This window comes from Ovis aries, chromosome 13 (assembly GCF_016772045.2).
Source record: "Ovis aries strain OAR_USU_Benz2616 breed Rambouillet chromosome 13, ARS-UI_Ramb_v3.0, whole genome shotgun sequence".
NCBI lineage: Eukaryota > Metazoa > Chordata > Mammalia > Artiodactyla > Bovidae > Ovis > Ovis aries.
Genome location: NC_056066.1, coordinates 54,016,911 through 54,069,610, shown reverse-complemented (window position 1 = coordinate 54,069,610; position 52,700 = coordinate 54,016,911). Strand labels below are relative to the sequence as shown.

The following is a 52,700-nucleotide window of genomic DNA, read 5'->3' as shown; positions in this document are numbered from 1 at the left end:
GCGGTATTAAGTGAAGACTAGCTCCCCGGGGATGGCCAGAGCTGCTGGCCGTCCACTCCCCTCATCTGCTGGCTGCCAGCTGCTGGCAGGAGGGTCGCGGCACCAGACTGCTCATGGCGGGCAGCACGGGCCCCCTTGGAGCCCAGAACAATGAGCTCCAGCCTCCAGGCAGCTCTTTCCTGGTCCTCCTTGGGGCATTCGGAGCTTCTGGCCCCTTGGGGGCTCTGGAAGGACTCTTGACCACTCCGTATGAGTCACTCATGGCTGCTCAGGGGGGCCTGGGCTCTGACTGCTGGTTAGAAACTAGCCAGCCGAGGCCACATGCTGGCCGCTGGACAACTTTCCCCCAGGGTGAGCACAGGCCTGGAGACACCCTGGCTATGGTCCTTGTTGTACAAGGGCTAGGGTGAGCAGACGTCGACCCTACCCTACTGACTTCTGTCCTTACCAGAGACATTCCAGGTGGCGGGGAGCAGCTTACCAAGACGTTAATCTCTGCAGGGATACTACTCCCCCAAATGGGCAAGAGCAGTGCTGGGCGGAGGAGCTGCTGGACTCATCCCTAGGGCTGGTGGGCAGACCCCGGGCCCCCGCCAGAGGGCCAGATGCCAGAGGGTGTAGGGCGTGGCTGCGGGAGGCCACCCCTTCCCAGAGCCAAGAGGAGATGCTCTCCTGGCAGAGCTTTGGCTACAGGTGTGGAACCACCTCCTCTCTGCGTGGGGTGGGGTGGGGTGACTGGAGGAGGAGGTGCCTCTCCCTGGAGAAGCAGAAGGAAGAGGCCGATGTCCTGGTGTCCTGCGTCCCTCCCAGGGGCACGTGGGACAACTGCCCCCAAAGGGGGTGCCTCTCGGCGTGCACACAGACTCACCCATACCTGCCAGGGGAGAACACAGCGGCAGCTACAGAACAGCCAGCTGTGGGGCCACTGGCAGCTCTGGCTACCCTAACCCAGCATGGCCCTATTCCCACACTTGCGGGCGGACAGACCTGTCACTGACCAGCACCCACCATCAGGGTGTCCTGCCCACAAGCTCCTCTGCACTGCAGCTTCCCAACACACCTTATTTCCATGGCGACGCTCCCGGTCTGTGCCGCCCCTCTCTCTCAGTGTTTGTGCATCCCAGGGTGCGGCCTGGCGGCCCGGCAGGAAGAGCGTGTGAAGTGACTGCCAGCCGCAGCCTGAACACACGGACGGCGCGGGGACATCTGACTACCAGGCAAGGTTTTCCCCCCGGGTACCATAAGCCACGTTGGCCCCAGGGTCCCCACTTCCTCCTTTGGAGAACCAGACAGGCTGGTGCCACGGCTGGCGCTCTGAAGCCTGTCTGACCCCACTGAGGGGCGACCAGCCACTGGCCACCCTCCTCACTCCTGAGGGGCCCTGCAGCTATGGAGTGGGGAAGGGTGTGCTAGACCTTCTCAGGCCCCTCACTCTCTCCTTAACCTCCAAACACCACAGACGGTCTCCCCTGTGGGGCACACAATTCTCTATACACTGCTTCTGGGGCAAGGGGTCCTCGTGCAGACTCCAGCCTTCCCAGGCCCTTCCTCCCTCCCTTTCTCACACTTCCTCTCTGGGATGCTCTGCCTCCTACCTCTCCAAGTCTCCTGGACTGTCCGGGACACCCACCCACCCTCACACTCAGGTGCACGCAGGACCATGGGCCCCTGCGCTGCTCCCATTGCCCACCCAGGCCCTCCCAGGGACCCAACCCCAAGCCCTGGAGAAGGTCCTGAGGGCTGCCTTTCAAGGGCTTTTCAGCAGAGCCCACCACCCTTCTCCCCAGCCCTCCTTACTCCCTGGGGCAAGCCCCTCCCTCAACACCAGGAACCTGGGCTGACAGAGCCCCAGCTGATGGAAAGCCATGCACCCTGCTTCTTCTAGGACCTGCTGAAATACCCTCACCTGCCACCATCCAGATGGGAGCACAGCCCCTGCCAGCAGGATGGGGTTCTCAGGACAGCCAGGGAGAAGCAGAAGGAGGGTTCCCAGGGTCCAGGCGCCCAGCAGGAACTGACCTGGGGCTTCTCCACAGCAATCACACCGCCACCTGGTTCTCAGTCGGCGGTGCAAATGAGTCTGCCTCATGGCTCACAAAGTGCGTCTCTATCAGCTGGGACCATGACCTCTGGGTGCACCTCACTCTCACACCCAATCATGCACACTCACACACACACACACACACTGTTCAGAGGAGGTGGAGTGTCAGAAATGTCCGCCCTGTGCACACACAGGAAGTTTGCCCCACGGTAATGCTGAGTAGATGTCAGTAGTTGACTTTGGGTCCGAGGCCTCTGGTTTCTCGATCTAGATGAGCCGCTGAAATCAAAGAATTAAGTTCTCTGATGTCCCCAAATAAAGGAAACTTAACAAATCTCCAGAATATTGGTTGCAATTTCTCACCTACCTCCTCCCACGAGGAAAATGGTGGCCTTGCCCCCAAGTCTTTTTGGAAATTAGAACCAGACTCCCACCCACACCCCCTGTGGCCAGCAGGCCCCTTGAGTTCCCGTGGGCTGCCTGCTCTGGGGGGTGGTGACCACTGCTTCCACTCCCTGCTTCTTGCACACTCGCTCACAGATACTTGTACACCTGTGTGCGCACATCCAGCACAGACATTTGCACCGTCAGCCTGGGGTTTATCCACAGGGGCTTGACGGGAAAAGGGAAGAAGGGGAGACCCGCCAGATAACCAGCCAGGGGTTGCCATGGCATCTCCTAGACCGTCGTGGGCCAATCCGGGCCAAGCGCGGGCTGGCGTCCTGCACGCAGCGGAAGAGGCGTGTGTGACCTGCACCGCACACACGCACTCACGCACGCGCACACGCAGGCGCACAGGCTGAACGCAGAGCTCTGGCTCACGAAGAGAGCACACCTCATGAATATTCATCAGGCTGGTGGAGGCAAAGCCAATCAACCACTTGGCTGCTCGATTTTTCCTGGATCCACTCTTCTCTTTGATCGCTGGCCGTCTGGGGGCAGGCTTCGAGGCTCTCCACCCAGCCTGGGGGAGGGGGTCCACAGAGTTAGACCCCTTTGCTCTTGCCAGACCTAGCCCTGGCAGAGGGCATCCCCGCAGTCTTTCAGTCGGCCATCTGGTCCCCTCGCAGGATTCCAGTTCCCACCCAGGGCCCAAGCACAGTGAAGTGGACTTTTTGAAGGAAGCGTGCACCTGTCCACTCTCTCTCTTACTCCACAGTCCCTGACTGGGGCAGAGACACAGCAGTGACCCCAGCCTTGGCCAGCCTCTCCAGTGTCACCCCAGCCGTTTCCCCGAGCCCCAGCTTCTGTCTCAGTCAAGGTCCCCGCAAAGCAGAGCCTGAGGCAAGGGTTATATACCCCAAGGGCAAGGACCACAACCGCTACAAAGGAGCTCTGTGGGATGGGGCCTGAGTTGGGGGGGTGACTGTGGACCATCATCTCTGGGTGTGTGGCCAGGCATCCCAGCTGGATGCCCAGAGGGCGGGACTCCTCTGGAAAGTCATGAGCAGCCCTCAGAGGAGGGTGAGTTGTGTGCCTGCTTCCCTTCCATCCCTCCCTCTGTGGTCCAGGTCCACCCCTCAAGAGCCCACCCTCTGCCTCCATGCATGCTCTTTGGGGCCACTGGGGAAATCAGGGCCCTCCCACTCCGAGTCTGGGCAAGCTGTCTCTTGAGCTCATCAAGCGCATGGTGCTGAGTCCTGCTCACTGCCCCGTGGGCTCTGAGCACTGGGTTGACCCACCACCAGCCTGCACACTCTGCTTCTCCCTATACTGCCCAACCCAACCTGGGCAGGGCAGAGGTGGGTGCCTGGCATGGAGGTGGGCAGGAACCCACCCACACTGGCTAAAGGGCAGCTCAAGGATGCAGGTGGCATCCAGAGGAAACAGGTGGAGGGGAGGCCACATCCCAGCCTGCCTGCCACCGAGATGGAGGAAAAGGTCTCTGGGCACTCAGGACCTACCACACCCGGGAGAGGATGCCTGGGCATATGGGCCTGTGTGCTGACCTCCCTTACCAGCCACAGGCCCCAGGGGTCACTGCAGCATCTAAGCTTCAGTTCTCTCAGCAAGAGAAACTCACAGACCCTGCCAGTGTGGTCCAGATAAGCCTTCCTGTGCCCAGTTCAGAGAAGAGTAAACAGGCATGGCCTTCACGAATGCTCTACCTGAGCCCTCCCTGAGCTGGGTACTCTGTTTGTCCCTCCCCCATTTGCTGTCCTGCTGCAGCCAGGAGGCTGACCAGTTTTCTGCGCCTTGGCTGTCGGGCTTCCAGCTGGATCCAGGTTGGAAGAGAGGCAGGAGCTGTGGTGGCCCCCGCCCCTCCCTGCCTGTCTGCTTCCTCCACCTCGGCCCCTCCCCTGGCAGCTGCCCACTCCCTGCCCTCCCCTGACCCTCAGACCAGGGCTGGTTGCAGCTTGTGCATCTCTGAGTCCCCCAGAGATCGACTTCTTGCGTCTGGTGCCATAGGGCCTAATGCAGCCCCCAGGTGAGGAGGTTCACATGGTCCGTCTTCAAGGAGCACACTGAGGGGACAAGGAAGGTGCTGGCAGGTAAACACAACACAGACCCACCTCCTACATTGGGATCAAGGGGGTTGCTCAGAATGGGCACCAGTCCTGCAGTTCTGGGGGCAGCTGGGCACTTGGGTCTCACCCTGGAGGGGAGCACTGGATGCAAACTGTTAAGCTGGTGAGGGCTGAGAGGATGGGGTCCTAGTCGAGGGTGGCAGGGGGTGAGGGATTACTCTGCAGAAGAGAGTGGACAGGCTCAGTGACAGACTAGGGCAGGAGGAGAGGGCTGGGTGTGTGGAGACCTGTCCTGGCCAGTACTGCGGGGCAGATGCCCCAGGCTGGGGTGGCGGGATGGGAGGGAAAGGAGTCCTGAGGGCCAGCCGGGCTGTAGGGTGGGGTGCCAGACAGCCATGAAGAGAGTCCTGGAGGGCCCCATATCCCCCTCCTCGTCTCGTAGATGGGTCCAGCAGGGACACCCCGCCCCCCCCGCCAAGGCCCAGGGGAAGTTAGCAGCCCAGAACTCTCCTGAAGCCTGCAGGTATGGTCACTGTTGGACTGAGGTGGTGCACAGGTTACAGTCCAGGGGGTTTTCCAGGTGTTTGGAAAGCTGCCCCTCACCAACAATCCCCTGAATTCCTGCCACCCAGAGTATGAGGGGTGATGCCAGAGCTTTATATGAGCCGGAAAGGTGCCTCTCAAAAGCCCAGAGCAGGATCTGGAGGTCCCCACACTTTGTGGCTGGCTGTGGGTATGCTTCTGCTCCTCTCAAACAAAGGGTGGGCCAATGACCAGAGGGTCATTTCAAAAGAGAATGGGGAGAAGGCAGTGGCACCCCACTCCAGTACTCTTGCCTGGAAAATCCCATGGACAGAGGAGCCTGGTAGGCTGCAGTCCATGGGGTCGCCAAGAGTCAGACACGACTGAGCGACTTTGCTTTCACTTTTCACTTGCATACATTGGAGAAGGAAATGGCAGCCCACTCCAGTGTTCTTGCTTGGAGAATCCCAGGGACAGGGAAGCCTGGTGGGCTGCCATCTATGGGGTCACACAGAGTTGGACATGACTGAAGTGACTTAGCAGTAGCAGACCGTTAATATATTTGACAAGTTGTTGATATAATTAATATCAATGGAATCTAATTTGAGTAGTGATTATTAGCTGTTAAATGCTGATAATAGAAATTATATTGAAATGTTTATTTAGTTACTTAAGGAGTTTGATAAAACAAAATTTAAGTTAACATTTTGGTAGTCATTCCCAGTTATTTTTTCTTCCTATTTAAAAACAAAATGGTAATGTCAGTTGCCTTTTTGATTTAAAGAAAAAAATAGAGTCACAGTTGACTCAACTGGAGTGATCTATTTGGATGCACTACTTATCTTTCAACACAGACTTTTATTTTCTAAATTATTTCAGATGAAAATAGTATTGCTGGACATTTTGGTAGGTATTGACTTCTGTGTTATTCTTTCGCCCTTAATTCTTAATAATTCTAGCTATGGAAATTGTCATAGAACTTTGTGACACACTATTCCCTCTCCTTTTTTATTCTGTAACAGGCATATAGAATAAAAAGTTCATTTTAAACACTCAAAAAAAAAAAAAAAAAGAGAGAATGGGCACTGTCCATGAGTAAAGACACCCTGCCCGTCTGGGCAGCACCCTGGACAGCTCCCTGCCCACTGCCCAGCCACAGGCACTTTCTGGGGGTCCTGTCTCCTCCTGCCCTGGGGTCCATCAGGATCTCCATGGCAGAGCCAGGTCAAGCTGGCATCCCTGGGGAGGGTTTGACGAGGAGAGAAAGCCACCACCCCCATCACCCCTGAGGCCATGCATGGGGGTATAGAAGGTGGCAAATCCCTTACCCCCAGAGGCTTCTGTCCTGAGGCTGCCAGACCTCTGATGGGCCATATTCTGGGACTCCCCATAGGCCCAGTTTTGGTCATTTGCTATCTCCTTGCTCCTCACCCAGTCCTGGTGGAAACTAGGTGCCCTTGGAACACCTGGGGCCTTCCAAACAGGAGGAAACAGGGTTCTGAACAAGCTCCCCAGGACCATCTTACTTCAGACATGTGCACAGTCATTAACACGTTATTCTTACACAAATAAAATGGCTGCCATGCCCTTGTCCTCCAGTTTAGAACTCCACCGTTAGTGGGAAACCACTACCCTTTGTCTCAAATAAACATTCACCCTGAAATGCACACAAACAGACCCCGGGACTCCACACCAGCCCATGGGTGGCTGAAGGATTTGAGTAACATGATGACTGATGACCAGCTTCCCCTCCCCCACCTGCACCCCAGGATACTTCTACCAAGCAACCCCAGGCCCCTAGTGTAGGCCCCCACCCCCCAAGTCTGAGCAGCCCCTGCCCACCTGGCCCTGCATTCCCACCAGCATGCTCCTGCCCCTCTCCCAGGGCACACAGCATTGGTCCAGCATCTGTTCCCTACCGCTGATCACTGCAACAAGCCCACCTACATCCCCTGGGCTCTTGTATCCCCCCCAACCCCAGGGGTAAACACTGGCTGGACAGGAGGGTCTTTTTTCCTAGGGACCATAACTTGTCCTCTTCTCCCCTCATCCCTCTGCCACCTTCTCACTTCCCAAGGCCTGGTGGGAAGTTCCATCTCTTTCCTCCAGCAGGGGACACTCCCTGTGACACATCCTGGAGGGTGGGGGCAGACCTGAAGAGGGCAGCAGGAAAGTGCTTCTGTCCCCGAGAGGAGGCAAGTCTGAGAGGCTGGAGAGAGGTGTGGGTCAGGAAGGAAAAGGAGCCAGATGCTCAGAGGAGGACAGAGGTGGGGGAACAGAGGCAGGGGCGGGGAGCAGGACAGAGGAAGCAGAGAAGGAGGGAGAAATGGGGGGTGGTGCAGAAAGAGATGGAGACACACAGGTCTGAGAGACCCAGAGACCAAGGGAAGAACTAGGACTAGAGACACAGCAGAGGGGGTGGAGGAGGCAGAGACCGAAGGAGTGCCCAGCAGAAGGCCACTCTAGCCCCCCTCCCCCTGCTGTGTCCAAGGCTGCCAGAGGCCCAGATCCGAGCCAAGCCATCGCAGTCTTTCAGACTCTAGGCCTGGGCCAGCCCTGGCTGGGATGCTGCTGGGGTGGACTCCTTGCTGGGGCCTCTGGGAGCTGAGGGAGAAGGGGGCACACACGGGGCACACCCTGGGGCAGAACTGCCTCTTCACCTCTGAGACGGGGAGGAGACCTTGGTGGGGGCAGGCCTGCCCCTCTCCCAGGCTGTGGACAGAGGCAGTAGGGACAGGCAGAGCCCCCACCAGTGCAGACTTGAGACAACGTGGGCTCTGGGCTGGGCTGGGCTCATCCCACTGTCACCCTGCCTGGCTGAGGAGACAACCAAGTGGGGCAGGGGTCTGATGGAGGGAGACCTCAGGGCCAAGGAAATGAGTCCCTGCTCCCAGCTCTCCAAGGAGGCCCAGGTTCTAAGTGGGCATTCTAGTCCAGGGGCTCCTGCTACCATGGGGTCCTGCATACCCCGGTGGGCTGGGCCCCTGCAGCCGGGCAGAAGGGGCTCAGGGCTGGTGAGGGGGCTCTGCAGGCCCTGGAGGAACCCCAGGGAGACTAGCCCCCAGGCTGCTCTTGCCCCAACTTCGTCTGTGCTTTCCTGAGGGCAGCAGAGGCAGCAAGCCCTCACCCTCATCTTCCCAGGGGCACTTTGCTGACACTAGACTCCTAGGTGGGGTGAGTGGGGAACAGCCTGGGACTCCTCCTCACAACACACCTTCTGGGACCTGGGCTGGGCCTGGGGACAACAGGGGCTGCTCCACTGCCAGGATGCTGCTGGCAGGAGGTGGGTGGCCAGCCCAGAGCAGGGGAGGGTGGCTGGGTGACCAAGGAGGCACCTGCAACCTCAGGGAGGCCGGGCAGGGGCGCCAGGGGAACAAAAGGCCCCTTCCTTCCACTGGCCAGGCTTCAGCCAGCACCCCTCACACCACGCCCTGCCTGGGACTCTGCACTGGCCTCCACTGTGCCTAACTGTCCAGATGCGCCACTCACCTGGCTTCCTGACCACCACCCTTAGCATGCAGAGCCCGATGACCCAGCCGGAGAGGTGCACCTCTGGGCCTGCTGGGCGCTCCTCCACCGGTCCCTCCTTGTGGAGCTGGACCAGCTGGAGCCGGGGAGGAGGGAGAAGGGGCGGGAGCCGGGAGAGGGGCTGCAGCCTCATTTCCATGCTGGCCCCCGAGCCCCGCCCACTGTGCGCCCGCCGGCTAACAATCGCAGTCTTTGTGGTGGCCTTGCTCCCGCCCTCGCCCTCCGCACTCAGGCGTGGCGGGCGTCCGGCCCCCCACCCACTTCAAAGGGCGAAGGGAGGAACCCCTCCCATCGGGCCCCATCCAGACCTAAGCATAGGGATGGGAACAGAGACCTAGCCTCTACGCTGTGGGGGCTCGAGCGGCACCTGCTCTCGGCACACCCTGCAGTCATACAGGGAGAAGCCACTGGTCGGTGCCCTGGGAGCATGTAGGCGGCGGAAGAGGCCCCAGAAGTATCCCGACTGAGGGGTGGACTCCCTCTTGGGGGTGGGACCCCTCCCCCCACGGCATCAGGCACCTGCTCAGTGTGGAGGGAAGGGGGGAATGAGCGGGAGCCAGGCGCTTCCCTGGGGGTGTTGGGGGCACCGGGGCCTCGCTGCAGGGGTAGGTCTATATGGGGGCCTCTGAGGTCCCTGGACCACCCAAGCCGGAGCTTGGAAGCAGTGGACCATGTCCAAGACATGGTTCAGAGCAGGGCTGGACCATGAGCAAGGCTTGGCCTTGGCGCCCTGGAGTCCTGTGCATGCAAACTGTCCCCCTCCTTCAGGCTGAGGCTCTCAGCCTCCCCGTCCCAGGCTACATCTGCCCTGCAGGCCCCTGCAGCTGGCCTCCAGCCTCTCCCCACTCCGTTCAGGTCCCAGGCCCCGTTCCCCTTCCTCTCCCACCTTGGAGCGAGGGCAGAGTCAAGGGTCGAGGGGCCAAGAGCCAGTGGTTCCCAGCGGTGCCGCGGCCCCTCCCCTTTCTAGAGGAATGACAGGCCTCGCACCCAGGAGGGGCGGGCGGTGTGACGAGGAAGCCGGAGCGGAAAGGGCGGGGTTCCTCCCTGGTTTCTGTGGATTTGTTTAATCCCACGTTATTCGAAGCCTTTCACGGTGGCTGAGGGGAAGGGGAGGGGAGGAGGAAGGGGTCTCGGCTGCATCCGTCCCTCCCTCCTCCCTGCTCCCGCCCTGCAAAGCCACCTGACCCACCTCCAAGTTGCCGGCCCAGGCTCTCAGGGCCTTTGTGCGCATGGAGGCAGTAGCTCGGACAGAACCCGGAGCACTGAGCAATCGGCAGCGCATCTCCTCGCGCCCTCCGCTGGGAGCCAGGAGCCCCTGACCCGATCCGTGGAGCTGGCAAATAAACGAATCCACAAACACAAATTCTCGGTGCGCTGGGCAGAAGCGGCAACGTGGGCAGCGGCGCAGAGACGGTTCGGGTATGGCTGGGCTGGGGTGCGGTGAGGCTGGCCGGCACCTGAGGAGCCAGAAGGAGCCCACACCCCAGCGGGGGTCTAGCAGCTGTGAGTTGATTTCTACAGAACCTTCAGGGGCTTCAGGGCCACCAAGAAGGTCCCCACCAGGCTGGCGCAGGAGGACGGGCAGGGAAGGAAGTCTTTTCTCATCCAGCACCCACCCCGTGCTCAAGGCGACCCTTCCTCCTGAGGGCCAGGGCTGGGGGCCACGGGTCCCTGGGAATGGAAGAAGGGGTGAGCCTCAGGCTCCGTGGGTGAGTGCTCGGGATCCCAAGAGCAAATGCTGTAGGCTGTTTTGGGGTTGCGCAGAAAGCTTATCTGATCCAAGGCATGGGGCACATACCCCCACCTTACCTGCCTGGGGAGAGATCTGAGGGGAGTCAGAATGGAAATGCGCAGCCAGAGAAGAGAGCAGGCCTGAGAAGGCTGGTGATCCTCCCTTGGCTCTGGGTGGAGCCAGTCTGGTACAAAGGGGGATCTGAAGGAAGATTTGGGATCCATAAACCTGAGGCGCCCTCCCCCATAGAATGCAGACAAGCTGCAGGGAGCTGGAAGCCAGATCCGACCAGGATTCATCCAGGAAGTCAAAGGAGGAGGGCAGAGTATGCCCCATCCCTTCTAGGGAGAAGATGGGAGTGGGGTGAAAAAACTCCAGAGGTGAGGCCAGGCAAGATGAGACTGGGGTTTGGGGTTGTTTCAACACCATGGACAGCGGCCCCCGCTGCCTGTGGGGACCCACCTCAGTTGTATTAGAGGCTGCAGTCAACGCAGTCTCTGCTGGCTGCCCTGCGTCCCCCGCCCTCTACCCCTGCCAGCAAGCATCAGGCCTGGGCTGGCTGTGGCTGGGAACCCGGCAGGCTTGGGATTTTACTGAATGTTGGGCTGAGGGAGGCAGTTTGCACCCCATGCAAGGGAGAAGGGCCACTCCTGACTCCAGCAAAGGGCAAGGAACTGCAGCTGGGAAGAACCCTATGGGAGAGCCATCCTGGCGGATTGAGGACCCGCGTGGGGAGGCGGGGTAGCGCACAGCCGCCCTGAGTGACGGCCCTGGTCGCTTTTGCTGCCCTGGGGCTCCTGCAGCGCTGGAGAGGGCCAGCAGGGAGGGACAGGACCTCATGTCCAAGGTGGGAGGGTTAGCAGGCTCTGCTCTGAGGCAGATGGCACAGGGGCTGTGTGGGCTTGAAGGGAAAGAGAGGGGACAGAGGCCTGCTGGCCAGGCCTGGGCCTGAGGCTCCCTCACCGTCTGCACTGGAACAAAGGCCGGTGGGGAGGCCTGAGGAAGTCTGGCTTCGGGGAGCCACTCACTAGTCCTTGGCCTGAGAGGTCCGAATGAGGCTCAGCCCTCAGGACTCTAAGGACAGGGTGTGAGTGAGGGCTTGGTGTGTTGCGTGTGAGTCCCTGGCCCGTGGCCCCAGATGAGAACACCCCAACCCACGGGCACAGCGAGGAGAATGGTCTTTGATGGGGCGTCTATCTCCCTCCTCCAAATAACTACCCAGTGGGCCGCTCCGAGCTCTGGGCTCCCGAGCCTTCCCTTCCTGTGGGGGCTGCAGGCGCTGTGGGTAGTGACGATGCTGAGCAGGACGATGTGCGCCTTATAGGGAGGAAACTGGAAGCGCGAACCTGCAGCGCAGGCCATGCGGAGGCGCATCTGCGTGTGAGACCGAGCTGTGTGCAGCCGAGGCGTGGTTGGTGGGTGTCAACCTGCACTCAGAGGGGCTGCGGCCGCGGGGCGCAGCAGGAGCGTTCGCGTGGGTTCGGGAGGGGCGCGGGACGGTCCGGGTGTATGTGTGGATGAGAGAGACCCGTTCCCGTGGGCAGACGTGCGGCTGCGGGGCGCCGGGGACGGTCGAGGGCGCTCGAGGGCGGCGTCCGTGTTAACGGAAGAGCGCGCGGAGCGCGACGCGGCGAGTGTGCGCGGGAGGCACCGGGCGCGCAGTGCGTGTATGCGCGTGTGCGCGGCGCGCGTGCCCCGCAGTTCTCAAGGACACCTCGGGGAGGCGGCGACGGAGCCGGTGTCCGGGTGACGTCACCGCGCGCCCCAGTGATAATCGCCCGGTGCCCGAGCCGAGCGCGGATACGCGCGGGGGCAGCTGCGGCGGCGGCGGGCGTGGGACAGTCGCTCCTGGGCCCGCCCGGGTGAGCAGGAGCTGGGAGCCCGCCTCGTTGAGCCCGTTGACGGTCGGCTCCCAGCGGGCCCGCGGAGCTCGGGGACTTCCTCGGCTCCTTTTGCGGCGTCCCCGCGCTCTCCGCCCCGTGCAGCCGCGTCCCGGGCCCGCGAGGCGCGCGGGGCCCGAGGAGGAGGCGGAGGCGGCGGAGGCCGAGGAGCTACAGGAGGCGGCAGCAGCTCCCGCCTTGGACGGGTAACTGCGCTCGGGGCCGGGCCGGGACAAGTCCCGAGAGCGGCTTCTCCGTGTCTTCCCGGCTTTCTCTCCACCAATGGCTCGAGCGTCTCGCGGGTACCGGCGCGTGGGGAGGGTGAGCTCGCTGGGCTGTAAAAAGAGACTGGCTTTCCTTTCTGAGCATCGAGATTCTTTCTTTTAGCCGCTTTCGTAGCGCGCTCGCTGGTCGGGCCGGGGAGGGGGCTCTGCGGGGGAGGTCGCTGCGGAGAAGCTCGCGCCGCTTTGCCGGAGCAGGCACCGCACCCCTCGGCGGCCCGCGCCAGGCGGCCGGGGGCGCACTCTCTCGCTCACCCTGTCGCCTGCAGCGCCTCCTTGCCACGGGGTGCCAGGTTCCGGGGACGCCCAAAGGGCTTGCTTAGGCCCCCTCCCTGCTGCGGAAGGGGAAGAAGAGTGGGCTTTTCGGAGTTGGGGGCGGATCCAGGCTGGAGTCCGAGGAGGCACAGTCGGCGTATCGCAGCGCCCCCGCCCCGCGCGCCCCGCCGCGAAGACGCCGGAGCGTTCGCGCCCTTCGGGCGAGGACCCATCGCGGACCCGAGCCGCTGCCCCGACCCGGGCCGGGCAGCTCGCCGCCCGCTGCAGCCCTGAGGGCCCCTCTGCGTGTTCACAGCGGACCTTGATTTAATGTCTATACAATTAAGGCACGCGGTGAATGCCAAGAGAGGCGCCTCCACCGCTCCTTTCTCATGGAAATGGCCCGCGAGCCGGGCCGGCGCGGTGCCCCTCCCGCGGGAGGAAGGCGAGCCCGGCCCCCGGCGGCCCCTCGCGCCGCGGACAAATCCGGCGAACAATGCGCCCTCCCAGAGGGCGGCCCAGCTGCCGGGCCGGGGACCTGGCCGCGGGACACAAAGGGACCCGCACGCCGCGGGCGTTGCAGGGCGGGTGGGGGCGGCCGAGGGGCAAGCCTGCGGCCCAGACGAGGCTGCGGCCACGTGTACCCGCAGAACAGAGCGTCCAGAGGGCAGCGAGGACCGGGAAACAAAGGGAGGGTCCGCGGGGGGCGGCAGAGTGGGGGGTAGGCGCTGGCGGCGGCGGCGGTGGGGGACTGAGAGAGGTGGGGAGTCGGCGGCTGCGCGGGCTGGGTTTGGGGAGGTCAGGGCCACCCCGCGGGCTGGTCGGAGCGCTGTCCGCGGTGCTGGCGGCGGGTGGCCCCGCGGGACAGGAGCGCCACGGGCTTGGGGCCAACAGTGTCCCGAGGGCCACTCGCCCCAACCGCGGCGCGCTGGGCAGTTGCCATGGCTACGACGGAAGGGGTGAGATAGGGCCTGAGGTCACTGCAAAGTCTGTCCTTCCTCAGCCCACTGGGCCACGGTGTGGGGGTGGCCCTCTCTGAGCTCCTGGAACGGCCTCCACAGCTCAAGGACACGGGTCAAAATGAGGAGGGACGGCAGTTTACACCCAGCGCCAGCCAGGGTCGAAAGGAGGCAGGTGGATGTGCCTGACCGCATGGCGCCCCAAACCTCTGGGTTGTGCGGGACTGAGGCACGTGAGGCTCCGCAGCCCCGGGGAGAAGCAGACCCCTCCCCCACCATCTGCAGCCGCAGTGACACCCACTCAGGTTTGCTGCAGGCATTTTTTTTTCTGTCTTCGGAGCCAGCGCCACCTGCTGGCACCCTGGCCTGCGCGCCTTGGGCTCCTTCTGTGCCCCTCTCAACGCCAGGCGCCCCCATCCTGACAGCATCTTGGGTCACCCCTGGGGCAGACGGTCCTCTCCGGCCAGGCCGGTGTGCCCCGTTTGCCCTCCGGCAAGCAGCCAGGCCCGGCTCTGCAGCTTCTTGCGTCCTCTTAACCGGGTGAGGATGCTCCCCTCCAGCCAGGCTCCAAGCTTGGTCAGGAGCCCTGGTCTCCCTCACTTCTCCCAGCCCCCAGACTCTAGGCTGGGAGCAGAAAATCAGCACACAAGGAACAACTTGGGTTTCCAGCTGTGGGCCCTCCATGCCGAACCACGCCCCCCACCCTGCAGCTGCAGAACAAGGGTATATACCTCGCCTCCCTTGCAGCTCAGCCCTCCAGCCCAGCCCTGAGACATGGGAGCAGGAGCCAGGGGCCTCCATCTGCCCCACAGCACCACATCAGGGTCACTACAGAGCCCTAGGACAGGGTCCTCTGATCTCCCCCCTGGAGGACAAGAAAGGCCAAGAGAGCCGCAGCCCAAAAGTGGCGCAGCTTCCTTCCTCTGTGAGGGGTGCAGACAGCATCCCCAAGGGCCTCTGGTTGAGGGGAAAGGAGGAGCCCAGCAGGGGCCTCAGGGTCACTCTGAGCAGCCCTAGGTCTGGGTGTCCCCGCTAGGTGTGGAAGGAGGCGGGGGCCTTGTCCTGTCTGAGCTTTCTTTTGTGGCTGTATCAGGGGACAGCTTGCACCTTCTTCCTGAAGGAGTGGCCCCACGTCCCTGGCTGCCTGGAGCAGGTATAGGCTGGGCTCTCTGCTTGTTTACCTCCCTTCCTTGGGCCATGGCTCCTGGCCAGAATGGGCCTTCCAAGTTGTTTGCCAGGTGTGGGAGACACCTCAGCATATTCCCCAGGCTGGCCAGGATCCAGTGGGAGGCCTCAGGAAGAAGCATGGGGCTCTGCCCCCCTAGAACCCTCCCCTAAAGGAGATCTGAGGTCACAGTCTGCCTAAGCTCCAATCCCCCAGCAGGTCCGTGGTGCTAGGGGTTCTCAGGACCTCTGCCGGGCTGGTGGTGCTGGGCTGGGCTACCGCTGCGTGACAGCTGCAGTGCGGGGAGGGCCACATGCTGCAGGACAGAGCCAGGCCTGCGCCCTGCACCCCACAGAACCCTGTGGGTCTGTGTTCAGCCTCCCTGCTCACACACCTGCACACAGACCCCTGACCCCACTCTTGGAGAAGAACTGGGCCCCCGAGCTCCTGGCCAGTGCCTGGCCCACAGGACACTCCCTTCGGAGGTCCAAGGAGTCACCCTGGGGACCACAAGCTTGTGTGAGTACTCAAAACACACCTGCACTGGGGCTGGTACTAGCCTGGGTCCAGGCCAGGACACTCTAGCAGATGGCCAGGGACACCACCCCCCCCCCCGCAACCCCACGATGGGTCTGCCCAAGGATCCAGCCCTGTGGAAAGGACTTTTCTGCTTTGAATGAAACCTAATAAACACCAAGTCTGATGCCACCTATCCACAGCAGCCTCCAGACACCCCTGGGGCACCCCCAGCCCCCAGGCACTCCAGCATAGCCCACTCTAATGCGAGGCCAAGCAGCAGTCAGCCCAGGCCAGACAGTCACCTCCTAAATGCTCCCTACATGCTCTGCCCTGTTCTGACCCTGCCTCCAGGGCAGGGTGCCCTCAGGTCCAGGTACCCAGCAATCCTCTGGCAAGGCAGAGATCAGGAACCCAGCTCTCCGACCTGTCTACCTGGTCACCTCTTGGCCTGGCAGGGACCCTGAGAGCACAGCTCGTAGACAGTCCAGTCTTCACCCCTGGGCTTCCGGCAGCCAGATGGGGTGCAGAGCAATGAGTGACAGTCGAGAAGCAGGAGTGGTGCAGAGCTGTTCCCCCTGGCTTGCCAGCAGGGAGAGGGGTCTGCTGCTGTGTGGGGCCCCCATTCCAGAGGGACTGAGAGATGGTGGGGTCTTCTCATACACTTACACCCCACCATGTCCCCTCCAAACCCCTATGGGGCTGCAAAGCAGAGAGCACAGAATCAGGGCCCCCACACTCAGGCAGGCCCTGCACTCAGCATGTCCCTCCTCAGCTTCACATCCCTATTTTTGGCACAAAGAGAACAAGACCAGTGCATCTCCTGGGGTGGACGACAGAGGGGGCTCTGGGGAAACCAAGGCTCGGCTGACCCCTTGGCTGAGCTGGGGGCATGTTATTTTGGGGGGCATGGCCTTACACCCCTGTCCCACCGACATTCCTGCAGCTGTCCCCACCTCCACATAGGGACTCACCTGGCTCCCTGGTGGACATCAGTAGCCTAGATGAGAATGGACACAGAGACCGGCACATATCTGCCCTCCCCAGGTCCACTCCCTGCCCCAGCTGGTGGGCTGGTGCCTCAACACTCACCACCAGGGAGCTTGAGCCAGAAGTGACCGGGGTGAGGCCCACTGTGCTGGAGGATGGGGGCCAGAAGTGACCGGGGCAAGGCCCCCTGAGAAGCCGCCCTGAAGACACTCTGGTGGGGGTGATGACAGCTGAGCCCAGGGCCAGGGGAAGATGGAAACACACAGCCTCCCTGAACAATAACAGGGTTCCAGGCCCCGCCTCGGGTCCTCAGCCTTGTCCAGCAGGTCCTTTCAGGCTGCCCCCAATTGCCCATGGGCTGCCTGACTCCCCACCCAGGGTCACCACCCGGTGTGGGACACGACTCTGGCCTTGGAGCCCAGCCTCACCAGAAGCCCCAGGTACTCAGGGAGGGCACTTGGGCTGTCCTGGGGTTGGACCACCCTGGACCCTCCTGCTGAGTGCCGCAAGCTGGGACCAAGACCTGTGACCTGCCCCGGGGAAGACCAGCTCTGTGAGCAATGTGCATCCCATAGGAATGATGACCAACAAGACCAGGCTTGGGACACTCTCAGCCCCAGGCTGTGCCCTGTCACAGCTCAGATAGCACAGAGGGCCAGCTCTCGTCAGTGAGTATTGTCTCTGCAGGTCAGGACAGGCTGCTCCACAAAACACATACACACCATCTGCGCCTAGCCCCTTGCAGATGCTGGGACTTACCACATGAGGGCGCCTCTGGGACGCTGCAGGATTCTGCCGCAGCGTGTGAGCGCGAAGGGGCACACCTAGATGCTTTCCTTTCTTCCTTCAACAAACATTTCCAAGTCCGTTTTGGGGAACCAGGCCACAAGTGCCGCCAAGACCTGGGATGGGACCCTGATGGATAGAGAGGGAACCCGACAGGAGCTGAGTCTGGAACAGACAGAGCAGGAGCCTCCTGATAACAGCAGGCAGGAAGTTGGCCCCTCAGTCGTCGGCCAGGACCAGTCTCAGGCCTCACCGAATTCTTTCACCTCTCTGCGTCTTGATTTCCTCCTCTGTGGCTTGAGGGTGAGCTCAGACACGTTCACTCAGTAAATCATCACCATCACCTCAACAATCACCACCACCGTCATCTCCACCATCATCACTGTTAATATCAGCAATGGCAGCACCATCACCATCAGGGCCCTCACAGGATGGGGTCATTCAGACACCCTCTGGCTTATCCTGTTTTCCATCCTTTGAAGTGGCGGGGGTGGATGAGTGGAATGAAGATGCAGACCCATGGGAACTGTGGCTGCCCAGAGGTCACCCATGGCCACTCATAGCACCCGAAAGACCCACATGCTCCTAGGAGAGTGGCCGCATGCTGAGGACACAGCGGAGGCGGTGACACGGTGAGTCGAAAAGCTGAGAGTTGAGCGGTGCCACGTGGGGCTCTCAGAGACAGGCCGCTGGGTGTGACGCTTACACAGGACAGCTCTCACCAGGCCACGGAGGCTGCCACCTTCACTGCCCAGGCAGCCCCAGGCTCAGCTGGCCCTTGGACAGTCTCCAGTGTCCTTTCCCCACCATCCTTCAAAATGTCAGGAAAGACCCCTGTCCTGGCACCCAGATCGCGTCTTCCCAATCCCGTCACTCCCAGAGAAGTACAGACCCCACTGCAGGCACCCAGCCTGCCTCCTGGTTTAGAACACACAGGGGCTATCCCTCTCAGAGCTTGCCTGTCCAAAGGTCACAGATGATGTCGCAGAGCCCACGGAGGGCCCGTTCCCAGGTAAGCCCCGCTTCCCCTCGCGCAGACCGCCTGCCCAGCTGGAGGGCCAGGCAGGATCCCTGACAAGGTGCCCTGCCCATCTTGAACCACTGCCACCTTTACAACTAGCCTTCGGTGTGGCCGGGGCCCCTGTGCTTGTGCAGGGGTGCGGATTTGTATGTGTTCATGTCTCTGTATGTGTGTGTTTGTAATGGGTTACATGTGTGCCCACAATTGAGCACAGGTATTTGCTCATGCACATATCCATGTCTGTATGTCTGGTGGGTGCACATGTGTGCACACAAGTGTGTGTGTGTACAGAGCACAGAGGGCAGCTTGAGGGTAGGAAAGAAGCAGGGCCTTGTGGACTCCCGGGTGCTCCAAATGGAAAGCCCTTCCGCCCTCCCCACCCACTAAATGGCCCTCAGGCCTCATCTCTGACCCGGCCGCCCCAGGGGCAGGTATCCCAGGGTCCAGGTGCTGTTTGCAGTCATTTCCTTATTCCCTCCATCTCCTGAAGCTAAGCTGGCCAACCCTAGGATCCCTCATTGGCAGCCAGAGAGGTCAGATCAGAACCTGTCCGGGGCTGCTGGGGTCTGTCTACCTTCCTCTCCAGCCAGGCTCTGCCCTCCAGGCCTGGCAGGGCCTCCCCCGCAGCCCCGCCCCAACCCCATCCTGGTGCCACCAGGCCACACCTTTCCACAGTCTGTGGCAGAAAAGCTGTGGCTGGAGGCGAGAGTGAAGCCAGCTCCAGGCCATCCCCTCCTGGGACCCCCAACCTTGGGCAGGGGGAGGGGGTTGGATGGGCCCAGCCTTGAGCTTTGCTGCCCTCAATTGCTCAGGAGTAAGGCACCGGCGGGGACTGTCCCAGGAAGGCCAGATGGAGCTGTGTGTTTTCTGGCAGCACCTGCATTTACACCCCACCCCCCACCACCACCAGTGCCCCCAACTCCATCGCTAGCACTCCCACCTCTTGTGCAGCTGGGACCTGGAGCACTAGGAAGTCCCCCTGTGGCTGGGCCCCACCCCTGGCTCTCCCTGTCCACCCCACCAGCATTCCGCCGTCTGCTTACCATCCAGATGTGCTCTGTGACCCCTGGGGGCCCCAGGGGTAGGGACTGTGTCAACAAGCTTTGAAGGAGGCTAGTGACCAGAGCTCCAGAGGCTGGCTGAATTCCAGGTTCCAGTGACTGCAGGGCTTGGGGACAATGGGAGGCCCTGGGGACCTGCATGAAGGGACATGTCCACTCCACAGGGTGACATCATTCAGGTGCCTGCACCAGGTGTACACTTGGGTAGGAAGGAGCCCAGATGTCACTGGGGGAGGTGACCAGGGCAAAGGATGCCATTCAGCAAAAACGGGTGAGCCACAGGCCCTGGCCCCTCCCTGGAAACTGTACTTTTGGTGGGACTGACCCAGGGCTCAGTAATGAAGCATGGGGCCTCATATACCATGGCCGCATCAGAACCTTCGTTGCAGCTGTCTTCACAGTGGGTGCGGGCGGTGAGAGGCTGCCCAGCCTGCTACCATGGTGGGGCACCGAGGGCAGTCATCACTCAGGACCCCTTGGATGATGGGCCTCCCACAGATCTGGCAGCAGTCTCACATGAGCAAGGGGACACCACAGTTCATCCTCCAGTGGGATGGGCCCTGCTGAGTGCCTGCTGGCCCACCCTGGACCCTTGTCCCTCCCTCTGCCAGCAGGGGGCCCTCCCTTCGCATGGCCCTGGGACAGCAATTGCCAGAGGAGGCCACCGCGGGGCCGGCCACCTGGCGAAGTCTGTGAGGTGAGCCAGAGGGGTAAGAGCTGGGGGTGGGGTGGAGGTCATTATCCACAGCAACGAGGGGGGAGGGGAGCCCCGGCCAGGAAGCACCCCCTCCTCCCCCAAGATGCTGCCAAGGACATTGTTGTGTTGACAACCAAACTGGGCCCAGCTGTATTCACTCACTGACACCCGATGTGCTGCAGTCCAGCGCACGAGGGCATCTGCTGAGAGCTCCTCACAGACCTCCCACGGGGTGAGAACACACACACAACCTGTGCACACATGCAACACACATGTACAGCAATACCTACCTGTACACACACACGCATGCATCTAATGCACGTATCTACACAGATACATGCATCACACACCTACACACACATACAGCACAGTCTACCTGTACACACACACACAGCCAGCACATACCTACAAACACACATATACACCATAAACACACACGCAGCCCTACGCGTGTGTATATGTGCTGAGTCACTTCAGTCATGTCCAACTCTTCGCAACCCCACGGACTGTAGCCCTCCAGGCTCCTCTGTCCATGGGGATTCTCCAGGCAAGAATATTGGAGTGGATTGCCATGCCCTCCTCCAGGGGATCTTCCCCAGGGATCGATCCCCCATCTCCTGCATTGCAGGTTAAGTTCTTTATGCCTGAGCCACCGGGCAAGCCCAACCCTACATGTACATATGACATATACACACAACACATACCTACACACACACATATACATACCTATGTACATACACACAACCTTCCATATACACATGCACACACACAACACACACAAGACAGGCACACCTGTCTACAACACACGTGTATGACACATCCATGCAAACACAGCAAGCGAATGACCGAGGAAGTGGGGCAAAACACTACCAACAAGCAAATCTGGGTAAAAGGTGTCCTCTGTTCTCTTCTCACAGATTCTCTGTAAACTTGACATTATTTCCAAATTAAAAGTTGGAGATTATTTCCAAATTAAAAGTTTGAGAGCAAAGAATGTGGCTTCCTCACCAGCCCCACACAGGTCCCAGCCCCCAGGAATGTGCCTTTCTGAGCAGCCTTCTCAACCGGAAACCAGGGCTCCTCTCACAGCACCTGGTACCTCCCCATGTCCAGGTGCCTAAGCCCCAACCTGAGGGCTGGCAAGTCCCCCTCAATAGCAAAGGGGAGTAAGGCCCTCCCCTGCCCCATGGAGCAGCTCTGCCCAGGGACCCAGATGTCTGGGGGCTCATCAAACCCACCCTCCTGACCGTTCTGCCTAGACTGAGAAATAGTACTTGCTCCCCCTCAGTCTCTCCCACCAAGCCAGGGGTGGGCTGGCCACATCTGCCCTGGCGATAGCTGAGGCCACCATTATCCCAATCCAGGCAAACTGTCCCAAGACAGAGGGCCAGCTGAGGGTGTCCTCCTCCCTGGTGGAGCTGGTAGCAGAGCCGACATGTGGCGGAGAGGGGCACTGCCTGGGCTGGACTCCACCTTTGGGCCACAGCACTGTACCTTGGGTCCCTAGCCTGTCAGGCTCCTGCCAGAGAGGGTCTCCCTTGTCCCCTCCACCTACAGAAGTCCCTGATTTCTGAGCCAGTTAAGCAGGGCTGAGATGACATGGCCCTTTGCTCACAGCAGGGGCCACCCACCAGCCCCTCATCTCCCTTGCCCTCCCAGACCCCCAAGGGTACACCGCCTGGTCACATGAGAAACCGTCACCAGACTGGCAGCCTGCAAAAGCACAGAGTGGTCCATGCTGGAGGCCCAGCCATCCTGCTCCTGCACCCTCCCAGCTCCACACCCGCCAGGACCCTCACCCTATGTCACCACAGGGACAGCTTGTCAAGCACCTGGTTGCTCCGAGTTGCCCTCAGGAAGACCCCCACCAGCGGTGGGTCTGAGGCTGACACTGTGTCCAGGCAGCACTAACCCTGCATCTGCTGCCCGACGAAGAGGGATCCCCTCCACCTTCCCCACACCTTCCTCTAGGGGCCTTTCCAGAAATAGGAACACCGTCCACTAGTGATGGCTCAGCTGAAAAACGCTCCCCCACAGGATCCATCCAGTTGCTGGAGTGAAGATAGGTGGGGCAGCTGCTCCAATTCCTTTACAACACACTGGTTTCGGGAAAAAAGTTGATCATGCAAATCTCGTGACTCTAGGATATGGGAGGAACCAGCATGTGTGTGTATGTGTGTGTGTAGGGGGAGGAACTAGCATGTTGTGTGTGTGTAGGGGGAGGAACCAGCAGGTATATGTGTGGAAGGGCAATTTGCACACAGGGCCCAGGAGCCCAAGGGGCTCTGCTGGCTGCTGGCATGGCATGAGGACCCACGCATGGGCCTGGGCTCCGGATCTCATCTCAGTTGAGCTCTTGCTTCAGCTCAGCTCTTGCCCCCAATCCTGAAGGTCTTGGACAGCAAGGGGCCAGAGGGCAGGACCCCGCCAAGGAGAAGCCAACAGCAGGCTGAGCTCTCTGCAGACCAGCCCGTGAAGACAGGGTCAGCAGTCAGACCCTCCAAGGAAACCTCTGGAGCCGGAGGGACTGCGTGGAGCACACTGGGCAGATGAAACCCATCATGGAACTCCCGCATGGTAGGCTTCTGGGTGGACAGAGGGGGGGACAAGGCAGGCTGGCGAGCTGGGTGTGAGGGGAGAGCTGACAAGCAGCAACTCTCTGAAAGCAGGATGGGACATGGTGATTATGCACATCCCCACAACCCCTCCCACACCTACATGTGTTGCCCTCCTTGGCACATTCAGTCCCAAGTCTCCGTAAAGCCAGCAAGGTCAGGGGGACACCCTCAGAGCCAGTCAGCAGCCGACCCTGCCCTGGCCTCTGCCACCGAGTGCAGGAGCAGGTGGACACCCTGGCACAGTGCAGCCGTCGGCACGTTGCTCACCGACTGTGTGCTGAGCCAGGAATGACATGCTCTCCGAGGCTACCTGACGACCGAGCACACGTGAGGCATGGCAGCAGACGTGGGGGACACACGGGCCTCTGGAAAGCTGAGTTAGCCGGCTCTGCAGTTAAAGCATTAATTGGTAGAGGTGGGGTGAAGAATGAAGTGACAGAAGGCTTGCTAAATGGGTATTGTTTATTAAGGCTTGTATTCTTCTAGAGAAAGTTATCCGATCTCGTCCGAGACTCCGCACAGGCGGTAACGGTTCAAAGAAAGTGACACGTTCTAAATACAAGTCTAAATAAAACAGTTTGCACTGTGACTCGGAGGGCCTGTCGAGCACACAATTTTCAGAAGCACCTGCACTCTGCATGGGAGGCCCTTTGCTCGAATCATGTGCGATGAGCGTGAGGCAGGCGTGCACACCACATTCCTGCTCTAACTCCCATGGCGAGTTCTTCAGTGACCCTCATTCCACAAAACATGACAGCAAATTGAGTTTCTAAAAGATTTTTTGTTTTACCCATTCAACAGGATAAAAGAAACTATAGACCCCACACACTGAACTTTGCGACCAGCAGCATCATCCATCACGCCCCTCTGGACTACCAGATCTCACGTTTAAAGCTCAGTATTATTGGTATAAAAACGTGGAACAGCTCGAGGACTCTCCAGTGAAGAAAAGGGGGAAGTAAGACGGTCTGCACACAGAAGGAACCCCTCCGCGCCCGGCCTGTGGTCACTTCCGACCAGGAACGCAGCAGACCCCAGACGCACACGGAGGCAGGAGGCAGGTGCTCCAAGGAGAGAGAAGGTTCACCAAACGTTTTGAAAAACTGAAATTTATCCTTCTGCCTAGTAGATGTCAAATGGGCAGATGAGCATCTCAGACAGATAACAGAAGAAATGGCAAAGCAGCTGAACAAGTCGGTCATCAGCCTGTGGACTTCAGCATCCTGAAGGGAAGCAAATTTAAAACACAGCACGCAAAATGGCAGACAACTCATGGTGTCTTATGTTCAGTATTAAAGCAAAAAGGGTGAGAGACAAAAGGTCCCACATAAAGATGTTAAATGACTGTGAATATAAGAATAGGAACATAATGTTCCCCCAAAATAATAAATCTTTGGGATGAATTAAGTTTTTGTTTTTAAGGGTACTTACATTTCGCATTAGGTCAGTGTGATTGATAAGCTGACAAAAACATAGTCCTTTATTAGTGAGTTCTACAATACTATATGATACATACAAAAATACAAATGAATGCAGATTCATCTGGGAGAACATAAACTACAAAGGACATAAAGATGTGAGCAGGCGAGCACTGCAAGAGGCCAGCAGAGCCGCCGCCGGGAGACAGCACCAGGCACACGCCCTCCAGCCGCGCAGCCCCACGTCAGACGGCAGGAGAGCCTGCTTGCTGAACCCTCACTGCTTGCTTCGACTCTGCCGTTCCTGTAAGGAAAGGGGAGAGTGTGATACACGGGCCACCGCGCACACAGACAACCTGCCTCCAAGTCCAGGTGCTGTGGCCAGATCTGGACTCTGCTCCCGCTTGGCCACCACCCACAGCAGCTCCAAGCTTCGGGGTCCTGGCCACGTGGGCGGGGCACCTGATAACTGCCAACATGCGGTGAAACCTGGGCAGGGAAGGCTCCTCTGGCCACTTTGCTTCCTACTGCCCACAGGACTACCTTTCCCAGGGCGGGTGTGTGAGCAGCCTGTGAACACACTTCCAGCCCTCCACGTCCCCACGTCCGCGCACCTGCTGAAAGCCATCTCAGCCTCTCCTTACGATATGCCACTTGACTCGACTGCAAATGTGGCAACGTTCCCCTCCCGCCACTGCCCGTCTCGATAGGATGAAGCTGGGAAAGGACCCTGCTGGGCAGAGGCTGGTCGATGACACAACACTCAAACAATCAAGAGTCACCACACATGTACAGTGCAATGCAGTAAAAACACTCTCTTTTGCTAAAACCGACCTCACATACCTTCAGGTTAACAAGACCCCAATTCCCTGGTCCCCCATGTCGTCACCCAGGGCTGGTCAACCGCAGGAGCACCTGCCATACTTTTCATACTGTCCCCTTGTCCCGAAAAAGCCCCAAAGTATGTGCGTGAGCAGCCAGACTGGTGGACAGCTACGACTCCAGGAATTAGCTGCCTCCCCACCCTGAACTCTGACCTGGAGACACTAGGAGTTGTGTGTCCTGCATCCTCCCAGAAAGAGACCAGTTCCTGCCCCTCCTGGAGAGCAAGGCCGGACTCTCTTCCGAGTTCAAAGTGGCTGCGGCTGAAGTGATGCTGACAAGGGCGGGCTCCTCCCACAGCCCTGACTCCCTCTAACCATGACAATGACCATCACACCCTGAGACTGAAACAGACCCTTCTCAGACCAAGCCCAACAGAGGCCGATCGCTGCCTCCTCAGCAGAGGCTCAATCCTGACCCTCCATCTCTGCCCAGTTTTCCATGGAGTCGCTATGTCTGCAGAGCTGAGCGCGGGCCACAGCCAGTCTGGTCGTATGAGGAACTCTCCAGCTTGATTCTGTCACTTAAAACCTGCACTATTTTAAGCGCCCTAGGGAGTAGCCATCTCTAGATTTAAAGCCCAGAGGCTTGCACGCCTGGGTCTGATCCAGCTGCCATGAGACCAGGTGCTTCCCAACAAAGCCAGCCCGCTTTCAGATGGATAGCTGAGGTGAAGGACAGCGGCACGCCTGCCAAACAGCAAGTGCATCTTACCTTTCAACACAGCAGGTCTCTAAGCATCACAGTCATTTCAAACACCAGCTGATAAACAAAAGACTACCCGAGAATCTCCAGGGTGGGCTTCCTGGTGGTGGTGGCCCCACCAGCAAGCTCAGAGGTTACGAGGGAGCTGCTTCCAGCCTCATCTCGGTCACGTCTTTTTTAAGGACACACCCAATTCCTGCCAGGAAATCAGTGCCAGCTGCCAACTCCAGGAGGAGCCACAGGGACAAGTGTTCTGGTAGACGTTTGTGGGGCCGAGACAAGACCCACCCACACTCTTCCACAGGCCACCGAGCCTGAGAGAGGCCCGAGATCTCTCTAGGACAGCAACAAGTTGGGGTTCCAAGACGTGAATTAACTTGGCACTGACCCCTGTGGACAAAGGTGGCTGGCTCATGGTGCCTGCTTCTGCAGTACCCCTGCCCCAGGGGTAGGGACAGCCCAGGAAGCCGCCCAGCAAAGCCAGAGGACAGCCCTGCTAAGGAGGCTCCCAGAGGAACAGCTGGAAGCCACGAGCCCCAAGGGTCCGGGCTTGGGTGGCTCCTCCATCTACCTGTTCCCAACGTGCCAGCGCATCACCATGAGGCAAGTTCCAGGACAGAGGTACCTCACACACCCACCAGAGCAGGGCAGAAGTCTACCCCTCAGCTCATTACAACCATCAGAACCAAGGGCCACAGTGCATGAGACATACGCAGAGCCAGCATCTGGTCACCAGGGGCCTCAAGTCTCGTGAGCAAGACCTACGTCCTATCCAGGCAAATTCAGCATCTCCACATTTCATTTCATACCCGTTTCACACTAACTGAAAGTAAATAAGACAGCTCTTTTCCAGATCAACCTGTTTCCAAAGCTTTGTGGGTGGTCAGTCTGTGTAACTTCCAAATTGCTACCAGCACTGTGCTCTCTTTATGTCCCATTTACAAGCCTTTCTGTCAGAAAACACTCAGGACACTGAATTCCCAGAGGGGCAAAGCATTTTCTTTAAAAAAAAAACAAAAACATGGAAGACTATAAAGGATTGAAAACCCACCTATTATCAACTGATATTTCATGAAAGAAAAGACATTTTAATACCAAAGCAGCAGGAAGAATCTCAGGCTCAACTCTTAACAAAATGGCTCTACCAGTGTGTCTCAGTGTCCCTTTCCTCCCCATTTCTGGGCCGGTCTCCTCCCCGTGCGCTGTCACAGGAGGTGGGGACCCGCTCAGAGACCAGTTCAAGGGTCTTCTGTTGTGCTTCCAGACATACACACTCCAGTTATGAACTGTCTGCATCCCAGTCTCCCCTGCCCACTGCTTATTAGATGGAGCAGATTCAGCATACTGGGTTTTTAAGACAGAATAAATAAGCAGCCACTTCTAGACTGGAGTGTCCCCACTGCTGAGGGCCATGCCCAGCTGGGCCTTGGTGGGAGCATCTGGCCCAGCAGCCTTGCCTGTCCACCCCGGGGCCACAGAACTCTATTTCTAAGTGTTCCGGGCTGGACCGAGACTGGGAAGCCCTGTTCTAACGAGTCACCCAAGTCCTCTACAACAAAGTCTGCAACCCAGTGTTTCTGAACAATTGGCAAGGACACAGGTGCTGTGGCAACAGCTGCTCAACGTCCATATTGGGCCAGGGACCCCGCCTGGCCAGGCTCACCTTGCGCACCACCTCCTCCTCCTCCTGGCGCCTCTCATAGTGTGAGAAGTCATCGAAGATGGAGGTGCTGTGCCTGTAGGAGGCGATGATCCGCAGCACCTGCCGTGCCTTCTCCAGGGGAACCTCCTGGGTGTCACGCGAGTTGGTGACCGGCTTGTTGTCGTTGTTTTCCAGCCGGATGTGCCGCAGCTGGCTGTTGGGCACATCCTTGACAAAGATCCACTTCACGTCAAACTTGCCCTTCCACTTGTCCTGGGACCAGACCCCGGCGCTGGTGCCATAGTCCACAGGTGACTTCATCTCGGCCACCCCGCAAAAATGGCCACTGCCATTGACACTGAAGAGCAGGTAGACAGGCCCCTTGCTGCCCAGGGCGCGGAAGGCACTGTCCAGGCGCCGGTTGCCATGCTCTGTGCTACACCAGAGCGAGTACTTGATAGAGCGGTGCACGTCATCCTCCGAGTAGCTCTTGATGATGAACACGCGCCCGCTCTTCAGGTTCCAGTCAAACTCCTTGGGGTTGTAGCTGTGGGCGGCTTTCAGTTTTTCTAGGATGGGGTGGGACTCTGTGCTCGGGGCTGTGCTGGGTTGGGCGCTCCCGGGGGAGTTACTGTCGCTGCCGGGGGCCCCGGTCTGCCCGAACGCCGCATTTCTGCTGCGAGGGGCAACCCAGCGGGTCTGGGGCAGCTGCTGGGGGCCCGTGTGCTGTGGTGGGGCCGGAAGAGGAGGTTGGGCGGGCAGAGGCTGCATGGCCGGCTGGGGCTGGGGGGCCGCCGAGGAGGCTGGCACCTGCTGGGGGGCCGGGGCTTTGGGCACAGGCCCCTTGTTGTCCCAAGTACCAATGTCCATGTTATGTTTAATAGGTGGTGGGGGCAGCGCCCCCCCGATGGCAGGCCCGCTCTTGGCCTTCATTTTCGGCTGTGGTTTAGCAGGTTTGCTGGCAATGGCAGCCCATGAGGTTGGCTTTGACACTGGCAGGGGCACATTCGTCCCACCGTTGCCAGAAAGGATGCCCGTCATGGCCACACTGCTGACGACCGACCCTACTGTCTTGACCGCAGAGGTGGTGACGTCCCCAATCTTCAGGCCCACCATGCCCTGCTCCAGGCTGTTCATTCCTGGTGCCTTGTTGAGGGTATCACCATGAAAGCCTGTCTGTCCGTCCACAATCGTGCCACCCAAGGAGCTTGGGGGGTAGGTGTAGCTGTTCCCGTAGGCTGAACTTTGAGCCTGCTGACCCTGAGACCCACTCGTCCCCCAGGCCGAGAAGGCAGGGTTTTCAGGGAAGAAGTTAAACCTGTGCTGGTAGATGTTGCTCCCCAACCCCCCAGGCTGCCCGAAAACGGCATCGTGCACGAAGTGGTGGTCTCCGTTACTGAGCTGTCCGTAGGTGGTGAGGTAGGGGATTGGAGGGTCCCCTCCAGTAGACCACGGTGCCTCGTTGAGGGAATAGGGGAATCCGATGGATGGCGGGTAATAGCTGGACAGGTAGGGGTCGGCCATGGAGGGGTAACTGTTACTCTGCGGAAACAAGCACAGGAAGAGTTAGGCCATGACATGGCAGAGACGCTGCTGCGCCAAGCATGTCCACTTCAGCGCCGGTGTGAGCAGCACTGACTCTGCGCAACGGGAGCCCGAGCAGTATACAGAGGGCAAACCCCCAGATGACCCACGGAGCCACCCAAACACTCAGGACCACTTGTCACGATCGTGACTCAAGACAGCCCCCACCCCGCCACTCTACTTTTAAGACCCCTCACAGGAAGCAGCCTGAGGAGCAGGTCTCTGTCCTCCAGCAGTAACGCTGAGCAGGACACGGGCAGCACAGGCAGAGTGACAAAGCGCTCGAGAGGCAGCAGGCGCTTCTAACAGCAGCCAGGATGCTCGCTGGCGACGCGCCTGGGTGGACACCCTTCCCTCTCAACCCTCAGGACTCCTGCCCCTGTCAAGGGCCGCTCCAGAGACCCCTCCACAGGCTTTTCTTGACATCTTCCTGGACCCCCAACCCCGAGCCCAAAGAGGTCTGGCCCCCTCAGTCTCCACTGTTTCCTGGGCAGGCTCTCAGAGGGGACCCAGCTATGGGGGATGGGCAAGTCTCCATAGCGTCTCCACATACCAGGGTCCCCTTTACTGGGAGAGCTGGGCTCCGAACCAGCCCTGCCTGACCCCTCCTGACACTGTCTGTCCCCACAGGACCACGGGGCACAAGCAGGCTGTGTACAGTGACCTCCAGCACTGGGAACTGCATATATTTTGATTCCCATCTTACTGGCAGCCCAGTCCCACATCAGCCAGATCTCCCTCCAAACTCTGAGAGCGAGCAGCAGAGTAACAGGTGAAGCTGCTGGGACCAGCAGGGAACCTGCGGCGCCCTCCTCGCTGTGGTCTGCATCCCCTCCCCACAAAGATGGGGCTCGAAACCTTCCGTACATGGTGCTTAGGCCAACTGTCCAGGCTCCAGGTCACAGGGCAACTGAGCTGTGCTCACTTTGTTAGCCAGGCTGTGGGGCCGACCAGGGTTCAGGCTGCTCATGATCACCTCAGCCCCTCAGAAGCCCGCCTGACTGTGGCCTCAGGCTCTACAGACATGCTCCCCAGCTGGGCTCCTGAGACAGCAAACACGCTGTCTGCTTAGTCAGCCATGTAACCCAGGTCAGGAGGCTCAAGCTTACCGCCGGGGACATGGGTACAGAGACCAAAGGGATACAACAAACTGCCCACTTCCTCTGAGCACACCAACACCTCTGTGATACAACAGTTATATCACGGGTTTAGTCAAAGAAGCAGTACAGAACAAACTCTTAAGGAGGACTCAGGTAAAACCACCCTGACGACTGCTTTCACACATGAGATGTCTAATTATAGCCTCTGTATAATTCAGGGCCTCAAAAAGGAAGGCTGACAGGTTTTCAAGGCAGAATTAGTCCAGTGATGGGAGAAAAACCATCCCCAAGTGTTGGACTCTTGGGGCACCCCCTCGTGACCAAATCTAAAGTGATAAACAAAACGGACACTCCAAACAGTAAAAACTCATAGTTGCTGACAGTCAGCCCAGGCGACCTTTCTTCAAAACCCAAACAGTAAAACAAAACAAACCCATAAATTAATTCTACAATTAAAGAGTTATTTTATACTTAAAACTTAACCACGTTAGGAAAAAGAGTCTCTCATTCTCAATGACCAGAATCACCTTTATAAAAGTTGAAATGTTTGATCCCTATATCCATTTTGCTGAGAAGAAAGAAATTCTGAAATTACTCAAATGCTTTAAGTTTCACAAACGACACAGTGACTCAACCATTACAGTGACCAAAAGACGGGACTGGAGGGGAAACAGAAAGGAGCCTCCAGAAGCCCAAGACACACACAACACCTGTGGAGCACTTTGAGGGGCATTCACATGGGGACAAGCCAGCTGGACCTCGCAGGATGGCAGGTGAGAAACAGCAGACATGAGGTCTCGAGGTGATGCCATGCTGATCCCACAGGTGGAGGAACACCCCCCAGCACTTGAGGGGCTCTGCCCACATCTCATCAGAGGACACGACCAACGGCAAAGCTTTCGAAAAGGTTCCCAAATGGGTTTAAACTGACTACCAATGAATCAGCACTAGAACTTGAAACGAGTAAATTTAAGCAACATTCTTTTCTTAGGAGGTGAATGTTTCTCATTACACCCAGAACAACTGAATTATTCAAGAGGAAAAGTGAAAAAGGTGACTTTCCCTGTTTCTGTCAGCATCAACACAAGCGGGGACACTGCTGAGTCTGCCAACAACCAGATGCTTGAGTGAAGACACTGAGCCCCGGGGCCCCCTTCGTCCACATACTCGGCCCTCTGTCAGCCAGTAGCACTCACACCAAACTCGGAGGCACTGTCTCCAAAACTCTGAGCAGGAATTTTCTGGGTCCTTTCAGTCTTTCCTTACCTTTCAGAGGTAAACACAGAGAACTGGAAAGCAGGAAGGCCCTAAGGAGAGCAAAGTCAGGACAATCTGGTAGCCCCAGAAAGTGAAAGTGAAAGTTGCTCAGTTGTGTCCAACTCTTTGTGACCCCATGGCCAATACAGTCCATGGCCTTCTCCAGGTCAGAATACTGGAGTGGGTAGCTGTTCCCTTCTCCAGGGGATCTGCCTAACCCAGGGATTGAACCCAGGTCTCCTGCATTGCAGGCAGATTCTTTACCAGCTTAGCCACCAGGGAAGCCAAAGTATACTGGAGTGGATAGCCCATCCCTTCTCCAGCGAATCTTCCTGACCCAGGAACTGAACCAGGGTCTCCTGCATTACAGGCAGACTCTTTACCAGCTGAGGTACCAGGGAATCCCCAGGGCCCCACCCAAAGCCTCTCACCCTCACCCCTGGGCCCCCTACCCCAGCCCCGCTGTCCTCCCCCATGCTTTCTTTACCCTCATCATTTCCAAAATACTGACTGATGAGTATATCAAGTCACAGAAGCAGATCCAGAGCTGCTACATAAGGATGCTCCTTGAGGCCACTAGGAAGAAAAACATACCAGAAGCAGGGACCCCGGGCCTTTCTGAGGAAGGCAGACCTACCAGAGCGCGGGTACAAGTCACCCAACTCAACTGACAGGTGTGCTTTTAAATGTTTTCCGAATCATTTGAAGCCTTAAGGCTTCACAAACCAGAAAAACAGTGTCTCCAACTGGCTACTGCACACCACGTCTGGGTTAAAAAAAAGGTAAGAAAGCATCACAGGGCTGATGGATATGCCCACAACTTCCATCTTAGCAACAGCTCCACAGGTACACATGCGTCCACATACAGCTTTAAACACATACAGCTCATCTTGTGTCAACACCACCTCAGTAAAGACTGAGCGCACAGATGGGAAGTGGGCACTCACTGCTCCTGGCCACACCGATCACCACTCAGGCCTCCTCACTAGCAGCCTGGAGGGATATAGCAGCAGAGCCCACATCTAGAGGAGGGACTCTTGATGGCATCACAGCCCTGGTGAAGAAAGGAGTGGGACAAACAGGACCCATGGACCCTGCTGCACGCTGTGACAGAAGTCCCGCCCCTCAGTCCACAGCCTGGCTCTGCCACTGGGCACAGCAGAACCTCTCTGGCCCTCACAGTCTGTGTTCCTAATATGCAAAGGCCAGGAAAACTAGGATCTAAGAGCCCTCCTGAGTGGCACGCTTCCTACACAACTGGGCATTTCTGGACAGTCTACTTTCAATCAAGAGTTTTCTCAACAGAGTCCCTCTTAAGTGATGTGCTGTCTAGTCATCTTGCTGAGAACTGCACATCTTAACATGCAGAATGAAGGGGCTATTTTTTAAGTGTCCACTGACAGCACCAACCTACCCTAGTCTTTCCAAATGGCCTCCCCAGAGTAAGACACCTGGGAGTACTCCACTGACATCGGAAAGTCACCTACTCAAACATCCCTGATGGTCCAGTGATTAGGAATCTGCCTGCCAATGCAGGGAACACAGGTTCAATCCCTGCCCTGGGAAGATCCCACATGCCACAGAGCAACAAAGGCCGTGCACCACAACTACTGACCCTGTGCTCTAGAGCCCGTGGGCCACAACTACTGACCCCATGTGCAACAACTACTGAAGTCCGCACGCCCTAGAGCCCGTGCTCCATAATAAGAGAAACCACCGCAATGAGAAGCCCAACACCACAACAAAGAGTAGCCCCCGCTTGCTGCAACTGGAGAAAAGCCCACAGGCAGCAATGAAGATGACCCAGAGCAGTCAAAAATAAACTTTAAAAAAAGCCATCTACTCCTTTTTAAAACATCCTACCTTATGAAAATTTGTTTTAAGTGAAGCAACCTCCTCTCCCGATATTTTTGGTTAAAATTTAATACGTAACACTGCTGGAGCAAATCACGCAAGAGAAATAAGTTTAAGTCTGCTCAACTTCCTGCCACGCCTCTAGCTGAAAGGCCATCACCGAGCAGTCTCTTGTGCTGCCGAGAGGAGGGGTGGGTTCTCGGGGATGGGGTGGGGTGTGTGTGGCCCTCAGCCTCTGTCCTGCCAAGTGGAGGAGGAAAAAGGAGAATGGAGAAAAGCCCTAAGACACTCCAGAGAAGAGCAGACAAGCAAGGAAACAGGCAGCCCAGCTTCATTCCACAGAAAGAGGCAGAGCCTCATTTGATTCTAAAGCAAACATACACCATGCACTTTAAAAGTAACAGACGTTTTGTTTAAACTTGAACTCAAACTGAGCTAGTGGTTTTAGACAGGACAACACAGCCCCCCAGGAGACACCTGTGACATTTCTGGTTGTCACACGGGATGGCATGGATGACATTTCATGGATGCAGGCCCAGGAGGCTCCTAAACATTCTAGTGTGCAAGATGGCCCCCCAAACAGAAAGCACTTCAATTCACAATCCCCTTACTGCCATGGCTAAGAAAACAACACTTAAGAGAACGGATGGCTACAACCCATTAGGTACTGCCTTGGGCTCTAAGGGCACCCTGTAGTCTCACCCTGCCCACAACTCTTTCAGGAGTCACCTCTTCAAATTCTAGAGAAAAGTAACCGAGCACAGGGAGGGCAAACCATCAAGAAAGTGTCACAGTCAGCAGTGGCCTGAAGAACCCAAAGATGGAGCCTCACTCTAGAGTCCTGCTCTAGCTGCTCCTAGACCAAAATTCCAATTGCTCAGAGTTTAAAAAAAAAAAAAAAAAAGTCTCTGGAAAGCTTCAGAGAAATAAGTGCAGCTCCACTTTGTCAAACGCAATGCCATCGTTGACCCAGCAATGCTGAGACCAACCAACTAGAATGCTGCATGCCTACCAGCCCCAGTGGGATGTCATCTCCTCCAGAGAGAAGACCAGCTTCACTGCGCTCATGCCCCAACTTCCATGTGATGCTGCTCTTCAAAACAAGCCTTTGTCAGCTTCTTACTTTACCTTTAGTACTTTATGGTCTGCATCTCTGCTGTTCAGGATGATAAAGTAAGAAATACAGTAGTAAAGGTGTATTTACTTTTTCAAAGCTCAGTTGAAATAAATGCAAACATGTTATAAAAAGATAAACTCACCTGGTTTGACTGTCCAGAAAGGTAGGGCTCAAAGTCATTGTCATGAACGGTATCCTTCTGATGCAAAGAACCATTTTGTACTGCAAGAGAATTTGCAACATATTACCTTCGAATTCTTAAAACCTTGCTTTTAATCATGGAAATTGGAAAAAGTCAAGTTTATGTCCATCAACTTCTAGAAATTGCTTTTACTTTAAAAATGGACAGACATTCAGAATTGATACACAGCTAATTAGAAAAGTGATACAAAACTTTCAATAACTTAGGTTACGATTTTTACGAAAATTATTTGGAATTTGGTAGACACTAACAAAACAGAGGTGCAAATGAGATAATGCCAGGAACTCATAACCCGGTTTCAAAGGTCTTTGTATGCCCAGTGAGGAGTGAGGCTGGGAAGCTGTAACTGGACGTCTCTGAACTATTATCTGGCTGCACTCTTACTTTCCACTGTCACCACACTCAGCCAGGAAAGGAGGGGAAGGTAAAGAAGTGCTGGACCTTCTCCAATCTCCAAACGTGATAACCCTATTTGGTTACACCCGAGGCACACACACCCCGTTTCAAAATAGTCTATGGAGTAAACATGAAGCGTCACCAGTTTTCCCAGGAGTGAGTTCTGGGGGTGGACCCCAAGCCAGACTATCCCAAGAGATTACAAGACACTCAAAAGACAGAGGCTTGAACTACTGGGGTAAGGCACCAGAGTACAGGGCCAAGGGGCCAGCCCCATGCCTGGGGTCACGGACAGGAGGATCGCTCAGCCCCTGGCCTCCTTTTCTCCCCCGCCACTACCCTGCGGAAAGAGGGAACTACGGAATTACTCTCCCGGTCGATTTACTTACTTCTTGAAAAGTCCCTGTTTTTGACCTGTTTCGTCTCCCCCAATATCAAAAGCAGAAGTTTTCTCTCCCTGAAGCTGAGAAAGGAAAACTCCGCGGTCCTGGCCGCCGCTTCGGAGACCTCGCTCTCCCCCATACACGTGCACCGGGTCTCGGCGAGCGCCGCCCCCTCCGCTCCCGGGCCCCTCCGCCCCGGTCCCTGGCTGTCGTCCCGACTTCGCTCACCTTTATTATCTTGTCCTTTTGTTCTCTGATTCGCCGCAGGCCGGACATGCGAACGGACAGCACCCGGGGAGAAGAAACACAACTTATCCACGAGAACCCCTCCCGGCGGGCGGCGCGCTCCGGCCCGAACCGGTCCGTGGCCCCAGACGACGGCGCTCCGGTCCCGTGACTCCAGCCCTAACCCGCGACCCAGACCCCGGCACCGCGAGCGGCCCCCGCGACCCCGCCGCCCGGCCCCGCGACCGCGGTCCCGCCACTACCTGGGGGTCCACGCTGGTGGCCGACATGCTTCATTAACAGCCGGCGCGGCGCGGGGCCAGGGCGCCCGCCGGCTCGGGCCTCCCCGCGAGGCCGGGCCTGTCACCCGAGCTCTCGCGGCCCCGGGCCCGCCGCCTCCTTCCCGGGCGCCGGCCGGCCGGGCGGCGGCGGCGGCCGGGCGCGCGGGCCGCTTGTGGGCAGGCGCGAGGCGGCTAGCAGGACGGGACGCACTGACTCGGCGCCGACTCCAATGGCGGCGGCGGCAGGGGCAGCGGCGGCGACGGCAGCGGCAGCGGCAGCGGCAGCGGCGGGGACCAGGCGGCGCGACGTCAGCGAGCGCGGGGCAGGCCGGGAGGTCGACGGTAGCCACGCGCCGCGCCTGCGCGCTGCCCCCCGGCGGGACGGATCTCGCGCTCTGGTCCCAGTTTTGCGCGGCGGGATGGGGCTAGCCCCGGCAATAACGTGGGCATGTCCTGAAGTGCCGCGGGCCCAGCCCCGCAGGTGTGCACCTGTCTGGCCTCGCTACCTCAGCCACAGCGGTGGCAATGATGCTGCGGCTGCACGGCGCGTGCCGGCACAGGTTGGCGCAGATTGTGAGCCCGGTGGCACCCTCCGCGCTTGTCCCTCAGGTGTGAAGAAGAGCAACCCGCGAGTGCGAACGTCCGCTGAAAGCCACTTTCAGCGGGCTGCAGTCCGCTCTACCCCACACCTCGCCCCAAACGCCCCGCCAACCCTCGGAGGGGAGCCCAGGCTCTGAGGTTAGCGGTCCTCCGGTGGCTGCTCCTGGACTTCTGCAGGCTCTGTTCCCATTGCGCCCTAGGCTCGGGCATCCTGAGATTGCCGCCTAGCGAGTGCTCTCTTGGGTCTCCTTGGGGCTCCCCAGCTTATAACCATTTTGCATTTAGATTCTTGACCTCAAATTTCACCACAGGGAGGAAAACAGTTCAGCGCTGCACTTTGCCTTAGTCCAGGACCTGCTCAGGGCATTAGAGTCTCTATTCGGGGAATGGAGAGACACTTCTTGCCCTCCTTCCTGAAGGGACATCACTTCCCCACTTATCACTCACTCCCACCCTATCCCACACCAGGCCCCCAGCCTAGACACCTAGCGGGCCTCCCAACTCCTGTGGCCCTCCTCCAACATGGCTTCCAGATAGGTCTCTTCTTTTCCAGCTCTGGCATTTGTAACATCTTCCCAAGGCCTAGATCTGCTGAAGGTGAAAGGCCTAGAATGCTGGCTCTCCCACCTTCTGGTGGCCCCAAGTGTCCCTGGCTCTCTGCCTGTGTCTCACACGAGCTTCTCCCTGTGTTGTGTCTTTGAAACTTCCTCTTCCCATGAGGACACTGTCATTGGATTTAGGGCCACCCTAATCCAGTGTGACCTCATCTAAGCTTCATTGTATTTACACAGACCCTATTTTCAAATAAGGCCATACTCACAGGTACCCAATGGACAGGAGTCTGGGGGTTCACTGTTCAGCCAGGACAGGGATCACAAATGATATCAACTGAAACATTTGAGGTGCTCAACAGGGGCTGAAATATAGGCCTCAGGTGGTGCAGCCACATCAGGCTGCTGGCCAGGGAAGAGGCAGGCAGGATCTGAGAGCCACCATTGGACCTACCCCAGACTGCCACCCAGCCAGCTGGGAAATCCGGCAGTGGTCCTCACTGATGTTGGGGGGTGGGGTAGCGTGAGGATCGCCCAGAGCAGGGAGCAGAGGGTCCTCAGAGGCCCAGTGTAGAGATTCTGTGGGCCCAGCATAGGGCCTGAGGCCCCCTAGACCAGCCCTGAGGGGGGAAGCCTTTTCCTCTGGCAAACCAGCAGACACAGGAAGGATGGAGTCACAGAGTCTGGAGCTGGGCTTCCTGTTCCTGGTCAGGCCGTGAACGGAGTAGGAGAAACTGTCCCAGCTCCTGGCACAGGGAGGGGATGTGGGGGCCTCAAGTGGTGGTGACCAGCTCAGACTTTAGGGCAGACTGGGACCTCTGGGGAGAGGATGGCCTGACCCCAGGATCTGTGCTGGGACCAGCCAGCTCTCCCCACTGCCCAGAACACTCTGCTCCTGCCCTCCCCCACCTGACCCCTGGTCACCCTTCAGCTTTGGGGAGGAGCCACGTCCACGCAGGCACGTGACTCAGGGGTTTCTTGCCAAGAGGTCCAGCAGAGAGAACCCACCGTATACTGGGCACCCCCAGGTACCCCCTCCCTGCCATATCCAGCTGGGATGGGATTGTCTAAATGTTTCTACAAATGATTTAAAAAGGATTGATTTTCTATTTATTTCAAAGGCACATGAGTCCATGGTTAAAAACCTCATCTAGAACTTCCTCAGCAGTCCAGCAGTTAGGACTCAGTTCTTTCACTGCTGTAGCCCCGGTTTCTATCCCTGATGGGGGGAACTAAGATCCCACAAGATGCATGACACTGCCAAAAACAAACACACCTTTTATCTGTGTACTCAGAGGAACAAGGTGGGAGGCAGGCCTTTCTAGCCTCGCTGACCCTGACGCACATGCACACCTGTGCAGGGACACCCAGAAGGAGGCTCCTGCAGGCAGGATCACTGGGTCAAAGGGCACGCATATTGGCCACCTGCATGGTGTTAGAACTGGCAGGTCACTCCCAGAAGAGGCCTGTGGATTCACTGGCAGGTAGACCTTCCCCCAACTGGGGGTGGGGCCTTAAGGGTATAGGCCCTGTTTGCTGCAGCAAACAGCCCCACTGGGGTTGGACAGAACTCACCCAACAGCTGGCCTCCTGGGGCCTGCAAACAAAGATACCCGTTCACCAGAGGGTGATGGAGGTGCCTGTGCTGGCATCGGCCACTCCCCGGTCCCCTTCTCACCTAAACTTGGGGCTCATGGCCTCCTTCCAGAAACCTCCTCCTTGGTACTTTCTCTGGGGCTGCTGCATACCTCCTAAACCTGCTTTTCCTGCTCCTGGCTCCAGAGGAAACTTGACGGGCCTCCTGTGATTTACAGAACATCTTTGAAACCGCCTCCCTTCAAATGTCTCATTGGGTCACTAATCCCCTGAGTGTTAACTGAGCATGACTACATGCTCTGCATCTGTGGGGCTCTGGGGATAGAAGCAGTCTTTCCTCCTTGCCACCCCACCCCCTCGTGGGGGATGCCTCACAGCCTGCAAAGTGCTGATTGGTTGACTATTCATTGAGGGGAAGGCTCAAGAGCAGAGATGCTGCCCCGTGACCCAGAGGAGAGAGAGATGGGGGTGAACAGAGTACCTTGGACCAGAGCTGAGATGGAGCCAGGAGGGGTGACTGCCTGGGGTTGGTCCCTGAATGGACTCAGGACAGGCAGACACTCACCAGCCAGGACTGGGAGGCAGGGCACAGAACTGGCTGCCCATCCACTGGAAGACGAGCTCCCACAGTCTGGGTCATGCCCCTGTCCACTGCTGAGTGCTGGGAAGACAGCTTGGCGTAGGAGAGATGCACAATCTAACAGGTAGAGAGCAAATGAGTGAGATAGAGGCGGTTCTGGCTTCCTGGAGCCGCTAAGCCTCCCAGAAGCTAAAGCTTGCCTAGGCCATGCAGCTAATCCATGGCTGGCTGGAGGCAGCCCTGGGCTCTTCCCCTGGGTGGTGGCTGAGCTCCACATGGTCAAGGGCCTCAGCAGCAAACCATCACCTGTCCCCAGAGACAGTACCAGGTGGTGTGGGGCCCAGAAGTCTCTCAGGTGTGAGAGCAGGACTTACCCTATGGGGTGGCTGATAGAACAGCAGGGAATATGTTGCTCTGCAGCATCATTCCAACTCAGGAGGCATCAACCTTGGCAGTGAGGTGATGCAGGCAAGCTTCCAGTCCTGTGGGGCTGCCATAGTGCTGGGCGAAACCTGGGCCCTTGTTTCAAAAGCCAGAAGAGCCTTCCCTTCCCTCTGCCATCTCTCTGTGACCCACAGTAGTGTTTATTATTTATTATCTGCTGTTTAATGTTGGGGGCTCACAGAGGGGACACAGACCCTGGCAGACACCTGGGGCCCATCCCTATTAATCAGTGTCCCTCTGTGTTCACCCCATTAGACTCCCCCCCAGAGGCAAGGGGAAGTGATGGTCACTGGTGGGGGGATAGGGGAGTGGGCAGCCAAGAATTGGTCCTAGAGGAAGGGCTGTTGGGAGACCCCAATGTGGCCCTGAGTCCCAGTGGATGGCACTTTGTTGTTGTTCAGTTGCTAAGTTGTGTCTGACTCTTCAGGACCCCATGGACTGCAGCACGACAGGCTTCCCCATCCTTCACCATCTTCTAGAGTTTGCCCAAGTTGATGTCCATTGAATCGGTGATGCCATCCAACCATCTCATCCTCTGTTGCCCTCTTCTCTTTCTGCCTTTAATCTTTCCCAGCATTACGGTTTCTCCAGTGAACCAGCTCTTCGCATCAGGTGTCCAAAGGATTGGAGCTTCAGCATCAGAATCAATCCTTCCAAAGAGTATTCAGGGTTGATTTCATTGACTAGTTTGATTTCCTTGCCTTCCACGGGACTCTCAAGAGTTTTCTCCAGCACCACAGTTCAAAAGCATCAATCAGATGGCACTTTACAAAGCATACATTAAAAGACAGAAGTATTAAGACTGTCAAGATGGTGACCACAGAGCTTTAACCCCCAAGTGCCAGCTCATCTCAGTGTGGGCCAAATGCTTGAGGCCCCAAGACACCATGGGGACTCTACTAGAGGTCCACGGAGATCGGGGACCGTGGGAGTTGTGTGGCCACAAAACGAGGGGAGGGGCAGCGCCAGGAGAAGCCGAGGGCCGGTGTGACAAGACCTTGCGAGACACATCAAGGGCTGCGGGTGGGCTCGGCACCTGGGGAGGGCAGGCAGCTGGGACAGGAGTGAGGGGCCAGCTCGGGGGAAGGGACTGGCACCAGGAGGGGTCCTAGGGACAGGGGAGCAGAATCTCGCTCGACAGACAGCCCTCTTGTGTGAGAAAGGACGCCCACAGCCTGCAGCAATTGTCCTGGGACAGAGAAGGCCCTCTGCACAGCTCTCCAGACGTCTTATCACCCTCTTCTGTCTAGCGGCACATCCTGCTAAAATTCTGGGGAGTGCCCCACCTCCCTCCCTGTTTGAGGGTGGGCACCTCACCTGGTCCCATCGCCAACCCAGTATAGCGGCTGGGCCCCCTGACATGAGATGCCTCTCTGGCGGCTGAGCTGTGAGCGCAGGAGCTGTCGGTGGTCACTCACTGAACGTTCCGGACTCCGCCTTCCCGCCTTTCCCTCCCCTGGGCGGCGCCTCAGTCCACGCCCTCCCCGCCTCTACCCCGCTCCGGGCCTCCCAGCTCGGGTTCAGGGTCACCTGGGCTTGGGGAAGGGGCAGGAACGAGTCAGGCTCAGCTGTGCTGGGTCCTCTTCAGAGACAAGCCGGTCGTCCTGCCCAGGCCTGGGGCCGCGCGCGCCCAGGAAACCGTCTGTTTCCACAAGCCCAGGCGATGCGTACTGGGGCGCCTAGGCAGCCTCGAAGCTGTGGTCCAGACAGCCGCTCGTGGGCGGGGCCCACCTCAGCCGGAGGGAGATGCGCGGGTCTAGGCTGGCGGCCCTGGCGCTCGCTTTCTCCGAGCGCCCCCTGCTGGTGGTTTGCGACTCTGCCCGCGACTCTCGCCGCAGGCCTGGAGTCCCCGCGCCTGGCTGGGCTGCTGCTGAGGTTGCACAAGCTGCAAGGCCCCAGAGCAGAGGTGCCCGGGCCAGGACCCCGCAGAAGCACGCCCAACATCTGTGCCTTGCCCACCCCCTCTGGCTGCTTTCTGCATTGACCCCCAAATAAAGCTTTTCCACCGCAGTCTTGGTTCAGGGTCTGCTCTGGGGGGATCCACCCCAGCCTCAGGTGTTAGGTGGGTTAGTGCACAGCACCCTTTCCTAAAGGTGAGTTTAAAAAGCCATCCTCCACCCTCTCCCTCCCCCTCCCTCCGCTCTCCCCTCTTCCCCCACCCTGTCCTCCACAAGGAGTTGGGTCCCAGGTGGGGCATGCCCCGCCATGTGGGATCTGTCTACAGAGGCTCTGAGGCTGAGTGTAGGTGGGGAAGGTAGGGGTCCCAGCCCCAGGCCCCCAACCCATGCCTGCTATGCCGTGCTTGCCTGGTACCCTGTGGTCACCTGGAGTTCTGGCTCTGTGGCCACAGGTCAGGTGGTGCCTGGGCCAGCCGGGTTCCCAGACCTTCGAGTCAGGAACTCATGGAGTCTTTTCTCAGCCAGGAGAGAGGTGGGGTGGGGGTACAGAGATGGGCCCCCACTCCCCTTTCCCAGAGGAGTCTGTGGTGCCCCTAGCTGGGTCAGCAGGCCCCGCGTCGCAGCACTGTCTCCTGGAAACTCAGGAGCCTGGAAGGAGGCCGGAGGCCTGGACCTGACCGAGCTTGATGAGCACCCTCCCCTGCTTGGTGCTGACTCAGATCCGGGTCTCGGAAGCCTCATTCCAGGGGAATAAGTCCAGTAGGTCTACCCACCACCCACGTGACCCTGGTCTCCGCCGTCTCAAAGGAAAGCCAGAGCACGTTCGAATAGCTGCATGGACTTTTCCATGTAAGTTTTCTCAGGTGGGCGTGTGGCTCTCAGGGAGACAAGTGCTGTGATGATGCTGGTCTGGTTGCCACCATTCTTGCCTGGCCTTCCCAAGCCAAGCCCCATCAAGCTGGGGGGACCCCTAAACTGGGGATATTCCTCTCCAACCCCAGCTGGTTCTGAATCTTTTGAGGAGAGTAGGGGTGTGGTCTGACTCTGGGAGCAAATTGTATGGGGTATTGGATCATCTCTGGGCTCCTGTCTCTAAACAGGTTGGGATGACCTACCCGCCCTCTCCTTTCTGGCATCATCCTGCTTGGGGAGATTTCACTGTAAAGAAGTGAAATGCCCCCCCAAGTCTGTCAGGGGAGCCATCTGAGGCATTGGCCAATACTCGTTCATGTTTAAAAACTGACTTACAAAAAGAAAAAAAGAAGCTAAAACCAAAAACACCCCAGTGAAAGTGAAAGTGTTAGCCGCTCAGTCATGTCCAACTCTTTGTGACCCCATGGACTGTAGCCTACCAGGCTCCTCTGTCCATGGGATTCTCCAGGCAAGACTACTGGAGTAGGTAGCCATTCCCTTCTCCAGGGATTTTTCCCAACCCGGGGATTGAACCTAGGTCTTCTGCATTGCAGGCAGATTCTTTACCACCTGACCCACCAGGGAAGCTGCCCCTCATTAAAAAAAACACCTCAGTATGTGCCCATTAAAAAAAAAAAGCTGGCATACAGCATTACTTGAGGAAAAGGGGCAAACACACAGAGCATGTCTGAAAGAAAACAGCAAAACAGTAACAGCAGAACCCTCCCAGTGGAGGGGAGGCTGACAGCTTTTTTCTATTGCTTCTTTTGAAATAATTTTAAATTCCCAGAGAGTTGCAAAGAAACATGAGGGGCTCCAGGGAACTCCGGCCCAAGCAGCTGTCAGATAAGGTCGGTTCTGGAAACCAGCCCTGGTGGTGCCAGAGCTGGTTCAGATGGTGACTTCTATTTTCCTCAGGCTTTCAGTATTTTCGAAATTTCTGGAACAAGGGTATAATTGTTATTTTTAGCTCCTGATTTCTTTCTATTTAATTGAATAAATAAGACTTGAATAACTCCTTGTATTGAGAATTTCAACCATAGATGCAAACAGGCAAAGAGGCCAAGGCTGGTCCTCCTCTGAGATGCCCACGGCTCTGCTGGTGACCCTCTCAGCCCCTCATCTGTGCAGCCCCACACTTGGATGTACTTGCAGAAATACCTGCTTCCTGGTGTGTGTACAGTATCAGGGGGGTTCCCTCAGCTCAGGTACTTTGGCCCCCCCTTCTTGGGGAGAGCCCACCATGGGGTGGGTGGCGCCTGGAGAATGCATGTTTGGAATTTTCAGAAGTATGGGAGCTTGTTTCTCCTCTCCCAGCCCCCAAACTTCAGGATCTGAGGGAACAGACTGTAGACATGCCTCTGGGGGTCGCTGCCCCTGCTGCCAGTCCATCTCAGAGGGTTCTCGGACTGGCCAGTCCCCACCTCCAGAGGGTTCAGAGCAAACCTGGGGGCTGTGATTTCCCTGCTGAGATAGGAGTGGTTGGAGAGCCAGCACCTGGGAACTCTGGTCCTCCTCCCCATCCACCAAAGGGTGGGGGTGGGCAGGGCAGAGGGCTGTCCCAATGTGGCACTCCTGAGTTTTGCTGGAGTGACTAGAGGTGGCAATGTTTCCACACACGCTGGGGAACTGGAGTAGAGAGGGCGAGGACCAGGATCCTGAGGCTGGGGCCCATGTGTCCTGGGAGACTCAGCCCACATTTTCCAGTTGCCTGTTCACCCCTCATCCCATGGTCCACCAACCAGGATGGGCAGCCCAGGCTCAGGAGCCTCGGAGGGGTACAGGCACCCAGCCACATACTTCACTAGGGTTTCCTGCAGGCAAACCCGGAGCCCAGGGCCATGCCGCTGGGCAGCTGCAGGGAGCCAGGTGGCTCAGGCTGCTGCTAGGAGAGGATTCCCAGGACTCCATGGGACCCTGGCCACATGGGGCTGAGCGGCTGGTGCAGCCAGGATGCCTATGGGATCCCCTTGAGGGTGAGACTGCAGCCCGCCCCCCACCCAGGAATAGGATGCAGGCCTGGGCTCCTTGGTCTGTGCTGGGTTCATGCGGCTCCATGCCCAGTGGGGTGGTGATGGTTTGAGGGTTGCTCGGGGGACATGGCAGGGCTGCAGGCCTGGGTGAGAACACCCCTCCATCCACCCTCTTTGTGACCCTCACTGTGCCTGGCCCACCCTGCCAGTCCGGCATGGAGGCCGGTGAGCCCCTCCTCCCCAGCCCTTATCAGGGTCCCACAGAACCTGTTCCCCTTTGCCCTGCTCTAGGGAGCAAGGAGGAGGTTTGTGCTCCAGGGAGGGGGCTGTGCGGGGCAGGGCCCGCACCCTATCTGGTCTTCCTCTTTGTCCCTTCCACCTTGGAGCCTTTCTGTCCTTGGGACCCTGCTTTGCCCACCAGGGTTACAGTCCTCCCCATCTTCTCTCACTGGTGGGTTTGGGGACACTGGGGCCCTTGAGCCTGGGCTCTGACCAGGTTTGAGGGCAGCCCATCCAGAGAAGGAGGACCCCCATGTGGCCAATGGCTTTTACTTGAGCCTGGAGCCACCCGGGGGCCCCCAGACCAGGAGCTGGGGCTCCCTAGGCTAGCTGGGCACACACCTAGCAGGGAGGGGGAAGACAGGGTGCCAAGCTCAGAGAAGGGTGATTTGGTCACCCCTGATGACTACTTGTGGACTCTGGTGACTGGGCCACAGTGCCTCGGGGATGCAGTTCAAATGGGAAGACTGACCTTACTGTGTGTGGCTTCCCCTCCGGATCTCTTGGAGGCTAAGGCTGAGGGACGAGACAGAACCTTCAAGGCCCAAGGACAGGAGCCGCTGCATGGCCTGCAGAGGGCCTCCTGCCCAGCTGGACCAGGCACAGGGATGGCCTGGGCCCATTTGGGCTCCAGGGTTCTGAGAACATCCAGGTAATCCACTCCAGAACCCAGGTCCAGCCCTTCACTAGGCGCCCCTGGGTCCGTGGCTGCCCCACGTCCCTGTAGTGGGTGCTGCCCTCCCCTCCCCAGGCAGCACTGACTGTCATCTGGAACCTTCTGCTTTCAGAGGCCCCCCTGGCTCCCAGCCCAGGAACCAGGAGCATAACCCAAGCATAACAGGGAGCATAACCCACCCCTGCCCCTCCCCCACTAAGGTCCTAGAGCCAGAACCAGCCCTCTGCTGCCTTGGGAGAGTTCCTTCTGCTCTAGTCCCTCCCTTTGTGCCAAGAGACCCCACCCTGTCCTGCAGAAGATAGTGAGAACCACTGCCCCCACTGTGGTGGCCCTGTTGCTGAGGCCTCCGCCAGGGGCCCCGTGACACAGTCCCGCTGCAGCGAGCATGTGACACGGGCTGCCACGCTGGCCCCTTCCAGAAAGTGGCGGGCCCCAGCGGCCCCTGGCTGCTCCCCCACCCAGGGCATCTGGGCGGGCAGGACTGTTACTGCCCTACTGTTGGAGTAAAGGCCACTGCTGTCCCCCAGCAAGACACAGGGGTCAGGAGGCTGGGGCGGGCTGGCTGGGCACATTCCAGAACTGACCGCCCAGGGCCATCACTCGTCACAACTCGTCGGGGCTGCTGTCTTCGTTATGGGGCTTGAGGACAGGACCAAGTGCTGGTGCTATGGCCCAGAGCCAAGCCACTGGGCAGCTGGCAGCCGTCCCCCTCGGGGGCAACATGGACCCCACTCTCTCTGCAACCCCCGGGGCCAGGGCACTGACAGCGCCCTGTCCTGGGGAGGCCAGGACCACATGGATGGGCAGATCCTGGGCCAGCTGCGCCCCCTGGCAGAGGAGGAGGAGGAAGATGGTGCTGCTCTGGCACCGAGGCCTGCCTTCCCCGGGATGGGCTCAGAGGAGCTGCGGCTGGCCTCCTTCTACGACTGGCCGCTGAGTGCCGTGGTACCGCCGGAGTTGCTGGCCGCTGCGGGCTTCTTCCACACTGGTGAGTCCCGGGGGTCCCCACGGCCCTTCTACACCTGCTCCCTGCCCTACAGTCTCTTTTGTGCTTCAGACCTGGGGAGACGCCAGAACAGCATGGAGCAGTTAGACCTGTGCTGGGGGGACAGTGTTGGTGTCAGAGGTGCCAGGAGGAGGAACGGGAGGTGTGGGGTATCCACTGGTCCCGGGGTCCAGGGAGAGCTCTCAGAGGGCTGGTGGTGTGGGATGGCTGTAGCAGCCCCTGATCTGAGGTCTCTGCTCCAAATCTGTTGATTGTAGGGGATGAGGCAGGGGTGACAGCCACAGGGGTAGAGAGATGAGGTCCCCGTTCCCGTTTAAGGAGTTGTGAGCTTCTAAAACCAAGCCTGGAAGCACACAGCCCCCCTTCTTTCCATCACTGGGAATCCATCCTAAGAGGAGGCACCTGGGGCAGAAGTGCAGGGTGGGGACACCAGGGTTTCCCCCACCTCCCCTTCCCTAACACGCACCTGGATCCTGGCAAGTGCCCCAAGCATGGTACCCCCCCATCCCACCTTTGAGAAATGGAGTGAATGTGAATTCCAAGGAGAATGCCAGGCAAAGTGATGGCGAAGGCCAGTGGGAGCCCCCAAGGCTCACAAATAACCCCAGAGAGCCCTGCCCTAGAAGGAAAGGCCACCTGGGAGCCCTGACCCCAGCCCAGGGGGGAAGCCCCCAGCCATACAAGGGACCCAGTGTGGTCAAGACCAGTGTCTCGGCTCCACCCCAGGCCAGCAGGACAAGGTGAGGTGCTTCTTCTGCTACGGGGGTCTGCAGAGCTGGGAGCGAGGCGACGACCCCTGGACCGAGCATGCCAGATGGTTCCCCAGGTACCACCTCCCCTCCCCAGTCCCAGGGTGTCTCGGGGAACCAGGATGGGGGGACTCTCTGGGGACAGCACTTCTAGTTCTCCCTTGATGTTCAAGACTCTGTCTCCAAAACAGCTTCCCAGAAAGCCCACCACCCGGCGGGAAGCAGGGGTCCCCTGGCTCAACCTGGACAGTGCGGGGTCCTCTGACAGCCCAAGCCTCTAGGCTGTCATGTCTGAATCCGCTTTCCTCAGGTGTGAGTTCCTGCTCCGGACAAAAGGAAGGGACTTTGTCTGCAGGGTTCAGGAGTCCTGTTGCTGCCCACCGGGCTCCTGGGTGAGTCCTTCCTGCCCTTAGGGCTTCAGGGGGTGGTGGTGAGGGGCCTGCCCCAGCCCTGCTCCTTCACCTGCTCGGGGCACAGGGTTTCTCTGACTTCTTCCAGGACCGGTCGGAGGAACCGGAAGATGTGGGTCCTGCCACCCCCTCAGGTGAGCCGGGATGCGAGGCCTGTGTTGGCTCCCTTGGGCACCTTGGCCCGCACCACGGCCGGCTCCACTGGGTGTGCTGCCTGCAGACAGCAGGAGAGTGAAGGTTGCTTGGCTGGGCCTGCGGGTGTGCTGCTTGGGCTTGCTTCACTGGGGGGCTTCACACAGGCATTGCGCGTGTGTCCCAGGCTCTGGAGAGGCCCCTGCTACCCCTGAACTGGCTGCCGTGGGCATGGCCAGCCCTGAGAAGGGCAGAGGGACATAGAGGGACAGGCTGCCATCAGCCAACCATGCCTGAGAGCTGACCGGTCGCTGTCCCCATCACACAGAGTCCGGCCCTCTGCCCTCTGTCGGTGCCCAGGGTCTGAGGGGCTCCAGGCTTGGGTCCATACTGCGCTACCTGAGCTTCAGTGCCCTGAGCTGTGAAGTGGGCCTGGTGCCAACCTCACCTGGGATCAAACAAGAGTCTGTGTGCCACCCTGGGAGCAGTACCCGGCTCTTAGTCAGCTTCTGTGATCAGGTTTACGTCTTCCCTGTGCGTGGCACCTCTGACAAAGGCCCTGGGAACACAACTCTGGACACAGAGGCAGCGGCCGTGATGGCGCCAGGGCCCCTTGTAATGACGACGTGGCCCTGCTGACGGGCCACAGTGGCCGGCCGCTGTCTCTGCTGGGACCCTGAGGCCGCAGCCCCTGCCTGCCCTTGGCCCAGCACCCCTCGTTCTGCCTTGCAGATGTGGGGGGCGGCCAGGGGTGGCCAGCATGGAGCCAGTGCCCAGCAGTCCAGGCCGTGCTTCGCATGGGCTTCAGGCCGGGCCAAGTGCAAGGGCTGCTGCAGCGCAAGTACCACCAGATGGCGCTGACCGGCATGTCCACGTCGCAACTGGTAGCCGACCTGCTCCAGGAAGAGGACGGGGGCCGGGTGGTGGGGGCCAGAGGTATGTTCCTGTCTCTGGGCACAGCCCACCTCTCCTTCCTTATTCCCTCTGGGCACAGATGCCCCTGCTGCCCCCATGGTGCCGGGCACAGAGCATCCATCACCACTGCACAAGGGGCTGAACAGGCAGAGTTCTGGTGGAAAGTAGACTCTGGGACACTGGTGTGCTGTGGGCGGGGGAGCTGGGGCTAGACACTGCCTGTGGCCTGTTGGCTGGGGGCTGGGCCTCAGGTCCCCTGGGAGCCTCACGTCTGTTCTAACTGCCCACAGCTCCTGCCCTGCCAGGGCCTGAGCTGCTCACACCCAGAATAGAGGCTCAGGTGGAGAGTGCCCTGGAGTCAGGTGAGGGTGAGCGCCATCTGGGGTTGGCCGGGGCTGGCCCTCCTGCATTCCACAGTGGGGATGGGCACTCCCTGTTTGGCCTGCCTTGCCCCTCAGCCAGTACAGAGGGCAGAGGTCAAGGTGTGGGCACGGTGTCACAGGTCCCCCCGGCGGAGAACCGGGAGGCGTGCAGGATGCAGAGGAGCAGCTGCGGCGCCTGCGAGAGGAGCGGACATGCAGGGTGTGCCTGGACCGCACAGTGGGCGTCGTCTTCGTGCCCTGCGGCCACCTGGCCTGTGCCGAGTGCGCGCCCAACCTGCAGCAGTGCCCCATCTGCAGGGCCCCCGTCCGCAGCTGCGTGCGCACCTTCCTGTCCTAGGCCAGGTGAGCGTGCAGCTCCTGTGGTCCTGACTTGGGGTCGCCTGCTGGGATGGGGGCAGCAGGAGGCAGCACCTCTTTCCCCCCTCCTTGGCCCTTCCCTGACCCTGGCAGATATCACAGGTCAACCTCATGCCTTCTCCTGATGCTCAGAGACTCGCTTTGAGTCCTTCTCGACACACCACCCTGGGGGAGCCACAACCACTCTGCTTGGGCCCCTCTCTGCCTTGGTTTTCCTAGTGGTCAAGGGGATAAAGCCTCCTGTCCAGCTGGGCATACAGGGTGGCAGCCAAGCCACGGGGAGGACCACGTTGGAGGCGCGTGGAGAAAAGCAGGATGCCCTTGTCAGGAGGAAGGGCTGGGGTCTTCCTGAGCACAAGACCCCGATGGGGATCTCAAGCTGGGAGCCGAGGCCTGATGGAAATGCACAGTGGGTGGGTGAGGGGTCTATGACTCTCTGATGTTCATCGGGGGCAGAACCCCTCCAGGGTTCCCAAAGGCCACTGAGCCCCAAGAATCTCTCCAAGAATCTTCCAGTGGGGGAGAAGTGGCAGGGAAGGGAACTCCCTGGGGGCTGAGAGACCCCAGCTGCATGGAGAAGCACCTGGAGCTGTGGACTCGGCCCTTCTCCCTGCCAGGAGCTGTGAGCTGAGGCGCCCTGAGCTGGCGTACACCACTGACCAGTCCTGTGTGGAAGATGGAGCTGCAGGCGGCTTGGCGTGGGGAGGTGGGGGTTGTTTTACCCAAGCATGGATGCTTCAGAAAGTCAAAATAAAGCATGGGTTTTCCCTGGACAGTGCCCAGCAGCCTCTGTTCCAGAACCGCAACGCCCTCCCCTCCACCCAGCCCCCCTCCACCCAGACCCCTCCCCTCCACCCTGCCCCCTCACCTCGCCTCACCAGCAGGGCAGCACAGCTGGTCAGGTCCATTCCAGGCCATCCCCTCCTCCCCTTTCTCCTCCCCGTTTCTCGTGCTATCTTTTCAATGTTTTAGGACTTTTAGAATGGACTGGCCTGGGCTGCTTCTGAAATTGAAATTGCAGTTGTCCACCAAGTCCGGCAGGGCAGGTGATCTGGAGGCAGGTTCCTCTCTCCTCCACTGGTGGGCACCTTGGGACGTGCTAGGACGATTGCACCCTGGGGGCTTGGACAGTGTCTTCCACTTGTCACCAGGCAGCCCCTGCCCTGTGGGCTCCTGGGCAAGCCCAGCCCGCACCTCGGGGGTCCCACTGGCCGCAGCACCTGTAGCCCTAACCCTAACTCCCACAGAGCTTGGTGGGGTCACCGTGTGCTCACACTGACCCTCGTGCTGGGGTCACACTTGCTCCATCTTGCGGTCCCCTTGGCCAGCCCCTCCCCCCAGCATGGGTGTATGCAGCCTTTGGGGGTCTGGCTGCCCTGGGGAGGGCACCTGAGCGAGGGGGCTCCTTGAACAGCCACCCCAGGCGTGCCGTGGATGGAGTGCAACTCTGCTACTGAGGCCAGCAATGAGGTTTTCTCTTGGGCCTTTTTTTTTTCTTCTTTAGAAAAAGGAAGCAACTCTTCAGAGGTTGCAGCCATCCTCGTCCTGGCACTGGCCTTGCCGCCCTGGTCACGTACAGTTACTAGACCCTGGGGCACCTGCAGGGCCGTGGGGGTGGGACGGTCCGCTGCCGGGAGCCTCCTGTCATCCATGACAGGTCACAGGCTGGAGATCACAGGGGCGGGATGGCTGCTCTTCATTTATGTGGGCCTGTGGGGGTGAGGTGAGGGGTGGGCAAGGTCAGAGATGAGGAAGAAAAGTGCTGCCATGTGGACAAAACCCAAGAAGGGGAGGGTGTCCTGGCCTTGGGTGGGGTGGGGGAGGGACTGGACTTTAGCCAGGCCCTCCCTGGACTGGACGGGGCTCCCCATGCAGGCAGCTGGGGGCCTTGTCCCTGCAGAGCTGACTTTGGCTGCAGATACCTCATTCAGGTTTGAGCCAGGGGGCTGGGAGTGAGGTGAGAGGCTCACCCTGGGTTCTCCTGGCCACCCCAGCTCCACCAGAAGCTTGTCCAGCCCGGCCAGCTCTTCTAGGCTGTGTGCCCTGGGTCATCGACTCCCACACACCCTGCCTTGGCCTGAGGGCCTGAACTGGGTCTCTACCCCATGATGGGAGCTGAACGTCTACTACCTCTGATGGCCCTTGGCTGACATGGGGCCTTACTTACAGGGGAGAAGGGCTGGGGGCTGCCAAGAGGGTCAGGGTCCCAGGGGATGGTTGCACATATGGCCCTGAAGGGGAAGCTTGTCTCCATGGGCCTGGTGGGGATGGAGGAAGTGCAGCTTTACTAGGAGGACTATCAACCACCTCTTCTGACCCTACTTTCAGGATTCCATGTGGGACAAGGCCTGTGGCAAAGGCCATTTCAGAGGAGGGAGGCCAACAGTACAGGCACCCCCACTAGAGGCCTGGGGGCTGCAGGGCTGTAGACATTGCTTTACAAGAGGGAAGAAGTCTGATCCTCTGAAAGGAGCCAACACTACATATTTCCTGCCACAGGAGACTTCCCCGGTGGTCCAGAGGTTAAGAATCCACCTTGCAACCCAGGGCACACGGGTTCAATCCCTGGTGGGAGAACTAATATGCCACATGCCGTGGAGCAATTAAGCTGTGCACCACAACTGCTGAGCCCGTGCACGGAAGATCCTGCATGAGGATATGAAGACCCCTCGTGCTGCAACTCAGACCCCATACTGCCAAATGCATAAATTTCCTGCCACAGGGAAACCCAGGAAAGTCAGCAGGTCATTCTCCTGGGCAGAGGCCTCTCAGTGTCCCCTCAGCCTCTGTACCCTATACTCTGCCCAGAGTCAGCCTGGAGCAGATCTCAGGAAAGTGGGGGATGGACAAACAGACAGATGATGAATGGACAGACAGACAGCTGGCTGGTGAGGTCTCCCCCAGGAGAGGAGCCTGGTGGCTGTGAGCTCTGGGGTGGCCAGGCCAGTGGGCAGTCTCCGCAGCTGTCCTTACAGGATGCCTGCTCGCACTAGAGGTTGGAAGTCTTTTCATTGACATGGTAGGGAGGAAATGGGTCAAATCCACCAATGAAATCAACTGAAAGAAACCAAGACCCAAATAAAACAACCCAAATGATGGATAGGATGGCAGAGCAGAGAAGTTCCCAAGTGCAAACACTCAGGTGATGACACAGCAGCAGGAGAGGCCCAGACTGGAGGGTGGGGTTCCCACTTGGCATAGGGTTTCACAGGACACTGGCCTCTCAGCAGGGGGCTGGCCCTTGCCCTGCTGGGCTCCCCCAGTCCTGGTGCCTCAAAGCTGGGACTGCACTGCGTGTGGATGGCCAGGGCCCGCTGGGCCAAGCTGAACCCCAGGGCTATCGCCTGACCTAAAATATTTTAATGTAACCAATACAGGAAGCTCCTTCTGTTTCCTCCCAGTTGGCTGTAGGCTGAGCGATGGTTTTGGGCCACCCAACACCAAGGGGCAGGATACGTGGAGGCTGGTCCCTGAGCGAATCTGGTTTCTGAGGACACTCAGCCCGCCAACTTTACGGCCACTCCCTTCTGACCTCTAGGGACAGAGGCTCTGAATTGTGCTTCAGATCCAGAGAAGTTTCTGCCCATAGGAGCCCTGGGCCCCCCTGGGTGCACCCAGCCCTTTTCATCCTTGTGAGAACCCGTCAGAGCCTGGGTGGTCAGGTCGGCAAGAA

The 52,700-nt window shown here is 58.7% G+C and overlaps 2 protein-coding genes and 1 long non-coding RNA gene across 8 annotated transcripts; 1 reads left to right on the top strand and 2 right to left on the bottom strand.

Annotated features, from left to right (window-relative positions):
* Positions 1-22,964: 22,964 nt before the first annotated feature.
* YTHDF1 (YTH N6-methyladenosine RNA binding protein F1) lies at positions 22,965-35,877 on the bottom strand. 6 transcript variants are annotated; one of them, XM_015099784.3, is made up of 5 exons: positions 35,549-35,877; positions 35,289-35,313; positions 34,222-34,301; positions 27,189-28,709; positions 22,965-24,242 (listed from the first exon to the last, which is right to left on the bottom strand). In XM_015099784.3, exons 1-5 carry the CDS (start codon positions 35,573-35,575, stop codon positions 24,216-24,218), a joined length of 1,680 nt encoding a protein of 559 aa, XP_014955270.2. In that variant the 5' UTR covers positions 35,576-35,877; the 3' UTR covers positions 22,965-24,215. The 6 variants fall into 6 exon arrangements, with proteins under 6 accessions (XP_014955270.2, XP_060252920.1, XP_060252921.1 ...); XM_060396937.1 differs by lacking the exon at positions 35,289-35,313 and adding an exon at positions 33,975-34,118 and having other exon boundaries at positions 35,549-35,615; XM_060396938.1 differs by lacking the exon at positions 35,289-35,313 and adding an exon at positions 33,975-34,115 and having other exon boundaries at positions 35,549-35,615.
* Positions 35,878-37,815: 1,938 nt separating this feature from the next.
* LOC132657559 (uncharacterized) lies at positions 37,816-40,756 on the bottom strand. The gene is made up of 2 exons (XR_009595946.1): positions 40,655-40,756; positions 37,816-40,101 (listed from the first exon to the last, which is right to left on the bottom strand). It is a non-coding gene; the product is annotated as an uncharacterized LOC132657559 (long non-coding RNA).
* Positions 40,757-45,533: 4,777 nt separating this feature from the next.
* BIRC7 (baculoviral IAP repeat containing 7) lies at positions 45,534-49,805 on the top strand. Its single transcript, XM_042229890.2, has 8 exons — positions 45,534-46,063; positions 46,808-46,907; positions 47,141-47,222; positions 47,329-47,374; positions 48,105-48,308; positions 48,578-48,649; positions 48,790-49,012; positions 49,645-49,805. The coding sequence occupies exons 1-7, from the start codon at positions 45,709-45,711 to the stop codon at positions 49,005-49,007; spliced, it is 1,077 nt and encodes a 358-aa protein (XP_042085824.1). The 5' UTR covers positions 45,534-45,708; the 3' UTR covers positions 49,008-49,012; positions 49,645-49,805.
* Positions 49,806-52,700: the final 2,895 nt, after the last annotated feature.

Coding starts and splice junctions, on each gene's coding strand:
- YTHDF1 (XM_015099784.3), bottom strand. CDS start 35,575: ATGTCGGCCACCAGCGTGGACCCCCAG. Junction 35,314..35,548: donor CCACCAGCGTGGACCCCCAG/GTAGTGGCGGGA, acceptor GCGGCGAATCAG/AGAACAAAAGGACAAGATAA. Junction 34,302..35,288: donor AAAAGGACAAGATAATAAAG/GTGAGCGAAGTC, acceptor ATTCTCTTGCAG/TACAAAATGGTTCTTTGCAT.
- BIRC7 (XM_042229890.2), top strand. CDS start 45,709: ATGGGGCTTGAGGACAGGACCAAGTGCTGGTGCTATGGCCCAGAGCCA. Junction 47,375..48,104: donor GGGTCCTGCCACCCCCTCAG/GTGAGCCGGGAT, acceptor TCTGCCTTGCAG/ATGTGGGGGGCGGCCAGGGG. Junction 48,309..48,577: donor CCGGGTGGTGGGGGCCAGAG/GTATGTTCCTGT, acceptor AACTGCCCACAG/CTCCTGCCCTGCCAGGGCCT.